This window comes from Python bivittatus, unplaced genomic scaffold, assembly GCF_059951505.1.
Source record: "Python bivittatus isolate LINGU-HERP-01145 unplaced genomic scaffold, Pbiv_v1 ctg000850_np1212, whole genome shotgun sequence".
In the NCBI taxonomy this organism is placed as follows: domain Eukaryota; kingdom Metazoa; phylum Chordata; class Lepidosauria; order Squamata; family Pythonidae; genus Python; species Python bivittatus.
Window position 1 is genome coordinate 66,568,554 of NW_028277112.1, and position 65,348 is coordinate 66,633,901.

The following is a 65,348-nucleotide window of genomic DNA, read 5'->3' on the forward strand; positions in this document are numbered from 1 at the left end:
CTCTTCTTGTGGCATTCCAGGGAAAGGATGGAAGTTTCCCCATGGGCGTAGCACAAAGCATTTCCTTTGCCCCTTAGACGATGGGATTGGGCCTTGGTGACTCTGGCCTTCTCTCCTCTGCAGGGAGACAGTTGACATCATCCAGGTGCTGCTGGCCAAGGTGGCACACCTGTTCCTGGATGAGACCAGCAGGGAGATGCTGTGCCACCCCAGCCGCTGCCTCCATGGCGTGGCCATCTTGGTGACGTAAGTCAGAGGGCAAAGGGCCGCTTTTCTCCCCAAAGAGAACCTTTCTTCTGCTCTTCAGGCCCAGCCTGGCCTGTCCGTCCGATGGCTTTTTCTCAAAAGTGCCTTGGTCTGTTGCAGGACCCTCATCGAGACCTCCTCGTCTGCCACGTGCAGCCTCCAGAAACATCTGGCTTCTGTCTTGGAGGAGGAAGAGGCAAAGGAGCATTCAGCTGCAGCGGTGGCCTTCTTTGTTGAGGTAGGAAAATCCCCCCCTTATTCTGTAGGATTCTGAGCCAAGGGGGGCAGTGGGAGTTGGCTGACAAGGCTGATGCGGAGGAGAAAGCCAGAGTCGACCCTCGCCACCTTTAGGTCCCACTGAAAAGGATTAAGCTCCCAAAGCGATCTCTCTTGCTTTCCCTGCAGCTAAAGGAGAAGCTAGAGGCATGTTCCTGCTTCTTCAAAGAGCAAGGGGAAGCATTTTTCCTGGCGTACTTTTGGGCACCTTCTCCCCAGTGAAGCTGACTCCTTCTCTTTCCTCGTCCGGCCACTGACAGCCCTTGTACTTCTCTGCTCTCTTTCAGCTGCTCACTAACAACAAGAGCCAAGCCCCCGTGGAGAAGACCTGGAAGCTCCTGATGGCTTGGCTGGAACACCCCAGCCTGACTGTTCACCAGCTGAGCAGGAAGGGGCTTCTCTATCTCTGCGAGAACTACAAGGTGGTAAGTGGCCCTTGCCCACCGGGCATAGACAAATGCGGAGCTTCTCTACCCCAGGAGGAGATCTAACCCCTCTAGTCTAGGCAAGATCCAGTCCGAGACTTTTCTCCGTGTCATGCAGTTCTCAGGGTTATGAGTTGATGAGATAGATGGAAAGACAGATCATAAGGAAAATAGCCCTCAGTTCTGACATTTCTGGGGGAAGGTGGGAACCGCCACGAGGAACTGTTGTGCTCCTCCCCCTTATACCACTCTCAATTTGAGGAGGAGACAGGTCCCATGAGGGCCTTGTGATGAAAGTGTCATCTTTCCCCCAATCTTCTTCCGTTCATTGGATGCTGCCCGAGCTGGTGGGGAGGTGGCATATCTTCCTTTTACTCAGTCTTGGGATGGTGACGGCTTGCTGCTGTCACATTCCATCTTCACTTTGGTCTTGCTCAGTTAAGAAGAGATTGCTAGCTAAGATCCTCAGCGGTGATCAGAAAAGGGCAGGGTTGTCATCTCCCTTTCACTGGGGGAAAGTCTTTCAGATCTCCCATTTTCTCTGCAGATTATGAGCCCCGAGGAGCTCTGCCAGGCAGTCCTCAGTGGGCTCGGCAGTTCCAACCCTGCCATCACCTTGGAGTTCTTGGGCTTGGCGGAGCAGCTCGGCCTCCAGACAGTGGAGGATGTCTGGACTCCCCTGAATGCCTCCTTGGCTGCCCAGTACCGCTCGCTCTTCCACCACGTGAGTCCTCAGCTTCTCCTTCCTTGGGAGGGGAGGAGAAAGTCAATGGAAACCTTAACTGCAGGGCTACAGGAGACCCTTTTCCTTTAACGTTTCCTTTTCCTTTGTAGGAGGCGGCAATTATCCGATGGGCAGCCCTGAAACAGATCTGGCCTCTTCAGCAGCACTGGAACGATCTCGAGGGGACAACCACCATCCACACCCTCGTTGCAGTGCTGATGCATGTGGACGACATTGAGGAGAAGGTGGCAGAGGTGAGGGCACAGCTCGCTTGGGCAAAGAGGGTTGCACCTTGGCTACCTGACTCACTCAAGGAAAACAGGAGAAGAAAGGAATCAGCTTTTTTCTCTGTTTTTCTTTTGCAGGCAGCAAAGGATACCCTGCAGCACCTGGCGACGGCTCTCCGGTGGCACCTCGGGGACACCCTCCTGGCGAGGGGGACCTACAGCCTGCAGGAGCTGCTCCATCAGATCGCCAAGCGCCTGGTAGGAGCCCTTCTCTGGCTTCTATTCCCCTCTAGGGATGAGAGGCAGGGTTGCCATATGGACCAGTTGGTGATCTCCCACCTCTGTCTTTCTGCCTTCTTTCCTAGAACCGGTTCCCCATGTCAGAGGGGCAGCTGGAGCTGGAAGTGTTCACCTGCCTTTCATACTTTAAGAGCAAGCAGGCTTCAGTGAGGAGAACGGCTGCTATGTTCATTGGTAACGGAGCTTCTTGTTTCCCCCGGGATCAAAGGGGGAGAGGATTCTGGGGTCACGGCTGCATTCAGTTGGGAAGTCAGCTTCGAAAGGGTCAGTTGTGTGTTTTTCTCCCTGCTTTCCTCTTTAGGTCACCTGCTGCACCTGAACGGCAGCCTCCTCACTGGAGGGACGGTTCCCATCTACCTAGCTCGTAAGCAATGCCTGCGCAAAGGGAAAAGGGGAACAGCTTTGGGTTAGCAGTGTAGAGAGGGAAGGGAGGGAGGGAGGGAGGGAGGAAGGGTGCAGGATTCATTTTGAAGCGCTGATCTAATATTTATCTTTGCAGATGTGGATAGGTTGCTTGGGGACCAGGACCCTGCAGTCAGGCGAGTCGCCTGGCAGTTGAAAGGTTTGGTGGACAAAGCCTTCTCCCTCCATGCTCCAGATGGCCTGGTGGCTGCCCTCCGGCGCTTGGTGGCAGGCTGTAGGCGGCCACGGTACCCCCCGGAATATGAAGGCCTTTCCGCCTGATGGACCGGTGAGGGAAGCTGGGCAAGAACTGGAGGCGAATGGAGGGAAAGCAGGGGAAGGGGACCCGGGGTTTCCTCTCACGGGAGGGGACTTGCCGTGGCCTGAGTCAACCTTGTTAGGGTGGGGGCCAACAGCAGAGGGCCTTCCCAGGAAGGGAGGAATGTCCATTGATGGGCTTCCTCCCAGGTCAGGTTGAGGCAAGGCTTGTGAGCAGAGACACTGATTGCCTGATATCTCTGTGTCTTTGCAGGAATTCCAGCTCTTCCTCCCACAGCAGAGAACACCTTGCAGCCCCACAGAGAAAGACCCCTAGGGTGCCCTACCATCCCCTTGCTACGGACAAACGTCAGTCGCCGGTTGACGGGGCTGGGAAGGAATTTTACCCATAATGTGCCATTACGCTCAGCCCGTGGGGTTTTTGCCTTCCCCGTAGCAACATTCACCCTAGGTTGGCTGTTTACCTGTTAAAATTGTTCAATAAATAGTGGAATGGTACTTTTAACTGTCTTTGCTCCATTCTGTTTCTTCATCCGTCTGCCTCAGATGAAAGAGTAAACATCAGCAAGAACATTGGTGTTGAAATTCTGCTAAGAATGGGGAAGGAAGAGAGATCAGTGCTGCTCTCTGTGTCAGCCCATCGGGGGGCAGGTCTGGAGCCAAATTCGAATCCCCCCACCTTGAGACAGGAAGTCTTGTTCCCCCTTCCCAGTGGAGAGGGTGGACCATATCAGGCAGGTTCATATCAGAAGAGCCTTCTCACACAGAGCCTTTTCTCCCTCTCTGTCACCTTAGATTGTTTTGTTCCCCCTTATTGGAATTATTATTTTTAAAGAAGTATTTTCGTTTGGCGGAATTGGCTTTGATCCATGTGGTAGACACACGTGTGAGACACAAGGGTGAGTCCTGCACCCTTTTGAGATTCATTCTTTCGTGGAGCAGAAGTTCTGCTCTCCTATAGATTTTCCTGAGAAGGAAATATTGGATTTATATGATCAGCACTGCTTTTCTTCTGTGTCACGTGGGTCAAATTCTTCTGGTCCTTCTCCAGCAGTTTTCTGGAACTAAGATTTCCAGATGAGGTCATCTCCTGCCATATTTTAGGGACCTTTTTGGCTTGGTATAAAGCCAAATTCTAAAGATAAGATTTCACTGAATATAAATATAAAAAATGGGAAGATTTATCCTTTAAATCTTTTTTCAAAAACAGCAAGTCATGCTAAAAGAATGAGAGAAAGTGCAGACCAATTTGAAAGGAAATCAAAAAATGGCTTTGGAAGAGGTTTAAAAATGCTACACAAGGACCATCCAAAGAGTGCGCAGAATTAAGAATAAAAGTGAAGAAAGAAAGGGGGGGGAGGGGGGGAGGGGGGGAGGGAGGGAGAAAAAGAAAGCTGAATTATTTTCAGGTAATGTTAAGATAGATTAGATGCTGCAACAAGGAGTATGAATCTGAAATTAATGCATCATGACCATGGTGGTTGTCTCTGACAGGGAAAAGAGACTGAACCATGAGAAATTATACGTAAATGGCAAAAAACGAGCAAATAGATGGATTTGGGTATCGTGGTACAGAACCAACTGCAGGTGGAAAAATGAAAAATATTAAGATGTGCAAACACTGGGAGAGATGGGCAGCATGTACAGTAGTGTTTATCAAGAAGTGAATACTGACATAAGGAAAAGTGGCTGTCTATGGGACTTTTTGCCTGCTTCGTTACGTGGGAGTGAGGTTTGGGTATGTCGGGAGAAACACATAAGTCACCTGAGCGCAATGAGAATGGGGAACTTTAGACGTGTTTGTGGGATCACAAGAAGAGGCTGTGTGCTGAATGAAAGAGGGCCGAACGAACAGGGACTGAATACAAAAGTGAGTGGTCGCCAACTACGTTGAAGTCATTTAATCATGTCGAGGGAATGGAGGAGAGAACTGCAAACCAAAGAGATGAAGAGGGAATGGACTGAGAGGAAGGGGGAAACAGAAAAGTCAAGGTGGGATGGAATTGATGCGGTCACTAGAGACAAGTGAGAAGCCTGAAGAATAAAAAGGTAACGTTGCTTATCTCCAAAGGGAAGAGACTGACAGCTACGATAAAGAAGATGATCCCGGTCTCTTGCGGAAACGCAGTCTGCAGTCTGGGATTTGGTCAGGAGTGCACGGAGCCACGTATTTAAAAAAACCGTCTATAATCCACGCCACCCACATCACAGGAGCTACTACAGCGTTAGCTCCCTGGGAGATACACCCAGCATTAGATGTGCTTGTGGACTCAATCCCAGCCAACAGCAAGAGCCAAGGAGAATGGAGTGGCATAGAAATCCCAGTCAATCAATCAATCAATCAATCAATCAGTCAACCAACCAATCAATCAATCAATCAGGAAAAAGAACTTTAACGTGTTCTTAACTTAGAAAGTCACAATGCATCCTGATTGAACGGTTTTTTTAAAATAGATATTCCTTCGAGTTCAGACGGTACCAACCCTACACATTGCTGTCCTCTTAGCACTTCCTGCACTCAAACATGCATTTCTTAGGCTATCACAGAAGCCCAGGAAAATGCCTAGGTGTTTATGGCAGGGTTTCTTAAACCTTTTGCTCTCGGAACCTTTCCCATTCTTAAAAATTAGGGAGAACCCCAAAAAAGCTTTTGGTTGCATGGATTATATTTATCAATATTTACCCTACTAAACGTTGAAACTGACACAGTTCTAGAATAGTTATTTACTGAACCACATAAAAATAACAATATGAAGCCAATGACGCGTTCACATAAATGAAATATTGTGAATGAAAAAGCCCTATTTTTTAACAAATAAAAATAATAATGAGAAGAGTGCCATTGCTTTCCATATTTGCAAATATCTACAATATCTGGCAAATCGTTCCGATTTTGCAGACCCCCGGGAAGATCTTGGGGGAAGCCCCAGGGGTCCTTGGACCAGCTGTTCTGAGGAGCCGTCAGTAGGTCTTCTGGGATGCCCTGCGGGATCTGGAGCCATTTGCCCAGTTCGGAGCCAAACCCTGCATTCTCGTAGAAAAGGCAAAGGCAAAGAATCCATTGCTCTGCAGTCTCTGTATTCCTTGAGGATCTCTCGCTCTTTTCATGATGTAATGGCCTGATCACTTCCAAATCAATATAGATTTAGAATATGTATGTAGAGATGTTCTTATTGCTCTCCTTGCAAGGATTTGGCAGAGGAGGATTTTTCCTCTGGGGGCTGTTCCCAGGGGCCAAACCCAGAGGATTACAAATCTTCCGCAGATCCACCGTCCTCTTCTTATTGCAAGGTATTCATCTTTTCTGAATGTCGGAACTATTTCTTTCCGAAACTCCCTTGAAACTTTTCTGGCTTGCATTTATGATTCTTTTTTCTACGTTTGGTGGAACAGGTCGTTGATCTAATTAATCTTCTGGATCGTCTCTCATATTGCTTTCTAATGGCTCATGGTTTTCATTTCAATTAAACTTAGAATTCCAAAATTAATTCACAAGGGCAGCTATTGAAAAACACACAGCAAGCATTCTCTTTGTCATCTTTCTTTCATCGGGAAACGCGAGGAATACTGCTTTGACAAAAAACGGACCGTTTAATGCAACTACAGAGCTAAGAAGTTTATTGATTTGGGTCTTCTCAATATTATTACTTTGTTGAAAGAACCAGATATATGCTATTCAGCTTATTTGGACTAGTTTGAATTGAATTCCTTCCATTTATTTTGAAAACTTGCTTAACTGTTTCTTTGAATCACAAGAGGGAACACCAACATAAGGAATATTTATTTGGAATTAAATGTTTCCTTGGAATGATAGGAATTGTAATGAATGGTAACGAAAGTCAGTTCTTGAGATATAAATTGCAAAATCCATGCAGCTACGGGATGGCGCTCTTTCTAATCTTCTGTGGTCACCCGGATTTCTGCTGCTGGGATACAGCATTTACAAAAGGAGATAGAGTTTGCAGAGTCAGTCGCTCCTCCCTTGGCGAAAAATCCTTGTCTCCTTTGTATCACATGGAAGTTTGGGTTAAAATGAGTCTTTGCAAATCGGCAGTAATATATTTAACTCCCTCCTCTTCATTGCTTATTAGCTACTCAGGGAAAATTTTGAATATGCCCTCTGACAAGAGACCTGCCACTTTACATAGGAAGAAAGAGAGAGACTTTGTTGTTTTTAGTTACTGCTGGTGACATTTACTCATAAGACATTTAAGCACCTATAGTGATTTGAGAACACTGTAGTTCCTAAATACACCAAAACTAAAATTTAGGGATGGTCCATGAACTTTCTTGTTGCCGTCTGGTTATGATACTAGACGTGAGGAGGGAGGGCAGGACCAGAATGTCACCTGGCAGCAACCATCCGTGAGCTGATGGCGCTGAGGTGGAGCAGCTATCCCTCTCCAGTCTCTGAATGCCACCCTCTGAATCCTCACCTCTAAACTGGACTGGAGACACTACCAGAGCCTGCTCTGGCTCCAATGGTTGAGAGGAGGATTCAGCATCCATCAGAGGGAACAAAAGCTCTATTCTGTCTATTCCCAGGCATACCTCACTGATCAAAGCAATCTGGGCAGTCAGCATCCCAAAACCCTGACCAGAAGCCAGAATGAAATGGATCAAAACGATCATTGCCATCTGAGATGCCCTGAAATTGCCAGGACACAATGCAACTGAAAGCATACAATTAGAAGCTGACACCTTTCAGAAGTGATTTTCATTCACTTTTCCAGAAAAGCTTCAGCTCCAGATGTACTTGATTACATGATTGATCCAACATGATTGGATGATTGAGTGATTGAGTGATTGACAAAAATTGCATACTGCCTAGTAACCAGAGTCTAGGGTTCACCCAAGCAAAATATTCATATTTTTGGACTATGATGGCACCATAAAGAATTTCTGATTTTGATGCTTTCACCTATGATAATGGAGGTACACGTTCAGACGGATTCTTCAGGAAAATTGCATCTCTAGCTAATAAGGGTTCACTTTTGCAGAAAAAAGGAGTACGTCCAGCCTTGTGTGCTGGGTGGGCACCACCATTCCAGAGGGCGAGGGATTCCCTGATCTTTGCCGCTACTCACTCTCCTGCAGTGTTGCCAGCGGAGGCAGCCGCAGGGTCCCAAAGGCAGGAGGAATGACCGGGGCCAGAACGCCCACCATTAGCAAAGCTTCCCTGATTAATGCTGCACCCCCTTCGGAGAGATGCCGCCCCCATCAACTCTGACAGGCGTGAACGAGGGGAGAGGGAAGCCACGACAAGCCCCTCCAGCGGCCGCTTGTGGCCGGCAGGATCATGGCCGGCGGTTCCCTGCCCGCCTCTGGCTCCAGAAAAGCAGAATCCTGTATTCGGAGACGGACACATGGAAGGAGGCGGAGACTCTGTGAGGTCACTTCCGTTTCCGTTTCCTCCCTCATTGTGTTCTCAAGGGGGAAGCACATGTCTGAGTTCTTCAGCTCAGAGGCTAATCATGGCCTAATTTTCTAATTTGCTTAATACATTAAATATGCCGCTTAATTGTAGCTACTGTAACTGCTGTTCCTGAAGAAAAACCACTTCATGTCAGTGAGTGTTAATTTTGTCTTGTTAATTTTGTTAATTTTAATTTGTTAATCTTAAAAATTAACAAGACAATGTTAATTTTGTCTTGTTTCACAAGAAAACTGTGATCGTTGTTTTTCGAGGGGATCAAAGGGGTCGCTCCAGGCATAATCCCATGCCCACAAAGAGTTCTGGGCCGGGACACGACGAAATTTGAAATATTTTCGTGGATGTCGCTGGATTTTCTTAAGAGACACGCAAGATTCAAAGCGGACATTTCTTTTTCCTGCTGAGCACGTGGTGACTCCCATTGTCTCCATTGTGAAAGAAATTCACACACACACCCCATTTTTCTTTTGCAGAACAGTAGCTGGGCAGAAAAGGGTTTTTGATTTTTGATTGGAGATTTAAACTTAGTTTTACATTTTTGCACAATTTTGATTCCTGAGATGGCCAATCAGAATCACACTGATGAGGGAAGCCTCAAGCTACCCAAACTCACAGAGAAACATTTTATCCAATGGAAAAAGTGCCTAGGGGTCTTATTTGAAGAAATTCTGGATTGTATCGAAAATGAAAGCCCTACTGGCACTACTGAAGACGCTAAAGATTCAATCAAGGCATGGGACAGGCAGAATAAGTTAGCAGTGGCTATAATTCTGGACAGTATTTCATTTCTGCAGATGATCCACGTTAAGAAGGGGAATACTGCAGCCCAAATCCTTAAGAATTTGGAATTGTCATATGGATTTGCAAGGAAACGCTCTCACCATGCCTGGATAAGAGACTTACTTAACTTGAAACTCATATCCAAAGCAGATTGTAACAGTCACTGAGTGACTCAATTGGTGACAATTCTTGAAAAACTAGAACTCACAGAATACCCCATGCAGGACGAACAGAAAGTTTGTTATTTCCTGGGATCACTAGGATCTAAGTTTGAGACTCTTGCAACTCTTGTGGGTGGGAAGACAGACTTAACTCGAAGAACAGCAATTACCCATCTGAGAGAAGAGTGTGTGGAAAGGAGACAAGAATCAGCCACTAGAAATGAAAAGGCCAATGATTGAAACTATATGTTCAAATTCCAAGTGAAGGCCAAAGTGACCCAAAAGAAAATTGTGTGCTTTAATTGTAATAAGGAAGAACATTGGACTAAAGATTGCAAAGCTCCAAAATCAGAAAGACTCCCTGCATTTAAGCGACCAAATGAAAGGAAAGGGAAAAGTGAGGGAAAGGCTACAGAGTTATGGATCTTGAAAGAGGACAGCCCAGCTCAAGACACGTAGGTTATTTGATAAGGTGAACAAAGCCAAGTTGACAAAAGAGGAAGTGTCGTCGATTTTTCTGAGCACCCCGAAAAGGAAACACCAGATCTCATGTACTTTCCACCAGAAATGTGTGATTGTCCGGATCTGCCTTCTATTGCCATGACACCATCTACAGAGCATGAACAGGAAGAAGACGCAGAGGACCAGACTCCCAGCAGCAGCACCAGAAATGAAGAGGAACTGCCTGATGTGGAGATCCCTGCATTGGAAGCTGATGAGGAAGCTGATGGACCACAGGTCAGACGCTCATGGGGATCCAACAAAGGTGTCCCACCACCACGACTGTCCTACCTTGCAGGGTTGGCGCAACCCCTAGAGCCTCCCAACTGGGAAGCGGTGGAAAAGATGCCAGCCACCGAAGCATGTGTCTGGAAGGATGCTGCGCAGGAGGAAATCAATGCACTGCCCCAGAACAAGACGTGGACTCTTACCCAGCTACCTCCCGGCAAACAGGCTATTGGAAGTAAGTGGGTCTTTCAGGTTAAACGAGGTGCAGAAGGGAAAGTACAGTGCTACAAAGCGAGGCTTGTAGCACAGGGGTTCAGTCCACAGTATGGAGAAGACTGTGATGCCACTTTTGCCCCAGTGGTCAGATATACCTCTATCGGAACGCTTTTAAGCAGAGCAGCTTCAAAGCAAATGCAAGTGAGACACATGGACATCAAAACTGCATTCTTACATGGCGAGATCTCAGAGGAGATTTATATGAAACAACCCAAAGGGGTTTTCATCAAACCAAATGAATCTCATTTAGTATGCAGACTTCAGAAGGGGCTTTATGGACTAAAACGAGCTGCTAGGGCGTGGAATGAAAAACTACAGACCACGCTAACACAGTTAGGATACAAACAAGGCCACGCAGACAACTGTTTATACACCAAATGCAATCATGGACAATTTTCTTACATTCTGGCATTTGCTGATGACCTCATAATTGAGCCTGAAAATGACAGAAACTACTCCCAAATAGTAGAGCATCCAAGCAAAGAAGTGGAAGTCAAAGAACTAGGAAAAGGGCATTATTATCTAGGAATTCAGATAGAAAGAGAAGAAGATGGTAAGCCAAAAACAAAAGGTCCCTGAATTAATTGAGAGTCTGCAGATGGGAGAAGCGCACCCGGTTGCCACACCTATGGCTACTGATTTTCTGAAGAGTCAAGAGGAATCAGAACTTTTAACTGACAACAACAACATTAGGTCAGTAATAGGGAAACTTTTGTACCTAGCTGCAACCTGTAGGCCAGACGTAGCGGATGCAGTGGGGATTCTGAGCAGAAAAGTAAATGGTCCCACTCAACGTGACCGGACAGCTGTTAAGAGAGTTGTCAGATATCCAAGAGGTACCGCAAACTGTAGATTAAAATTGCCAGCTAACAGCGATCCAGAACTAATAGGTTACACCAACGGTGACTGGCCAGGGGATGCACAAGACTATAAATCCGCAGGTGGTTATGTCTTTATGTTTGCAAGAACGAAGCACATTGGAGTGAAATGTCACTTCGCGCGTGAGGCCACCCAGGATGGACTTGTGGACTTGACTTATTGCCATACGAAAGAGATGACTGCAGACATTCTCGCCAAGCCTCTACCGAGAGATGGCTTCGAGAACCTCCGAGTCAAGATGGGACTCTGGGTGGTTTAGTTTAATTGAAATTTTACAGGAAGTGTTTTTGACTGAGAAGGGGTTTTTAGGATAATGCAGCCCAAAGACTCACAACTCCTGTATTCGTGGACGGACACATGGAAGGAGGCGGAGACTCTGTGAGGTCACTTCCCTCTCCTCCCTCACGTGCTCTCAAGGCGGAAGCACGTGTCTGAGCTGTTCATCTCAGAGACTAATTATGGCCTAATTTTCTAATTTGCTTAATAGATTAAATATGCCGCTTAATTGTAGCTACTGTAACTGCTGTTCCTGAAGAAAAACCACTTCATGTCAGTGAGTGTTAATTTTGTCTTATTTCACAAGAAAACTGATCGTTGTTTTTCGAGGGGATAAAAGGGGTAGCCCCAGGTATAATCCCACGCCCACATAAAGAAGGAGTAATTACATTCTTTAGATAACAGGCCGGAAAGTTGCTATAGATTTTTGGTTAGAGCAGAAAGATTGTCGTGGTTTGGATTGCCCAGTGTTAAGAGACTATGTGCAGTCCCAGAAAGGAAAACCAGGAAGACGTTAGCTGCACCGGGTGAGAATTCGTGTGCTGGTCAGATATGCGGGTCATTGCTAGGCCACGCAACCGTGAATTCGGGTCATGGGGGCACCATTCATCACAGTTTCAGGGGCCTTTCTAGTGCAGACTATGAAACATTACATAGCAAAATGAGACCCTGTAAAGAAATGGGACATTTTGAAGATAGATGTGTTCATCCTTTAGTTGGAGTCAACAAGATCTTCTTGATACCTCTTTAATCTGCTATTGAGGACTGAATGCCTAACTGTTGTTTGCCTAGGCATCTCTGGGGGAGAGGGGCAAGGGAAGAAAGTGACGTCATGATGTCACACTGTCAATCCGATGGCTTCCATACTTGTGTCAGACCCTGGGAATCCAAGAACAAAAAGACAAGCTTCGAGTGGTGACATCACAGCATTTGTGTCTTTTTTCTATCCTCCAGACCACAGGCAGTCACGGACAGTTGAGGGGCCGAGGGCTTCCTGAGCGGCGCTCCAGCCAGTAGGAAATCATCAGGGAATGGTAAAGTCCCCTGCAGTATGTGAGTAAAGTATGTAAATAAAGTTTAAGGCCCAGTAAGTAAGCTACTACGGTAGATAGAGATGATAGAGAGATAGATGAGAGATAGAGACAGAGACGTAGATTTTGCTGATTTCGTTGCTAACTTGACTCGGATTTCTGTATGGCTGTGCAGCTCTGTGATGTGGGATAGAACTTGCCCCGTCCATTACATTAGGGAAGCTTTCCTGAAGACAGAAGGTAACCTTGTTGCCGTCAGATGCCAGGACTGGGCCATTTTTAACAATTTTTTTTTTTAATTCTCAAAATTGTCACCTCTCAAAAGGTGTCGTCTTCAAGGGCTGTTTCTTCCAGAGCGGATAATCTGGAAACCAGTCGCCCCTTATCTACTTCCCATGCCATTTTCAACTCTTTAGATTAGTGTTTTGTAAGTCAGCCAAAACTGAATAGCTGTTCGATAGGATGGTACAACTTCTTAGATGAAACTGAAATATTTAGCCAGTTTCCCAAAGCACCTTTTTTTGTCCTGTCTCTGCAGGTAAAGAAGCCTTCCGGGTCATCTCATGTTGAACATCTGTTGGTGTGTTTCGTGCAGTGGAAAGGAGGAGGAATAGGCAAAGAAGCAGCAATTGTTGCAAGGTTACAGCAGAGGGGAAAAATAGCTGGAAATACTGGGCTGGAGGCGTGTGCTGGCACTGGATGTGAAGTCCGGTGAAGGGAACTGATAATCTGAGTCAAAGTGAAAAGCTCAACCAGACGGTGATAACAATCTGACCGGACAAAAGGAGAGCCGCGTGTCTTTGATCGCTGAACGGCTAAGACATGACAGGGAGCAGAGGGGAGAGGGGGCTGCTAATGATCCTGGGGGCTCTTTGCAGGTTTCTTTGTTGTTATAGCCTGCAGACCATCTCCCAGATTTGGGACTGAAGACCATGTTATCAATCAATCTGTCCTATCTCGGCAGCAAGATTCAGGAGTAGTGAAGGGATCTCTCTCTTTACGGTCCCTGGCCTTGGGGGCCTCCAGGCTCTCTCTCACTTCACACCCCTACTTTTTCATTGCCAAGACCTGCATTTCTCAACTTGCTACTGCCCTTTTCCAAGCAGCGGAGCAAGGCAGGGAGGCAGACCGGAATAGGAGTTGGTAAAAAAAGAGACCCAGGAAAATGGGATCCAAGGACAGTCCAATATTTTGGTCAAGTGTAGCAATACAAGACTGAAGGGAGGTGCAAAACAAGGCTCAGGACAGGACTTTACTGTGCTGCTCAGAGGTTTTGGTCGAACCCAGTGTCCTTAAAGGCTCTGCTCCATTGCGTGGTCTCTCCTTCTCCAGAGAGGCCTCTCTGGCCCAGATTCGGTGCCAGGCAACTGGTCTGCCCTGTAGCCCCAACTCTGCTCCCTCGGAGACGCCCCAGTTTGCCACAGTCCTCACATGGAGGCCGGGGGGGGGGCTTTGAAAGACACTGGAGAGGCTGCCCCACCTGTCTTGTGCGTCCCCCCCCCAACTCCTTTGCCACTTTTGGACCCATGGCCCCCAGGCTGGCAGAAAGAAGGGAAATTCTCCTCTGAGGGGACAGGACTTGGGCCTGCTAATTGGTGGGCAGGAGATACCAGCTTGAGGTTGCCTGAAGGGGAAAGGGGGGTCAAAGTGCCCAAGAGGCCGAGGAGAGAAGCAAGTCGGGAGCTCTGGCCCGTCTCTGTGCTTTGTGCCGCGTGATTGTGCTTTTGTGTTGCTCACAATCAGACAGTTTACCACAGTTTCCCTTTGGCAGAGGCCAAAGGCTACCAAGGGTTGGCCACTGCTGGACCTGAGAGATGATATCCAAGTTCGGTTTCTTTAAAAAGTGAAACATTTTCTTTCTTTTTTGAGGAGCATTTGCTCCATTTATATTCCAGGTCAAATATTTGTAATCCATAAGTATATTTGTATTAGTCTTTTATAATCCACTCCAGAAGCCCCAAAGCTTTGTTAAATCCGCACTGGGTTCAATATCTTTTGTAGTCTTTTCTTTTTCTTTTTCTTTTTCTTTTTTTTCTAATTCTTTATGGGTATCGCGAAAGTCCGCCTTATATTTTTCCAAAAAGGCTTCTGCCTTTAAAGTAGAATGTATTCTAAATCTTTGCTCTTTATAGATAAAAGATAGTCCTTCTAGTCTCTCCCATCTGAAAGAAATACCGTGTTGCTTTAATTTATCTGTGAAGGAGGAGTAATCCTTTCTTTTTCTCAAAATTTCTTTTAAAAAAGTCACCTTTTTGCCTGCGATACTCAGTCCATCATTATAGTGTTTTTTCAAAATTTATTCTCTTGTAACGTTCCGTACAAAATGAATCAATATGTCTCTTGTGTCAGGCCTAGCCCAAGGAACTCCAAGAGACCATGCACATTCAGTCCAGCTATGTTTATTAGCTACAACCTCAAGCAAGAATCTTCCCAGACTAAAACCCCAGTTCCCAAAATCCTCCAGCCACCAGAGTGTGAATTCCTCCGGGAGGTGCCAGTCTCATCCTTTTGTTCCTCCCATGCGGTTCCAGTGAGCTAAGAAAATGCTTATCTCCCTGAGCTTCACCTTCATAATTCCATTCCATCACACCTGGGACCTTTTTTCTCTAGCAAAACGTGAATTGACTCTAAAAACATTGTCTATTTCAGAACCTAGATCTTGGTCCTCCGTCTCCAAAAATTGTGCTAATGCGGTAATGATGAATTTTCTTACATCTTCCCCGGGATTTTCCGTTACTAACCTCAATCTCAACATAAATTCTTTCTCCCTCATTTCTGCTAATGCAATAGCATCCAAATTTCAATCAATTTCAATCAGTGGCTCCTTCTGACTTAATTTCTAACAACTGTACCTGTCCTTGAGTATTCTTGAGGTCAGTTGACAAATGATCAACCACATCCTTCACTTTCTGGACCTCATTTCTCAATTCTTGAGTCAATTCCTTCTTTACGTTGTCCATTTTTCCATTCATTTTTGTGTCTCTTTGGTCCCTCTGGTGGCTTAAGGCAGCAATTGCATCTAATCCTTTTTTCATGTCTCCACCCCCTCAACCGGTTCTATAGAAGTTCTGTTGATTCTCTCTCCTTTTCCTTATCCTTCTTCCCTCTTGAAGCCATTGTAGACAGTGCGAAATTCAATATCTTCAAAGGGCAACAGTTATAATCCTATAGCAACAGCTTTCTTCCAAGTTCTCTAACAACACAGCAGTGATAATCCCAGCTATAGAAAGCTGTCTCTTATTGTTCCCAAACATAGATAATAAAATATATAAACAATTCTCAATTCTCAAGCTTTTAAGTTCAACATGAACAGAAAAAAATAAAAGGAACACTCAGCTATAGAAATCCAACAGCAGACTCGTAATCCAATATAAGTTTAGAAGCAAGGAAAAGCAAAAGGGAAAAAAGAAAAAATTATAATCCCATAAAAAAGGCAAGCCATTAACAGTTTGTAGAATCCTCTATTTAAATTCCACAAAAAGTTTCCATAACGTAGCAAAGTCCATTTCTCAATTTCCACCCATTACATTCCATGACAAAGAATAAAAGAGTAACTCACCAGCATCTGAACATGTAGCCCAGAGATAGATCTTACATATTAATAAAGCAAAAAATTTTTTAAAAGAAGTAATCCAAAGAGGAGCAGAGTAGAAAAAAAACATCCCCCCTTCCTCTTCTAAAGTGATCTAAGAGGCCGGACTGCAGCGCTAACGTCTCTCATTCGTGAGGCTCTCTGCCTTTGTAAAGCACGATGTTTCCCAGCCGCCTTCGCTATTCTACTCACTGACTTTCCCGTGATGGAAGTGAGGAAAGGCAGGAGGAACAGCGTCCGCGGCTCTTGTGGTTCATCTTCTGAACTCCCCCTATCCAGGGGAGTATTCTGGTGGTCTTCTCTCCTCTAGACCCACCGCTAATCAAATGCAGCTTGGGCAGTCCCCAGAGCTCTGAGAAACGCGTCAGCGCACTGCCCTGCCCTGCCCTGCCCTGCCCTGCCCTGCCCTGCCCTGCCCTGCTTCTTTCTCTCTTGCATATGCAGGAGGTTCTGGATAAAAGCTGCACACTCACGTCTACTACCTCTAGTGAAATGAGACAGGTCCTATCCTCCCTACATGTCGTGACCCGGAAGAACATCAAGCAGGTCACATATGGCCTCTTAGAGCTCCCGTGGAAGTAGGCAGGGGTATAGATACTTCCTCCCTCGAATTCTAGGCCAACCCTTTCAACATCAGGCTGACCCTTCTGTATTTCTCCCTGTGGAACTGGGATGGGCAGAAGGGTCCAATTTCTGATTTTCTTTCCAGCACCTGTGGCGAGCTGCTCTTGGCCTTTGTCACCTCGCCGTGCTGCAGTGGAGATGCGATCCAGTCCCTGCTTGTGGCCAAGGGAAGGAGGTCCCTTGGCTGCCTCCAGGAGGAGAGGAACAGTCCAGCCATCCTCTTCCTGCAGCTACAGTAAGGGTCCAGCTCGCAAGGAGGTGGTCCTCTTGAACACACAGATTTCAACCACTCCCTCCAGCCAACTTTCCTTTGCAGCTCTATTGGTGAGGCAGACTCTCCTTTTCTCCTCAGGCCAGCGCGATCAGTCTCATTGGGAGGATAGTCCGGTCCGAGGAGTGCCCCGTGGTGCTGGAGGCTTGGTTCCCTGAAGTTCTGCTCTGCCTGATGGATATCATCATCAAAGGTGCCAGACCGCAGAATCCATCGACCCACGGAGGGGACCATGGGCCTCTAGAGTAAGCAGCGGCGTTGGGAAGGAGAAACCTCCTTCTCTTTCTTGGGCTTCTGAGTTCCTCCTCCTTATCCCTTCGCATGTCCAAACAGCATTCCTGGTATGGCAGTGCCTCTCTGGCCCCAGAGACCTCTCCTCTGAGAGGCCAGGTATTGCATAGACCCCAGGGAAAAAAGCTGTCAAGCATGCAGAGCTCCTAGCTTAGGCGCCTTGCTTATGTCATGAGGTCTGTCCCCAGGCATTGCGGACAGAAAACGAAATATGTGGCCTTGGAGATGATTCCAAATTCCATTGGGGTGGGTGGCAGGACAAACTCACCCAGATGCAGCAAATCCCATTTGGTGGTGAACGGCTGTGAGGAAGAAGAAAGGTCTGTTACACACACTGCTCCCAGGTTCGGCTTATGGTTACTCACTCACACACTCACAGCCTGTTGAGGCACGCGGATCTTGTCAGCCCCCCTTGCTTTCTACCTGGGTTTTCCCAATAGGTGCGGCTGGAGCAGACAGACACACAGCCCTGGTCAACAGCCGGGAAATAATTAGGGATACACACAAATCACTCCCAACCGAACACTGAGGCACAAGAGGTTCTTTGTAATACACGGAGACCCAGTGAATTTACAGTAACAGCAAAACTTTACTGGTTGCAAGGTACATTTGCTCTTTCTCATACACACACACATGTCCTCATCCAAATTTACCCACGTCCTTCCCAACTAGGCTGCCAGGCACTAGCTAGAGGTACTTCCCAACTAGGCTGCCAGGCACTAGCTAGAGGGACGGAAGCCGCCAAGTCTGGATCCAAAGATGACTCAGGTAACTCAGAGTGGGCGGGCTTTGGGACCCCTTTTATCCGCAAAAGTCCTTGCTGGGTTGATTTACAAGTTGATGGGATTGGGGTGAGGGCTTCCATGTGCTCAGGGCCAACTTCCTCTTTCTGGTTCAGGTCCTTTGTTTTTTCCTTAAGGACTTGCTTCCTTCTTATCTACCTCCCTGAAGGGATCTCAGAGATAAGTTTCCTGGCTTTTGTCCTCTCTGCTTAGGTGCCTGCTTCATCTTTAGGTTATGGCAGCTTCAGCCTAGTCTGACAGGTCCATTTACAGCCCCTTCCCCTATTTGCTCTTCTTGTGGCATTCCAGGGAAAGGAGGGAGAGAACCTTTGATGGAAGTTTCCCCATTGGCATAGCACAAAGCATTTCTTTTGCCCCTTAGACTTTGGGATTGTGCCTTGGTGACTCTGCCCTTCTCTCCTCTGCAGGGAGACAGTTGACATCATCCAGGTGCTGCTGGCCAAGGTGACACACCTGCTCCTGGAGGAGACCTTCAGAAAGGTGTTGTGCCACCCCAGCTGCTGCCTCCAGGGCGTGGCTTTATTGGTGACGTAAGTCAGAGGGCAAAGGGCCTCTTTTCTCCCCAAAGAGAACCTTTCTTCTGCTCTTCAAGCCCAGCTTGGCCTGTCCGTCTGATGGCTTTTTCTCAAAGGCGCCTTGGTGTATTGCAGGGACCTCATAGAGACCTCCTCCTCTGCCACGTGCAGCCTCCAGAGATATCTGGGTTCTGTCCTGGAGAAGGAAGAGGCAAAGGAGTATTCAGCTGCAGCGGTGGCCTTCTTTGTTGAGGTAAGAAAATGCCCACCTTATTGTGTAGGATGCTGAGCCAAGGAGGCAAAGGGAGTGGCCTGACAAGGGTGATGTATAGGAGAAAACGGGAGTCCCGTTAAAGGTTGAATGGGGCTTTAAGTCCCATTGAGAGGGTTCAAGCTGCAAAAGTGATCTCTCTTGCTTTCCTTACAGCTAAAGGAGAGCCATGTTTCTGCTGCTTCAAAGAGCAAGGGGGAAGCATCTTCCCTGGGGACCTTTTGGGCACCTTCTCCCCAGTGAAGCTGACTCCTTCTCTTTCCCCGTCCAGCCATTGATGGGGCTTCTACTTCTCTGCTCTCTTTCAGCGGCTGACTAACTACAAGAGCCAAGCCCCCGTGGAGAAGACCTGGAAGACTCTCAATTTGAGGAGGAGACCCGTCCCAGGAGGCCCTGGTGCTGAAAGTGTCATCTTTCCCCCAATCTTCTTCAATTCATTGGATGCTGCCCAAGGAGGTGGGGAGGTAGAATATCTTCCTTTTAGTCAGTCTTGGGATGGTGACGGCTTGCCGCTGTCACATTCCATCCTCAATTTGGTCTTGCTCAGTTAAGAAGAGATTGCTAGCTAAGATACCCAGCGGTGATCAGAAATGGGCAGGGTGGTCATCTCTCTTTCACCTGGGGAAAGTCTTTCAGATCTCCCATTTTCTCTGCAGATTATGAGCCCCGAGGAGCTCTGCCAGGCAGTCCTGAGTGGGCTCAGCAGTTGCAGCCTTGCCATCACCTTGGAGTTCTTGGGCTCGGCCAAGCAGCTCGGCCTCTAGACAGTGGAGGATGTCTGGACACCCCTGAATGCCTCCTTGGCTGCCCAGTACCGCTTGCTCTTCCACCACGTGAGTCCTCAGCTTCTCCTTCCTTGGGAGGGGAGGAGAAAGTCAATGGAAACCTTAACTGCCAGGCTACAGGAGACCCTTTTCCTTTTCCTTTTCCTTTTCCTTTTCCTTTGTAGGAGGCGGCAATTATCCGATGGGCAGCCCTGAAACAGATCTGGCCTCTTCAGCAGCACTGGAAAGATCTCGAGGGGACAACCACCATCCACACCGTCTTGGCAGTGCTGATGCACGTGGACGATGTTGAGGAGAAGGTGGCAGAGGTGAGGGCCCGGCTCGCTTGGGCAAAGAGGGCTGCAGCTTGGCTACCTGACTGACTCAAGGAAAACAGGAGAAGAACGGAATCAGCTTTTTTCTCTTCTCTTCTCTTCTTTTGAAGGCAGCAAAGGAGACCCTGCGGCACCTGGCCAAAGCTCTCCGGTGGCACCTCGGGGGCACCCTCCTGGCGAGGGGGACTTACAGCCTGCAGGAGCTGCTCCATCAGATCGCCAAGCACCTGGTAGGAGCCCTTCTCTGGCTTCCATTCCCCTCTAGGGGTGAGAGGCAGGGGTGGCGTATGGAGCACTTGGTGATCTCCCACCTCTGTCTTTCTGCCTCTTCTCCTAGATCCGGTTCCCCATGTCAGAGGGGCAGCTGGAGCTGGAAGTGTTCACCTGCCTTTCCTACTTTAAGAGCAAGCAGGCTTCAGTGAGGAGAATGGCTGCTATGTTAATTGGTAACGGAGCTTCTTGTTTCCTCCGGGATCAAAGGGAGAGGGAATTCTGGGGTTACGGCGGCATTCAGTTGGGAAGTCTGCTTTGAAAGGGTCAATGGTTTGTTTTTCTCCCTCCTTTCCTCTACAGGTCACCTGCTTCATCAGAACGGCAGCCTCCTCATTGGAGGGACGGTTCCCATCTATCTTGCTTGTAAGCAATGCCTGCGCAATGTGAAAAGAGCAATAGCTTTGGGTTAGAAGTGTGAAGGAAGGAAGGAAGGAAGGAAGGAAGGAAGGAAGGAAGGAAGGAAGGAAGGAAGGAAGGGAGGGAGGGAGGGAGGGAGGGAGGGAGGGAGGGAGTTATGCAGGATGCGTTGTGAAGCGCTGATCTAATGTTTATCTTTGCAGATATGGACAGGTTGCTTGGGGACCAGGACCCTGCAGTCAGGCAAGTCGCCTATCTTACCAAAGGTTTGGTGGACAAAGCCTTCTCCCTCCACGCTCCAGACGTGCTGGTGGCTGCCCTCCGGCACTTGGTGGCAGGCTGTAGGCGGCCACGGTACCCCCCTGAGTATGAAGGCCTTTCCACCTGATGGACTGGTGAGGGAAGCTGGGCAACCAGTGCCTCAGGTGTAGGGTGGAGGCTAATGGAGGGGAAGCAGGGGAAGAGGGCCAGGAGTTTCCTCTGAAGGGAGGGGTCTCGCCAAGGCCTGAGTCACTTTGTTCAGGTGGGGGCCAGAAGCAGAGGACTGTCCCAGGAAGGGAGGAATGTCCACTCGTGGCTTCCTACCAGTTCAGGTTGAAGCCAGGGCTGTGAGCAGAGAAACCGATTGCCTGACCTCTCTTTTTCAGGAATTCCAGCTCTTCCTCCCATGGCAAAGAACATCTTGCAGCACCGCAGAGAAAGACCGCTAGGATGCCATACCATCCCCTTGCTACAGACAAAAGTCAGTCGCCGGTTGACGGGGCTGGGGAGGAATTTTACCCATAGTGTGCCGTTACGCTCGGCCTGTGGGGTTTTTGCCTTCCCCATAAGCAACGTTCACCCGAAGTTGGCTGTTGACGTGTTAAAGTTGTTCAATAAATAGTGAAAGCTACTTTTGACCATGTTGCTTTGGTTATTTCATGGGTTCACTCCATTCTGTTTCTTCATCGGTCTGCCTCTGATCGAAGGGTAAAAATGTTGTAAAAGTCAGCAAGAATATTGGGGTTGAACTACTAGTAAGAGTGGAGTGTTACAGGCGCTCCCAGGTTCGGCTTATGGTCACTCTCTCACCCATCGCAGCCTGTTGAGGCGTGTGGATCTTGTAAGCTCCCCCTTGCTTTCTACCTGGGTTTTCCAAATAAGGGCAGCTAGAGCAGACAAGACGCACAGTCCTGGTCAACAGCCAGGCAATAATTAGGGACACGTACAATCACTTCCAACCAAACACGGAGGCAGAACAGGTTCTTTGGAATACACGGAGACTCGGTGAATTTAAAGTGACAGCAAAACTTCACTGGTTACAATGTACATTTGCTCTTTCTCACACATGCACAGACACTCACCGACACTCACCCACATCCTTCTCAACCAGGCTGCGAGGCAGTAGCTAGAGGGAAGGAAGCCGCCAAGTCTGGATCCAAAGATGACTTAAAAAGTGGGCGGGATTCAGGACCCCCTTTATCCCCCAAAGTCCTTGCTGTGGGGATTCACAAGACTGGCAGCTACTTTTGCCTTCTAAATTTACAAGGGTGGTAGCTGTTGATGGGATGGGGGGGGGAGCGGTTCCATGCGCTCAGGCTCAACTTCCTTTGTCTGGTTCAGGTGACATTTTTCCCTTTGTTTCCTTAACGACCTGTTTCCTTATCTCCCTCCCCAAAAGGAGGAGGTCTTTTAGACAAGATCCCTGGCTTTTTGTCCTCTCTGCTTAGGTCCCTGCCTCATCTTTAGCTATGGCCTCTTCAGGCTAGTCTCTCAGGAGAAGGAAGAGAGGTCAGGGCTGCTCTCTCTGCCAGTCCCTTGGGAGGCAGGTCTGGGGCTGGCACTTGGTCCTTGGCAGTTGGTTGCTGTGATAATTTACCTCACTCTTTGGCGGTTCGTGTGTCACCTGTGCTTATCCAAGGTGACCTCCAGGATCCAGCCCAAAAGTACCAATGCCTGGAGGGCAACTTTTCTGCTTTCAACATCTTCATGTTTGTAGGGTTATAACCCAACGTTTAGCTAAGTATGGACAACTGTGAAAAAAGACCAAATTTCAAACATGGATGTCAATTCCTGTGTTTACAACTATAACCAGTAAAGTTTGTCCCTCATTAATGGATTAAAATCAAATAGAAGAAACTTAACTGTTTTAGAAGAATAAGTATTGAATGTACAAAAACCTAAACAAGATTACTTGTGAATCTTTAACAATCATTTAAGTGTAAGGATTTAAAAACATACTTTAATACAGCCAGTAAGCTGTTTCAAAGTTTTTTTAATTCCTTAAGTTAAATGATTGTTAACAGGATATAGATTATTGTGATCAAAATTTAAAGAAACTGTGGAAGCGTCAGTTTTTCAATGCTGTTATATATATGAACCACAGCTACAATTTGTGCTGCACAATCTTTGAAAGCCTGTCGGGCCCAGCCCCCCACCGCCCCTTTAGAAAAGAGTACTGTGCTCTGACTGATCTCTGGAGTCTTCCACTTGGTCTCCTTCCCTGCTCCCCTCCTACGTCCTTCCTCTTCCAGTTTGGTGCAGTGTCTCCTGGGACATGTAGCACTACGCTACAAGTCTGGCTGGGCAAATGTCGGTATGCTTATTGTGGAGAATGGAAGGGGGCTTTATAACCTCCAAAAGCATGGCGCTCCTAAAAGAGGAGGACTGAGTCCCTACCATCCGTCTCAATCCTCTAGAAAAATTACTCCAGAGGATTGCTCTAGGTTGCTTGGGAAAGCAGGTAGCAGCCAAGAATGCATGCCATGAAGACACCCTACTTCTTCTATACTCTCAGCAGTCTCTGGGTACAGAAGCAGCCTTCCAGTACTCAAGAAGAGTTGTCTGTGAGACCTGATCGGATGAGTGCTGCAGACGGTGCCTGCTGGGTTCTTCACATTTATCTTTAGTACAATTGAGAAATGCAGATGAGATCCTTCTGCTATCTTCTCCACAGAAGCAACTGGCAGATGGGTTTACAATACAGAGGTGCCTCCTCATACAAGGTGTGCTGAGGGTGAAGGTCATCCTCCCCAAAGTCAGTGCTCCAACGATAGTTCCCACGGGAGCAGAGAGACAACCAGAGCAGTTTCAGAACCTGCTGCTTTGAAGTCCTTTCCAGGCTACATATGCAAAGAAGTTGAGGTGTGTGGTGCGTACGTTCCCAAGATATGGGGGACTGCTTCCTTACATGGACCAAGGTCTTCAAATTCAGCAAGGGAGCTATGGTTGTAGGCTTCATTTCTTTGATTTAGAGTACCTAGCTTTCTGAGTACCATTTGATTTCTGAAGAGAAGTTATCCTTCGAAGGAGAAAGAGGACTTTTAGGTACAGCTTATTTAATAGGATTAAATTCCAAGGCTCAGAGCCATCTTAGAAAGAAACAGCCATACTAGGTATGTTTATGGACGCTCCAAGAAATGAGAGAAGCCATTCAAACTTTTATGATCAATGTGGAATAACTCACATACATTGCTGAAAAAAGGAGATACTTTCAGTGCGCCAGAAATGTTTGTAAAAAAACAAATCCCACATGCATACATTTGTGAATAACAGTTAATAAATATAATGTAAAGCTTCTCAATATTTCTGCCTAATGTCCCCTCTAAAATGTCAAATTTTGCTATGTGCTGAATTTGAGAGAAAAACATCTGTGGCTGCTTCTTAAATGAAATCTTCAGTATCCAAATGGACGGTGTCCTATTCACTATCTTAATTTTTATTCTGCAATCACCTTGTGTAATACAAAAATTTACTTGGGGTTCTTCTGTTGCTATCTTCCAGTTGTAATTCCCTCGTTTTCCCACTGCATCTTTGCTTGCCTTTACCCCAAAATCCATGGGGAGGGAAGAAAGGAATAATTGCACAATGCACTTGTCAGGAAATATTGCTATTATTGTATACTTGCATCCAGACATCTGACCCCAGTATACCATTGTGCCTTATTTGCCCACTCTCCCCTCCCCTCCATGGTGTCCACAGACTCTGGTTGCTATAACCAAAATGATGAAAGCAGCATCATGCCACAAGCTCTGCCCCTTTGGGGTGTGGGGCTGGGTCACAATGCAAGTAGAAAAGATATGGGACTCAAATTACAACAGCACAACACTGCTTTGGTCATCCTACTCCCCCTTCCCCCTCTCCCCTGGCAGATGCCACTGCTCCCCTGCCCCACCTTATCCTAAGGAAAGTAACGGATGAAGGTTTTCTCGCTCGAAGGTTAAAGGGAAAAGAAAGGACCTAGGGGAATCCATCCCTCCTTTTCTAGAACAGGCCCTATTCACAATAAATAAAGGCATCACTACTGGGTGGAATCATGCCTGTAGTAGGATAGGGACCAGCAAGGGGGGAGAGCAAATTTTACCCCAGTATAGATTTTTGCCAGCTGAAGTATGGCAAGGTAGCACTTTGAAGATGCTTTGAGGAAACACAGATCGCTAAAGGCTTTCCTTTCCTCCAAAGCTATCTTGAGTGTACTTTGGTAAGTAGGAATTGGGAACTTTGAACAATATCTGAAGTAAGAAATCCATCTTGTAAGAATCAGTGTAAATATGGAACATCAACACTTCATGGATGCTAAATGTTCCAATGCCTAGAGGCGGTGAAGATCTAGATGGCGAGAAACAGGCTTAAACTCAACCCTGACAAAACAGAGTGCCAGGGAATTTTTGGCTCTCCTGGTATCAGGATACTGCCGGAGGGACACTACCTACTGATGAGCTTCTGGATCTAATTCAAAGTGCTGGTGTTGAGCCACTAAGCCCTTTATGCCATAGAGCTTGGTTACTTGAAGGACTCTCTTTCTCCCATTCTGTCTGCCCACCCTGTAAGATCTGGCAGAGTTGAAATGCTTTGGATCCCATCCTTCAAACAATGTAATCTAACAGGTCCCACCAGGAAGCATGGCTTCTCTGTTGTGGCATCTCCCCTCTGGACTGGTATCCCGCCCCCCCCCCCGAAATTTGTGTCGCCCAACCTGTCATTCTTTAAGTGAGTCTTGGGGAAATGTCTCTTCCCCCAGGCCCTGGGATGAGGTGTTGTATGGTTGAATCTTGTCTTTTTGGTTCAGGTTATTTTTATTCTGGGTTGGCCATCTTATTGGGTTTTCTTTATTGGTTGTTTTTATTGTAAGCTGCCTGGAATGGTCAATGGGTGGCTCTATACATTGGATTAAAAAACAAACAAGCACTTACACAAAAACCATTTTCTACCTCTCCAGTGACAATAAAATGGTGTCCTATCATATCTGGGATTGGTCTGAGGACTTCAGGTGAATCAGACTGTTTGGTCAACTATAGAACTTTTCACCCTTGTTTTTGCCTCATTTTCGTCTAAAGAGATGTGCATCTCCTTCATCATCTTAAGGGCTGTTGTAAGACATATTCTTGGCATCTGATTGATGAAATCACTTGGATGCGTTCTAAGTTACCTGAGTTTTTACCATTTGTTTTGAAATCTGTTCTGTATGTCATCTTGACTTGCTCACAATTAGGTGGCTGAAAAAATTGAATAAAATAAAATAAAATGAAAATATCCATATTTAAATCAAATAACCTGGAAGGCAGAAGGCTTTGGAGCAGCCTTCTTAGGATTATCCAATTAGAAAGGGATATTACATTTTTGTTTCCTTTTTCCTTTTTATTATACTTTTTTTCTCTAGACTGCTTTTGTCTCTTTTGTAGGTCTGGCTGTGCTTTTTCCCCATGGACGGACAAAGTCAGTCAGTCAGTCAGTCAGTCAGTCAGTCAGTCAGTCAGTCAGTCAGTCAGTCAGTCTCTCCTTCCTTCCTTCCTTCCTTCCTTCCTTCCTTCCTTCCTTCCTTCCTTCCTTCCTTCCTTCCTTCCTACCATGTTCTCTAACAGACATTGATGGGTTGTTCAAATGACAATTACATTAGTAATTGTTACTGTGTCCAACTGGTTTTCTCATTCATCCTTTTTAAATGTGTATATATCACTATTGTATTTTTAATATTTCCTATGGACATATATAAATCTTTGAATCTGTATGTCTTTTAAAGCTGTGAAATAATAATGTGAGGTTTCTAGGTACTTCTAGCAGGAGAAAATATATTCTTACTGAATTTAAGACGATTGAGGCCAACACTGCATTTTTACAAGGAATACAATGATTTGGAAGAGGATAGAATAAGAATTAGGGTTAGACTAAGAATTAACTACTAGTTAAGAAGGGTTTAAGTTGGTGATTTTACAAAAAGGAAGACAGGGATGGCCATGCTAATATACCACGGTACTTTATTTTCTCTTCTCTAAGCGATAACAGAATTTTGTCCAAATATAGTGATTCTGTCATTGGAAAAAATAAATTGCTTTAATACTTGTATCGCGTCACAAATTCCTGGTGTATTTAAGCCATTTCACAACAGTGACAAAAGGCCACTGAGCTGAGCGTCAAACATTTTGTTCAGTCAAGATGAAAGAGAAGTCTTGCAATATTTGCCACTACGTGAATGAATGTCATTTGCAGGTCAAGATGCAAGCCCAGCGCACGTCCGGAACCCACAACCTGGAAGATGTGGAGACCGTTCCCAATCAGGCAAGGTACTGCTCTCAGCTGAGGGAGTCTGAAGCCCCCAAGAAGAGGGCTGTAGTACTGTCTGAATAAATTAGGCTACGAGTAATGCCTGCAGAGTAATGCCTGCAGAGGGGAGGGATAGATTTCTATGGGATGCACGCATGAAGATCGAGGCCTGGGACCCGAGTCTCATTTTGGAGAGGTGCCCTATTTTTGGCTGTAGAATCATTGAAGAACTGCTACCCTTCCCTAGAGCTCACGGCGGAAAGACATTGGGTTTTTTCCACTCATTTCTTTAAAACAGTGTTTGCTGGAAGCCTTGCGAGATGGTGGCTATTGTGGATAGAAACGCTTCTCTTGTCTCTTCTCACAGTAGAGTGAAGGACCTCCGGGGAAGCTGGTGTGCTGTGGGAGTGAGACAAAATGTCACTTGACCAGTTGATGGCAAAGAGACCTGTCCAGGGAACAGAGGGGCCCTTGGCTGGATCCTGCACAGTTCTATCTGAGCTTTACTCCTCTGTCCTCCTCCAGAACGTTAGTTAGAGATAACTCCCTTTCCACAAACTGACCCTTTATCTAGGTCTAATCATCCTGTATCTCTCTGCTCAACAGCAGGTCCCCAGAAAAAAGTCTGCTAGAACCTGGGATTGGACCGAGACAGCCTCCTTGCAGTTGTTGGGTAAGGTGTGACACCCAGGGTTAAACTGAAGGCTTCCCCAGAGACGGACCTATTCCTGGAACCTCCACTTCGGCCGTCACGTGGAGGAATTGGCCTCTCGCCATCCCCTTCCATTTCCTCTTTCTTTCTCCCTTGCACATGCAGGAAGAGCTGAATAAAATCTTCCACCTGGCCTCTACCTCCTCCCTTGGAGAGAGCCAGGTCCTTCCCTCCATAGATGTCGTGGCCCAGAAGAACCTGGAACTGGCCACGTACCGCCTCTTAGAGCTCCCGTGGAGGTAGGCAGGGGTGTAGGTTCTTCCTCCCTTGAATTCCAGGCCGACCCTTCCAACATCAGGCCAACCCTTCCGTATTTCTCCCTGTGTACCTGGGATGGACAGAAGGGTCCAACGTGGTCTCCTCCTGATTTTCTTTCCAGCACCTGCGGCGAGCTGCTATGGCCCATGGTTGCCTCGCCGTACTGCAGCGGAGATATGGTCCTGTCCCTCCTCCTGGCCAAGGTGAAGGAGATCCCTTGGCCACATCAAGGAGGAGAGGAAGAGTCCAGACATCCTCTTCCTGCAGCTACGGTAGGGGTATAGCTCAAAAGGAGGTGGTCTTGTACGTGCAGACTTCAACCTCTCCCTCATGGGGTCAGCTGTGTCTGTGGGCTCCCCGCAGGCCAATGTGAAGGCACTTCTTGAATCCAGTTGGGAAGGAGCTTGGTAAGGAAAGTTTGGGTGGTGAGGTTGGCAGAGAGAGCGATTCTACCAAGAGGCAGGGTTGGCTCCATTAGCCAACTTGCCTTAGGAGCTCTCTTGGTGAGGCAGACTCTCCTTCTCTCCTCAGGCCAGAGGAATAAGGCTCATAGGGTGGATCATCCGGTCTGGGGAGCGTCCTGTGGTGCTGGGCTGGAGGCTTGGTTCCCCGACGTTCTGCTCTGCCTGGTGGATGTCATCATCAAAAGCGCCAGGCAGCAGAATACATCGGCCCATGAAGGGGACCTTTCGCCTCTAGAGTAAGCAATGGCACTGGGAAGGAGAAACCTCCTTCTCCTTCTTGGGCTTCTGAGTTCCTCCTCCTTTTCCCTTCGCACACCCAAGCAGCATTTCTGGTACGGCAGTGACTCTGTGGCCCCGCAAGGCCTCCCCTCAGATAGGCCATGGCATTGCATAGCCCCCCAGTCCAGGAAAAAAGCTCTCACACACACAGTGCTCCTAGCTTAGGCGCCTGGCTTTTCTCGTGAGGTCTGTCCATAAGCTTTAAGGAAACGGAAGAAAATGGAATCTCTGGCCTTCTTGAGGTTTCCAAATGCTGTTGGGGTGGGGTGGAGGGAGCGGTGGCCAACTGCAAGGAAGAAGAAAGGTTCCCCTAGAGCTATCTCCCCTATTTGCTGTTTTTGTGGCATTCCAGGGAAAGGAGGGAGAGAACCTGGGGAGGGAAGCTTCCCTGTGGGCATAGCACAAAGCATTTCTTCGGCCCTTAGACTATGGGATCGTGCCTTGGTGACTCTGCCCTTCTTTCCTCTGCAGGGAGACAGTTGACATCATCCAGGTGCTGCTAGCCAAGGTGGCACACCTGTTCCTGGATGAGACCAGCAGGGAGATGTTGTGCCGCCCCAGCTGCTGCCTCCATGGCGTGGCCATCTTGGTGACGTAAGTCAGAGGGCAAAGGACCCCTTTTCTCCCCAAAGAGAACCTTTCTTCTGCTCTTTAAGCCCAGCTTGGCCTGTCTGCCGACGGCTTTTTTTCAAAGGCGCCTTGCTGTGTTGCAGGGACCTCATCAAGACCTCCTCCTCTGCTACGTGCAGCCTCCAGAGACATCTGGCTTCTGTCCTGGAGAAGGAAGAGGCAAAGGAGCATTCAGCTGCATCGGTGGCCTTCTTTGTTAAGATAGGAAAATCCTCACTTTATTCTGTAGGATGCTGAGCCAAGGAGGCAATGGAAGTGGCGTGACAGGGGTGATGCATAGGAGAAAGTTAAAACTTGAATGGGGCTTTAATTCCCATTGAGAGGGTTCAAGCTGCAAAAGTGATCCCTCTTGCTTTCCCTACAGCTAAAGGAGAGCCATGTTTCTGCTGCTCCAAAGAGCAAGGCAGAAGCATCTTCCCTGGGGACCTTTTGGGCACCTTCTCCCCAGTGAAGCTGACTCCTTCTCTTTTCTTCTCCAGCCACTCACAGGCCTTCTACTTCTCTGCTCTCTTTCAGCGGCTGACTAATGACAAGAGCCAAGCCCCTGTGGAGAAGATATGAAAACTCCTAATGGCCTGGCTGGAACAGCCTAGCCTGACCGTTCGCCAGCTGACCAAGATGGGTCTTCTCCATCTGTGCAGTAGCCACGTGTAGCTTCCAGAGACATCTGCCTTCTGTCTTGGAGAAGGAAGAGGCAAAGGAGCATTCAGTTGCAGCTGTGGCCTTCTTTGTTCAGGTAGGAAAATCCCCACTTTATTCTGTAGGATTCTGACCCAAAGGGGCAATGGGAGTTGGCTGACAAGGGTGATGCGGAGGAGAAAGCCAGAGTCAGCCCCGGCCACCTTTAGGTCCCACTGAGAAGGATGTAGATCCAAAAGTGATCTCTCTTGCTTTCCCTGCAGCTAAAGGAGAGCCTAGAGGCATGTTCCTGCTTCTCCAAAGAGCAAGGGGAAGCATTTTTCCTGGCATACTTTTGGGCACCTTCTCCCCAGTGAAGCTGACTCCCTCTCTTTCCTCGTCCAGCCACTGACGGGCCTTCTACTTCTCTGCTCTCTTTCAGCTGCTGACTAACAACAAGAGCAAAGCCCCCGTGGAGAAGACCTGGAAGCTCCTAACGGCTTGACTGGAACACCCCAGCCTGACCGTTCGCCAGCTGAGTAGGAAGGGGCTTCTCCATCTGTGCGAGAACTACAAGGTGGCAAGTGGCCCTTGCCCACAGGGTATAGACAAATGCGGAGCTTCTCTACCGCAGGAGGGGATGTAACCCCTCTAGTCTAGGCAAGATCCAGTCCGAGACTTTTTCCCTCTGTGTCATGCACTTCTCAGGGAAATGAGTGGTGAGATAGATGGAAAGACAGATCATAAGGAAAAGAGCCCTCAGTTCTGACATTTCTGGGGGAGGGTGGGGACCGCCACGAGGAACTGTTGTGCTCCTCCTCCTTACACCACTCTCAATTTGAGGAGGAGACACGTCCCATGAGGTCCTGGTTCTGAAAGTGTCACCTTTCCACCAATCTCCTTCAGTTCATTGGATGCTGCCCAAGCAGGTGGGGAGGTGGTGTATCTTCCTTTTACTCAGTCTTGGAGCGGTGACGGCTTGCTGCTGTCACATTCCCTCTTCAGTTTGGTCTTGCTCATTTAAGAAGACATTGCTAGCTAAGATCCCCAGCGGTGATCAGAAAAGGGCAGGGTTGTCATCTGTCTTTCACTGGGGGAAAGTCTTTCAGATCTCCCATTTTCTCTGCAGATTATGAGCCCCGAGGAGCTCTGCCAGGCAGTCCTGAGTGGGCTCGGCAGTTCCAGTCCTGCCATCACCTTGGAGTTCTTGGGCTTGGCCAAGCAGCTCGGCCTCCAGACAGTGGAGGATGTCTGGACTCCCCTGAATGCCTCCTTGGCTGCCCAGTACCACTCGCTCTTCCACCACGTGAGTCCTCAGCTTCTCCTTCCTTGGGAGGGGAGGAGAAAGTCAATGGAAACCTTAACTGCCAGGCTACAGGAGATCCTTTTCCTTTTCCTTTTCCTTTTCTTTTTCCTTTGTAAGAGGCGGCAATTATCCGATCGGCAGCCCTGAAACAGATCTGGCCTCTTCCGCAGCACTGGAAAGATCTCGAGGGGACAACCACCATCCACACCTTCGTGGCAGTGTTGATGCACGTGGACGACGTTGAGGAGAAGGTGGCAGAGGTGAGGGCAGAGCTCGCTTGGGCAAAGAGGGTTGCACCTTGGCTACCTGACTGACTGAAGGAAAACAGGAGAAGAACGGAATCAGCTTTTTTCTCTTTTTTTCTTTTGCAGGCAGCAAAGGATACTGTGCGGTACCTGGCTGAAGCTCTCCACTGGCACCTCAGGGGCACCCTCCTGGCGAGGGGGACGCACACCCTGCAGGAGCTACTCCATCAGATCGCCAAGAGCCTGGTAGGAGCTCTTCTCTGGCTTCCATTCCCCTCTAGGGGTGAGAGGCAGGGGTGGCGTATGGACCACTTGGGGATCTCCCACCTGTCTTTCTGCCTCTTCTCCTAGATTCGGTTCGCCATGTCAGAGGGGCTGTTGGAGCTGGAAGTGTTCACCTGCCTTTTGTACTGTAAGAGCAAGCAGGCTTCAGTGAGGAGAACAGCTGCTATGTTCATTGGTAACGGAGCTTCTTGTTTCCCCTGGGATGAAAGCCGCAGGCCATTCTGGGTTTACGGATGCATTCAGTTGAGAAGTCAGCTTTCAAAGGGTCGGTGGTGTATTTTTCTCCCTCCTTTCCTCTATAGGTCACCTGCTTCATCAGAACGGCAGCCTCGTCACTGGAGGGATGGTTCCCATCTACCTTGCTTGTAAGCAATGCCTGCACAAAGTGAAAAGAGGAACAGCTTTGGGTTAGCAGTGTAGAGAAGGAAGGAAGGAAGGAAGGAAGGAAGGAAGGAAGGAAGGAAGGAAGGAAGGAAGGAAGGAAGGAAGGAAGGAAGGAAGGAAGGAAGGAAGGAAGGAAGGAGTTATATACAGGATGCATTTTGAAACTCTGGTCTAATGTTTATTTTTGCAGATGTGCACAGGTTGCTTGGGGAGCAGGACCCTGGAGTCAGGCAAGTCCCCTATTTTACGAAAGGTTTGGTGGAAAAAGGCTTCTCCCTCCAGATGGGCTGGTGGCTGCCCTCCGGCACTTGGTGGCAAGCTTAAGGCAGCAACGATACCCCCCTGAGTATGAAGGCCTTTCCACCTGCTGGACTGGTGAGGGAAGCTGGGGAACAAGTGCCTCAGGTGTAGGATGGAGGCTAATGGAGGGGAAGCAGGGGAAGAGGGCCAGGAGTTTCCTCTGATGGGAGGGGACTCACCATGGCCTGAGTCACTTTGTTCAGGTGGGGGCCGAAAGCAGAGGACCTTCCCAGGAAGGGAGGAATGTCCACTGATGGGCTTCCTACCAGCTAAGGTTGAAGCCAGGCTTGTGAGCAGAGAAACCGATTGCCTGATCTCCCTTTTTTAGGAATTCCAGCTCTTCCTCCCGCAGCAGAGAACATCTTGCAGCACCGCAGAGAAAGACCGCTAGGGTGCCATACCATCCCCTTGCTACGGATAAAAGTCAGTCGCCGGTTGACGGGGCTGGGAAGGAATTTCACCCATAATGTGCCGTGAGTCTCGGCCCGTGGGGTTTTTGCCTTCCCGTAGCAACGTTTGCCGTAGGTTGGCTCTTTACCTGTTAAAATAGTTCAATAAATAGTGAAATGGTACTTTTAACAGTGTTTGCTCCATTCTGTTTCTTCATCGGTCTGCCTCTGAACAAAGAACAAAAATGTTGTGAAAATCAGCAAGAACATTGGTGTTAAAATACTGCTAAGAGTGAAGAAGGAAGAGAAATCAGTGCTGCTCTCTACGTCAGTCCATTGGGAGGCAGGTCTGGAGCTGAGGAGCAAATCCACCCGCATTGGGAAGTAAGTCCTATTCCTCCCTTCCCAGGGGAGAGGATGAATTGCGCAGGTCCATATCAGAAGACCCCGGCATCACTTCCTCTAGCTCTGCACACACGGAGCCCTTCCTCCCTCTCTCACCTTCAAGCACCTTTCATTCCTGCCTGTTGTTGGGACGGTTCGGAAAGGAGAGGGGGACAGGCCAGAGCCGGCAAAGGACTGGAGACCCCACGCACCAGGCTCTGAGTCATGGAGAAGAGAGGGCGGCAGCTTTTGTCCTCTGCCTGAAAGAACGACATCCTTTTGAATGCTCCTGTCTGATACGGCAGCAGTGCTGCATTCCCCAGCATCCAGAGAAAGAAAAGTGGGTCCTACCTAATTAACATCTCCCAGCAAAAGAACAGCAGCTTTCTGGCATTAGGCCTCCCTAATGTCAGAAAGTTGCTCACAAGAAAAGCTGGAGCAACAGACTTTTGAGCACGGAGGGAGGGAGGGAGTGAACACTTTTTAAAAACCTTAGCTCTGTTGTAACACAGAAAGCAGTCCAAAGAATCTCAGAAGAAGGGTCCTTTTCATGTCTTACAGAATTTATTCTGATCAAGCCTACTCCCAAACTTCCAGGAACAGAGATGTTCTAAGTAGCAATTTTCCTCCCTTTGGGGCATCATATATATTTGGGGGGACATACGTATATATTTTTCTTTTCTCCTGGTTTGGGATTGTGTGAGAGGGTTGTCTCTCAATCGATCAGTCCACAGTTTTTAATCTTTTCCCAGCGTTGAGTCCCCCTCCCTCCACCTTTCTGGAAGTCTTCGATTCTTATTTCCTTGTGGGCTCCACAAATTCACTTCTTTTCCCACCAACTCCTACTACTCTGCATCAAGTTTCTTTATCTCCAAACTCTCCTGCCTTCTTCCTGTTACATTCCTTGTCATAGGATCTATTCAACTATCTGGCGGTAACATTGTGGAGTGGTTCAAGTTTCCAAACTCTCTTTTTGCATAGCTAGTTTAGACACGCTGACCAGCTTGACTCATCTCCACACTTTCAATCATTGTAGATTTTTTAAAGTACGATGTAGGAAAAGATACTAGAAGTTCTTAAGTAAATAGACAGGGCAGAAGTTCAATTAAAGGATCAATGGACTAATCATCTGCTCCTGGTTATTTTTTGAAAATGACCGCCTCACAGAGTACATATGTTGCATGTGGAAATTCCTGTGTACAAATCTGAACATCTCCATTTCAAAAAAAAGGATCTCTGGTGCAACGTTAGGCAAGTTCTTCCAGAGCTCCAAAACTTGGCTCATTGATTCCTTTTAATGCACAGAATGGTGGGGAAGAGATTCTAAAAAACAAGAAATGGGAGTGCTATTCTATAATTGGACCGTCAGGGTTGTTTCTGTGGCTCTTCACTCCTGGTGCTTTATCTGGCAGAAGGCAAAGTTAGCCCAGGAGGTGATAGGGAACCTCTTCAGGAGTCAGAAAGAAGGAAGCATCTTTACCAGGTTGCCTGATGATGCCCCCTAGGGCAGCCATTTGGGGAATGAGAAACATCCTGCTCTGGCAGCCATCTTGCAAGCGTGCCTGTCACGTGCTCTCAGAACAATGGATTCCCTCTTTTAGCTTAGCATGCACTAGCATGTGCACTAGCATCTCCTACTGCAGACTGCGAGAATTATTCGGAATAAGAGCTGAAGCAGAATTGCTGAAGGAAAGAGATGAGCTTTCCAAGGAAGTATAGTAAATTCATCTAAGCATTACGATCAGTCAAGATAGGTTTCTGAACAAAGCCTGACCTAGCACCCTGATTTATGGTTTTGATGATTACACAGAAGAGATGAGAGAAAGAAGAGAGCTGTGTTGTAACCACAGAGTAAGAGATAAATTTATAATTGCACTTAGAAGTGCTGTAAAGAAGATCAGAAGCTATTTCTTCGTATCGTTTTTCTTTCTTTTCTATTTTTCTTCTACTTTTTTCCTTTCTTGCACTTTTAGCTTTCTCTCTGATTTCTTTCTTCTTTTCTTTTTCTCACTTTATATTAATTTCTACTAGTTTTTATCTACTTTTAAAAAAATCTTTCATACAATTATACCAAAAGAAAAAAAAAAAGCACTACTTCCACTAGAACCCAGAGGGTGGGCGGGATAGAAAGAGCTTTCTGTCCCTCCTACTATCTGTAGTAATCTATGGCCTCCAAAGATCCCTTTTCCTGCATTTTGCCTGAGCAATTTTAAGCTGCCTTCTGCCAACCGCCTTGCAAACACTGGGCTGACCCTCCCTCCGTCCCTCTCTCCTTCCTTTTCCTGTTTTACTCTCTTTGGGCCCACTATTACTGCACAAATAAAGTATTTCTTTAAAACATAGCAGCAATGTTTTTGCTTTCTGCTTCTCTTTGCAGGATTCTTGTCAGATAGAGCTGGTGGGCCTCCCAGATGCATAGTTTCTAGCTTGTGGAAAATGTAATCAAGGCATTGTCTCACCTGATTCTGTGTGGATCTGACCTTGCCACGAATATCGAATTAGCTAACCTGCAAAAGCTGCAGCAGAAAGGCAGGCAGCCCGGATCAGGGAACTAGAAGCACCTTATGCAGGCCTGTAGAAGCAGAGGTGGAAAGCTGCCTGTCAGAGGTGGCTCCCTCATTCATGGTGCCATACAAGGTTTGGAAAGAGGTTTGGTGCTCCTTCAGATCCCTCCGGTTCACAGCTTTAATGTGGAAATGGGCTGTGTTTTTCTGCCTCAAGAAACCCACGTGCGTCTTTCATGCCTGCAAATTGATAAAAATTTGGGTTGGGAGGAGTTTCAGCTCCAGTACAGTCGCCTGAAGACTGGTGTAGGCGATCCTTGGGGCCGGAGACACGTGTTCAGGATTGAAAGAACATGTTGGGTACATTCCCAAAATGAAGGCCATGGGAAACTTGCCCATTCACTCGGTGTAGCATAGGAATCCCTCAGGCTCGCTTACCAGTAGATGAATGACCCCGCATAGTTCCCAGGATTGCTTTTATAGCCGCTGTGGGAACTCTGAAGAGCGCACAGACGCTGTGGGAAATTGATAGGCCACTACTGGTTGGTATTTGGATTGCTAGCAGGCCAGCTTCCTATGATTTGATGACAGGCATCTATGTCTCTGAAAAGGAGGCAGGTGGGGCCTTGATTCGGGTTCGAAACAGCCAGCAAAAAAAAGGGAAACTCTCCTCTGAGGGGACAGGACTTGAACCTGCTAAGCGGTGGGCAGCAGATCCCAGGCCGTGCTGGCCCGAAGGGGAAAGGAAGGTCAAAGTGCCCAAGAGGCCCAGGAGAGAAGCAAGGCGGCATCTCTGGCCCCTCTCTGTCCTTTGCGCCACACGTGATTGTGCTTTTGCGCTGCTCACAAACAGACAGCTTCCCACACGAAAGGCAGAGGCCAAAGCCACCAAGAGAAACCACTCCTGGGCCAGAGAGAGCCGCCATCCTTGTGTGGGCTCAAAAAGTGGCCGTTGGGGATGTTTCCCCGGTTGCCAAGGGAACGTGGTTCCGAGCCCCCCTGCAAAGGCAGGGCCCGGGCTGCTCACTGTCTTTCTGGACTTGCCTGCTGGCTGGCGGACGCTCCTCTGGGCGCCTTCTGCTGGTGGGCTGTCTTCGTGCCGTCTAGCTCTTTTGTAGCTTTTCTGCAGGGCGATCGAGCCTCTGCTATGGCGGTACGAACAATGTTCAGAGTAAGTGTAGTCCTCTCGCCTCCAAGTAACCGGGGGCGGGGAGGAGAAAGTCACGGGCCCCGATTCTCAGTTCTCTCTCCCTGACTCAGGTCTCTTTCTCTGCTTCCCTCTCCTCACGGAACATCTTGAAGAGCCGCCCATGTTCCTGCTTGGTGGGCAGCATGGTGGAAGAGCTTCCTGTGCCACCTGCCAGGTACCAAGGTCTTCTCCCAACCCCTGAACTTGGTGGGGTGCCAGTGAAAGGTGGCAACAGTCTGTAGGACCCCCCCCTCCAGGCTGCTTCCTGTCCACAAGGGGTTGCAGGGGAAAAAAGACGCCAGGTGGACTGGCTGGTGTTGGAAGGGGGAGGCTGAACTAGCTGGATGTTCTTCTACATCTCCCCTTCTTCCCCCGGTCAGGACCCAGGAGGCACAGAGAGACCTTGAGGAGCAGGAGAGCTCTTATGATGGGGATGCCTCTTCTACCTCAGGGGTAAGAAAGGTTTGGCAACATGGCTGGTGGGACTTCATGCCTCAAGTTCAGGGGGGTGGTTCCTGGGTCCGTTAGACATCCGATCCCCCTGGCCTGCCATCTGGAAAGGGCATCCGAGCTGCCAGAAGTCAGGTCACAGCTGATGGAGGGACATCCAGTGATGAAAGGGTGATCGAGGAAGGGGCTGAGTGCCTAAGCGTCCCTATTTTCCTGACCCCGTCCAAGGCAAAAGGAGAGAGGGATGCGTCTTCCAAATGCCTGAAGAGTCTTTGGGAAAGGGTTGCCAAACACCTGGCCTTGGGCATAGCATGTTTTGAGAACGGCTGCTCCTTATTCTGGAAACAATGTCCCCTTAACGTTAAGGCTTCTGAAGGCGCTCTTGCTAGGGGGCTGAACCTTGTGCCCTAGGCCTTAGCCATCCTATTGGGATGTAGAGAGCTTTGGATTTATGTCTTAATACGAATACATGTCATTTGCAGGATTCAGTGGAAGCCCAGGGAACCTCCAGGACCCACAGCCTGGAAGATGTGGAGATCGTTCCCGATTGGGCAAGGTATCTGTGTAATGAATTTAAGCCTTCTATATATATAATCCTATAGCCATAGAACAGCCATGTTTACCCTATTCATGAACTTTACTAGGAAACTCACGTTGCTGGTATGAAGGAATGTTGGAATGTACGCGAGATACCTTGTATGAATGAGTTCTCAACAATGACAGGGCTGGAATGCTGGTGGGTGTAAGGAATAAAGTGACACATCATAAATTTATAAGATAACGGGACGAGAGGTACCATTGTAACAAGTCACCCAACGTACCGAATATGAAATGTTCCTGGCATGTACCGTACCTGGACGACCTGGATGGAGATGACCTGGATGAATTCTAAGTAAACAAGTTGGGTATAAAAGAAAGGATGGAAACCATACCCACCTGGAAGTGCGAGATGACTCTTGTTGGAGCAGGGGACGCCCTGAGTCTGATTCCCAGCCCACTCTAGCACAGCTTGATCAACTGTGTTGAGAGTGTATGTAAGTATTCTGTGTGAATGTGTAGCCTAGTTGGGCAAGAATATTTACAGCAACTTGGATAGCCTAGTTGGGCAATTGTTTATTGATACACTGTTGCTAGCCTTGTTGGGCATCTATTTTATTGTAATATTACAGGAAACTAAAGAAATTACATGTATTAATCAACATTGATTGAACATTGATTAAGCACTTGCTTTGCTTTCTGTGGGGATAACACAAGAATAAAAGAACTAATTTGGAACTCTACTTTGAGTGGATTCAATCAATCATTGATGATTACCTCTGAGGGATTCTGCAGCCCCCAAGAAGACGGGATTCTGCAGCCCCCAAGAAGACGGCAGTAGTACCCTCTCGGATTAAAAAGGGCATGAGAAACGTCTGCACAGAAAGATTTCTGTTGGATGCATGCTCAGCCCCTGGACAGGAAGCTTCTCTCTTTTCTCTTTAATCAATGGGATGGGGGGCCATTTGGGGCCAAAGGGGGACCAGATAATGAAGGCCTCTGAGCATGGAGTGCATGCTTAAAGCACAGTAAAGTAAGCAAGCTTCTGATAACTTAAAATGACACAGCACAAAAGGAAAAGGGAGAAGTGAGAAAAGGAAAACAAAATCCCTTCATCGAATCCTCCATCCCAGCCAGTCGCAAGGGCTACTGCTTGGCTGACTGGGGAGAGGCCTAAGACTCTGAGTCATCTTCTTAGGGAGATTCACCTCCTTTCCTTTTCCAACCTGCTTCTGATAAATGGGAGAAAACTCAGGTCAAGGCCCTTGGCCGGCCAGCTGACATGCTTCCTAGAGCATGTGTGTGGCCACTCTTGTAAGAGGACCCATGGCTAGTTTTGACCTTTCGGCCTTTCAATCTCTCCCCAGTTCTCAGGAACTGGAGCTGCAGAGGCAGAGGCTCTACACGACAGAGGAGGTCTCCATTCGTTCGGTAAGTCGTGACCAGCTGGGAAGGGCCCTTTGCCGCTGACTGGTGGCCTAAATGGATGTGACCCCTTGCCCACACCTTTCCTTTTTCTGCTTCCGGGCAGGGCTTTAACAGGAAAAGAGTGGAAAGCCTATTTTTCTGGGGAATGGGTGGGGCAGGAGTGGGGGTTCTTTTAACTCAAGGGATGCATAAAGCAACAGAAGACCTGTTCCGGTCAGGCGCCCTGCCTTCGATAGTCCTTCATTCCAGAGTCCCCAGGTTCAATGGATGTAGCAATTCGGAGTCTCCTTTCCCTTTGTGGCCACAGAGGAGTCATTGTCATTCACAGGATTCCACCAAAGGCGGCGAAGACCACACCGGCGACCTCAGTGCCCTGAAGGAGGAGGCCTGGGACCCGAGTCTCATTTTGGAGAGGTGCCTACTTTTGGCTGTACAATCCTTGAGGAACTGTCACCCCTTGCCCAGGACTCATGGCAGAAAGACATTAGGTCTTTTCCGCTCATTTATTTAAAACAGCGCCTGGTAGAAACCTTGCAAGGTGGTGGCTATTGTGGATAGAAACACGTCTCTTCTCTCTCCTGACAGTAGAGTGGAGGACCTCTGGGGAAGCTTAGCCATCCTATTGGGATGCAGAGAGCTTTGGATATATGTCTTAATACGAATACATGTCATTTACAGGATTCAATGGAAGTCCAGGGAACCTCCAGGACCCACAGCTTGGGAGATGTGGGGATCATTCCCAGTAGGACAACGTGAATTGATTGGGCAAATCTCAGCTGAAGGATTCTGACATCCCTGAGAAGACAGCTGCAGTACCGTCCCGGAATAAAATGACAGTCTTCTTGGATGACTTGGTGATAAATGACTTGGTGAAATAGATGGAAAGACTAAAGGAAAATGGCCCTCAGTTCTGACATTTCTGGGAGAGGGTGGGGACCGCCACGAGCAACTGTTGTGCTCCTCCTCCTTACACCACTCTCAATTTGAGGAGGAGACACGTCCCAGGAGGTCCTGGTGCTGAAAGTGTCATCTTTCCCCCAATCTTCTTCCATTCATTGGATGCTGCCCAAGCAGGTGGGGAGGTGGCATATCTTCCTTTTACTCAGTCTTGGGATGGTGACGGCTTGCTACTGTCACATTCCATCTTCACTATGTTCTTGCTCGGTTAAGAGGAGATTGCTAGCTAAGATCCACAGTGGTGATCAGAAAAGGGCAGGTTGGTCATCTCTCTTTCACTGGCGGAAAGTTTTCCAGATCTCCTGTTCTCCCTGCAGATTATGAGCCCCGAGCTCTGCCAGGCAGTCCTGAGTGGGCTCAGCAGTTCCAGCCCTGCCATCACCTTGGAGTTCTTGGGCTTGGAGGAGCAGCTCGGCCTCGAGACACGGGAGGATGTCTGGACTCCCCTGAATGCCTCCTTGGCTGCCCAGTACCGCTCGCTCTTCCACCACGTGAGTCCTCAGCTTCTCCTTCCTTGGGAGGGGAGGAGAAATCAATGGAAACCTTAACTGCCAGGCTACAGGAGACCATTTTCCTTGGTCCTTTGTAGGAGGCGGCAATTATCCGATGGGCAGCCATGAAACAGATCTGGTCTCTTCTGCAGCACAGGAAAGAACTCGAGCGGACAGCCACCATCCACAACCTCATTCCCGTGCTGATGGACATGGAAGATGTTGAGGAGGTGGCAAAGGTGAGGGCCCCACTTGTTTGGGAAAAGAGGGCTGCAGCTTGGCTACCTGACTCACTCAAAGGAAACAGTAGAAGAACGGAATCAGCTTTTTTCTCTTCTCTTCTTTTTTTTTTTTTTTTTATAATGTTTTTTTTATTTTTACAACAAACACAAAACAAACATGAACAAACAAAAACATAAAAAGGCATAAAAAAGCATCTTCCATTTTATACCGTGTGTCAACCAGTTAAACTCGTTGGTGCCCCTTTCATAATCTTAAATTCTCATATCATCTATTCAAAAATATACTTGTATACTTATCAATTAACAATTATTAATCATTCATAGCTAATCTATAAAATCATATATTACAAAAAATTTTAACTTTCAATAGGATTAGTAATACATCTCCATCTATCTATTATATGTGTATATATATAATAATTAATATCAAATTTCTATTATAAAATTTCCTAATCTATTACATTACTATATTTTCTCATCTAATCATTAATAAAAACAAATCCCGTGTCATATAAAATTGCTTATCTTCTTACTCTAATTTCAAATCTCAATTTAACTCATCTCTGCACATTCCATAATTTTGAATAACTTCCTCCTGCATAAGTACTTTTTAATTTTTCCAATTCTTAAGAGTTACAATTCTAACCAATATCAGTTACAGTATCAATTACAATTCTAACCAAGTTACAGTTCTAACCAGATTTCACTACATGTTATACAATTTTTAACTATATATCTCAGATTTATACTTTATTCCAGCGCTTGCATAATTTTGAGTTCACCCTTTTCATTCAATGTCCCAAAATATCTGGCTGTTCTTCCTTTTTTCTATATTATTGGATAAGAGAAAGCAATAATAAGTGTCCTTTTGAACATTCTGCTTTTGGAAGCTTCTGTCAGTTCCATCATTGTTGTATTCCCCTGATTTTCTCTTTAAACATCTGCAATAGTTTCTTTCAATATTGTTTTACTTCTTCTTTTTGTACATTCTCTTAGTACGATTTTCCATTATAATCTTGTATAATCTTTTTCTCACCCTCAGTGCCAAGAACAAATCTGTCTCTCTTCATTTATCAGTTGATTAACCCTTTTAATTCTCAGTTTATAGGCCTCACAATAATTCCGTTTAATGTTTCTGATTTCTTGTACTATTTCTTCCTTTTCCAATGATCCCGTTTTATGTTTAATTAAGTCCATTTTAGCTTTAATATCTTTTTTTTTTTTTTTTTTTTTGAGAATTTCTGCAGCTCTTCTTCCAATTTTTTATAGTCATCCTCAATAGTTTAAAGATCTTTTTCTGCATTGTGTTTCTCGTATAGTCTATTATCTTGATAAACCTTCATTGAGTCAAAGGATTCTTTATCTTTGTTCTTGCCAAAAATAAGAGAAAAAAAGAAGCAAAAGGAGAGAAAAAAAAAAGAAGGAAAAATAAAAAGAAAAGGAAAAGAAGGAAAAGGCTAAGCCTCTTTAAAAAAAAAAATCCATCTGGGGGAATAGAAAGCAAAGCAGAGCTTCTAGCAGAAAAAGAGCTACTGCCACTAATCAAGGCTCTTGTGACTGGCTCAAACTTTCCATCTTAATGTTTTCAAAGTCGCTTTCAACTCCACTTTCTTGTTTATAGTTACGGATGGCACCTGTATAAACATGCACATCCCACTATCTTTTTAGAAAGCACAGGGTCTTTGAGCGTGCGTCACAATGAAAAAAAAAAGCACTAATTCGCGCCTCTAAATGGCAGTGCAACTTTCTTTCATTTACTTTCTCTTAACTCCACTTTCCCCATTTCAAAGTCAAAAAGATATAAATTTCTTATAACAATAAAAAAATCTTAGTAAAAAAAAAGGCTTAAAATAAAAAGTTATTGAGTATTAAAAAGAGAAAGCCAATCCAGTTAAAAATATATTTTTTTTAAAAGAAAAACATCTTGTCAATTCCACTAAAAAGGGAAAGTTGAAAAGAAAAATTTTCTCCCCCTTCTTTTTTTTAATAGGGTTCAATCTCGCCGCTTAATCCACTTTTCTTCACTTTTAAAAATCTCTTTAAGTTACTTAAGGTGTTCTCTAAGAATAGTTGAATAGTAAAAGTCCATCTCACCCAGTTGACACCCTTCTCTTCCATCTTCCTTTGGAGCTGTCCCGGCTTTCGCAGCCATTTTTGGCTGCCTCTCCTCCACCGGCTTCAAGAGCTTCTCCCCGGATCGATCTGGGACTTGCGGCGTCCCTGAGATCCGCGGGACGCGCCCTTTGCGTTCGCCATCTCTACGGGACGGCTTAGGTCCATCGGGACCGTCCGGGCGAGGAGATATCGGCTGCCATCCTGGGAGCCCAGGATCGCCCGCCGTATCGCCGCGACGCCAGCTCCGCCCTCCCTCTTCTCTTCTTTTGAAGGCAGCAAAGGAGACTCTGCGGCAACTGGCTGAAGCTCTCCGGTGGCACCTTGGGGGCAACCTCCTGGTGAGGGGGACTTACAGTCTGCAGGAGCTGTTCCATCAGATCGCCAAGCACCTGGTAGGAGCCCTTCTCTGGCTTCCATTCCCCTCTAGGGGTGAGATGCAGGGGTGCCATATGGACCACTTGGTGATCTCCCACCTGCCTTTCTGCCTCTTCTCCTAGATTCGGTTCGCCATGTCAGAGGGGCAGTTGGAGCTGGAAGTGTTCACCTTCCTTTCGTACTGTAAGAGCAAGCAGGCTTCAGTGAGGAGAACGGCTGCTATGTTCGTTGGTAACAGAACTTCTTGTTTCCCCTGGGATGAAAGCCGCAGGCCATTCTGCGATTATGGCTGCATTCAGTTGAGAAGTCACCTTTGAAAGTGTCAATGATGTGTTTTTCTCCCTCCTTTCCTCTTTAGGTCACCTGCTGCACCTGAACGGCAGCCTCCACACTGGAGGGACGGTTCCCATCTACCTCACTGGAGGGACGGTTCCCATCAACCTTGCTTGTAAGCAATGCCTGTGCAAAGTGAAAAGAGGAACAGCTTTGGGTTAGCAGTGCAGGGAGGGAGGGAGGGAGGGAGGGAAGGAAGGAAGGAAGGAAGGAAGGGAGGGAGGGAGGGAGGGAGGGAGGGTGCATGTTTCATTTTGAAGTGCTGATCTAATGTTTATCTTTGCAGATATGGATAGGTTGCTTGGGGACCAGGACCTTGCAGTCAGGCGAGTCGCCTGTCAGTTGAAAGGTTTGGGGGACAAAGCCTTCTCCCTCCATGCTCAAGACGGACTGGTGGCTGCCCTCCGGCGCTTGGCAGCAAGCTGTAGGCGGCCATGGTACCCCCCGGAGTATGAAGGCCTTTCCGCCTGATGGACCGGTGAGGGAATCTGGGCAAGAACTGGAGGCGAATGGAGGGAAAGCCGGGGAAGGGGACCCGGGGTTTCCTCTGACGGGAGGGGACTTGCCGAGGCCTGAGTCAACCTTGTTAGGGTGGGGGCCAACAGCAAAGGGCCTTCCCAGGAAGGGAGGAATGTCCATTGATGGGCTTCCTCCCAATTCAGGTTGAGGCAAGGCTTGCGAGCAGAGACACTGATTGCCTGATATCTCTGTGTCTTTGCAGGAATTCCAGCTCTTCCTCCCGCAGCAGAGAACATCTTGCGGCCCCACAGAGAAAGACCCCGAGGGTGCCCTACCATCCCCTTGCTATGGACAAAAGTCAGTCGCCGGTTGACGGGACTGGGAAGGAATTTTACCCATAATGTGCCGTTAGCTCGGCCCATGGGGTTTGCCTTCCCCGTAGCAACATTCACCCTAGGTTGGCTGTTTACCTGTTAACATTGCTCAATAAATAGTGGAATGGTACCTTTAACTGTCTTTGCTCCATTCTGTTTCTTCATCTGTCTGCGTCAGATGAAAGAGTAAAAATGTAAAAATCAGCAAGAACATTGGTGTTGAAATTCTGCTAAGAGTGGGGAAGAAAGAGAGATCAGTGCTGCTCTCTGTGTCAGCCCATCGGGGGGGCAGGTGTGGAGCCGAAGAGCAAATCCCCCCGCCTTGGGACAGAAAGTCCCAAGTGGAGAGAGTGGACCATATCAGGCAGGTTCATATCAGAAGAGCCAGGGATCATATTGTTCAGGTCTTCTCACACAGACCCTTTTCTCCCTCTCTGTCACCTGAGATCGTTTTGTTCCCCCTTATTGGAATTATTATTTTTAAAGAAGTATTTTCGTTTGGTGGAATTGGCTTTGATCCATGTGGTAGACACACATGTGAGTTCCTGCACCCTTTTTTTTTTTTTTAATATATTTTTTTTATTTTTTACAACAAACACATACAAACAATAACATAAAAAACATTAAAAAAAAAAACCATCTTCCACTTTAAACCGTGTGTCAGCCAGTTACCAATCATTTGTGCCATCCTTTCATAGTCTTCACTCATCATTTATATAAAATCTCATGTCATCTATCTAACATATATTTATATATTTATCAATTATCAATTATTATTCATTTGTTACTAGTCTATAACATCAGCTTTCATAATAAGATTTATATCATTTTTATCCATTGATTATATATATATATATATATAGTAATTTACATCAGTTTGTCAAGTTTCTATTATATAATTTGCTGATCTATTACATTACTATATCTTTTCATCCAACCATTGATAAAACAGATCCCATATCATATAGAATTGTTTATCTTCTTGCTCTCTAATTTCAAATGTTAATTTACTCATCCCTGCACATTCCATAATTTTGTTAATAACTTCCTCCTGCATAGGTACTTTTTCATTTTTCCAGTTTTTAGCAAATACAATTCTAGCCGCTGTCAAAACATTTACAATCAAATATTTCAGTTCTTTACTATATGTTTCAGGTATAATTCCTAATAGAAATGTCTCTGGTTTAAAGTCTATATGTTGTTTTGTCATTTTTTCCAACCATGTGTGGATTTTAATCCAATATCTTTTAGCTTCTGGACATGTCCACCACATATGGTAATATGTACCGGGCTTCTGATGACACTTCCAACATTTATCAGACTTGTTCTTATACATTCTCGCAATCCTTGCTGGAGGTAAATGCCACCTATAAAACATCTTATACAAGTTTTCTTTATATGCAGTTGACATTGTCATTTTATAGTTTTGAGACCATAGTTTTTGCCACTTCTCTAAATCAATTCCATATCCAAAATTTTTCCCCCATGCAATCATTGTATCTTTAACCTGTTCTTCCTCCATCTTAAATTCTAGTAAATGTCCATAAAGTTTTTTAATCACCTTTTCATCAGTGCCCATCAAAATTTTATCTAAAACAGTCAGCTCATCATAGATACCTTCTGTTTTAAAATCTTTATCAAATCTAGATTGTATTTGCAAATATGAAAACCAGTTCATTTTTATACCTTGTTCTTCTAACGCTTGCATAGTTTTAAGTTCACCCTTTTCATTCAATATCTCAGTATATCTAACTGTTTGTTCCTTTTTATATGTTATTGGATAAGAAAAAGCTTCAATAGTGGATATCCATCGTGGAACTTTTAAATAATATTGTCTTCTTATCTTCTCCCAGTTTAAAAACAATGCCTCTCGAATATAGTGCCTTCTAAAGTAGCCCTGTGTTTTCGTTCCCTTATACCATAAGAAAGCATGCCAGCCCAACAACAGGTCATGTCCCTCTAAAATCAATAGTCTATTATTTCTTAAAGTTATCCAGTCCTTTACCCACATCAGATTTGTCGCCTGATAGTATAATTCCCAGTTAGGCAAGGCAAACCCACCTCTTACTCTTGCATCTTGTAGTAATTTAAGCTTTATTCTTGCTTTTTTGCCCTGCCAGATAAATTTCAATACAATTTTATTTAAATCATCAAAAAACTCTTTCCCTAAACGAATTGGAATTGTCTGGAATAAATATAATATCCTAGGCAATATATTCATCTTAATAGTGGATATTCTCCCAGTCATTGATAATTGTAAATTCTCCCATTTTGTCAGATCTATTACAATCTGTCGTTTAAGTTTAAGATAATTATCCTCCTTCAATGTACTACATCTTGGTGTAATGTATATCCCTAGGTATTTAACCCTGTTTGTAACCTGTATTTCCAAGACTTCTTCCAATTCTTTCTTTTGCCTTGCTAGCATATTCTTTGTTAATATCTTTGTTTTGTCTTTATTTATTTTTAGTCCTGCTACTTTTCCATATTCTTCTATCTTTTCAACTAATTTAGGTGCTGTTTCCAGTGGGTCCTCTAGTATAAATACTAGGTCATCTGCAAAAGCTTGCAATTTGTACTCTTCCTTTTTAATCTTCATTCCTTTTATTTCTTTCTCTTCTCTTATATTCCTGTTCAACACTTCTAGTGTTAAGACAAACAACAAGGGCGATAGTGGACAACCTTGTCTCGTCCCTTTTGTTATGTCTATCTGTTCTGTTAAATCTCCATTTATCATGATTTTTGCAGTCTGTTTATGATATATTGTTTCAATGGCTTGGGTAAATTTTCTACCAAAGCCCATTTGTTCCAGTTGCAGTAGCATAAATCGCCAATTCACGTTGTCAAAGGCTTTTTGTGCGTCTAAAAATATCAGGGCCATTTGCTTTTCAGGGTGTGCCTCATAGTATTCCAGTGTGTCCAGAATTACTCTCATGTTGTCTTTAATTTGTCTCTTTGGCAAAAATCCGTTTTGGTCGGCATGGATAAAATTATTTAAATATCTTTTTAGTCTTTCTGCCAATATTGAAGCAAAAATTTTATAATCTGAATTTAGTAGAAATATAGGTCTATAATTTTTAACCTGTTGTGGGTCAGTGTCCTCCTTTGGTATAAGTGTAATATATGCTTCAGTCCATGTTTGGGGTATCCTCTTCTTTGTCATAACTTCATTCATAACTTCCAATAGTTGAAGGCTCAATATGTCCTGGAAGGTTTTGTAAAATTCCACTGGCAGCCCATCTGGACCCGGGGCTTTCCCGACATTCTGCTTTTTTAGAGCTTCTGTTAGTTCCATCATAGTTATATTCCCCTCTAACATTATTTCAATGTCTTTAGGTATCTGAGGTAATTTCGCTTTCTGTAAATGTTGTCTTACTTCTTCTTCTTGTACATTCTCTTGATAGTACAATTTTCCATAGTAATCTTGTATAATTTTTTTCTTGTCCTCATTACCAAAGCAGATCTGTCCTTCTTCATTTATCAATTGATTAATCCTTTTTGATTCTCTCTCTTTTCTCAGTTTATAAGCTAACCATCTACCTGGTTTATTTGCATCTTCAAAATAATTCTGTTTAGCACTTCTAATTTTTTGTGCCAGCTCCTCCTTTTCCATTAATCCCATTTTATGTTTAATTAAATCCATTTTAGCTTTAATATCTTTTTTTGCGGGGATTTCTGTAACTCTTCTTCCAATTTTTTATGGTCATCCTCCAATAGTTTAAAAGTCTTTTTCTGCGTTATGTTTCTTTTCCTTGTATAATCTATTATTAAACCTCTTGTATAAGCCTTCATTGTATCCCAAAGATTCTGTAATGATGTATCCTCTTTTTTATTTACATTAAAAAAGAAGGTAAGTTCTTTCTCTATTTTTTGTTTGAAATCTTTTTCTTTTAGTATCCTGTTATTTAAAGTCCATCTAGATCTCTTCCGTTGTCCTTTCCAGATAACTACCATTGGGTTGTGGTCGGCCCAAATACTTGTTTGTATTTCAATTTCTCGAATGTTAGCAAATAAATCCGCTGACATCCATATCATGTCAATTCTAGACCAAGATGCATGTCTGTCTGAATAAAAAGTATATTGTTTGTTTGCTGGGTTTCTTTCTCTCCAAGCATCTTTCAAGTCTATTTCTTCTGTCATTCGAAGGAAGGATTTTGGCAATGTCTTCCTAGTTCTCTTTGTCAATTTCTGTGTTTTATAGTCTAATTGATCATTCATTATTCCATTAAAATCTCCCATCATACAAATATTAACATAATCCAATTCAGCTATTTTCATATGTAATTTCCTATAAAATTTTTCTTGATTGTCATTAGGCGCATAAATTGCAATTAAAAGAGTTTTAACATTATTATCTATTATTTCAACCATCAAAATCCTTCCATCATCATCCGCATAGATTTGTTCTGCTGGCATTGTATCTCTAATATATAGGACCACACCTCTTTTTTTACATTGTGGCAAGGAAGTGAATAATTTACCCAGTTTTTTTTGCTGCAACAAATATTCGTGTTGTTTTTTGATATGTACTTCTTGCAGACAAATTATATCAAACTTTAACTTCTCTAATTTATGAAATACTTTCCTTCTTTTAATAGCCAAATTAAGTCCATTTATATTGATCGTAATCAATTTTCTTTCCTCCATGTTAGGCTTTATACGAGGGTTTAATTGCTCTAGTAGATCTTACTTCTCGTTGTTCTCTAGGAGCACCATCTCCCCCACTTTCTTCTTTTTCTTTTCCAGTTGCTGCTGCACCTTCTTCTTGAAACTCAATTAACGACTCTTCCTTTTGTGTGTCTTCTTCTTTTCCTTTAAAAAATTCTGAATAGAATAGCTCTGCTTTTTGGACTGTATCAACTCTTTGTCTTTGCTCCTGCCAAGTGAACTGAAGACCTTCTGGAATCAGCCATCTGTAGTTTACTCCTCTTCTAAGTAGCTCTTTAGTCAGGAATGAGTATTGCCTTCTTATATCTCTTACTTTTCTTGGCACCTGCTTCAGGACTACAATTTCTTTATCTTTGTACTTTAGTGTTTTCTCTCTTGCCACCTGGAGTATCTGTGCCTTAATAGTTTTTTTAGTAAATCTTATGTGTACTTCTCTTGGTAGTTTATTTCTCATTGCATATCTCGTATATACACGAAAGATTTCATCCATCCCATCCGACATCTTCTCTGTGGTTATCTCCAATGCTTCTGCCAGTATTTCTGTCATTATTTCCGCAAGGTTTTCACCTTTTCCTTCCTCTATGTTTTGAAATCTCAAATAGTATTCTGATTTATCAATTTCCCATCCTAGCAAGTCACTCCTGGCTTTTTCGACTTCACTCAGTCGAATATCAATATCTCCAATTTTCTTATCTCTTTGTGTGTCTTCATCTTCAATTTTCTTAAATCTCTCCTCATATTTTGTCATCATCTGTTGTATACTTTCATCTGTCTTTTCAATTCTATGCTCAATATTCTCCGTCCTCTTTCCAATCTTCTGAATTTCTTGCATAATTGCCTGTAATGTCACTTCCTTCTCTTTTTCATATTGTATCATTGTCTGAATTGAACGTTGTCTCCCAGGAGATGAAGAGGAAGCTACTGACGTTGATGGGATTGGGGCTGTTATTTTCTTGCTCATCTTAATGCTTAAAGCTGCAGAAAAAAGAAAAAAGGGAGAGAACAAGGCAAGAACCACAGATACTATTCCACAAAGTGGAAATGAAAAACAATAAAAAGGAGATAAAAATAAACCTGGAAATAAAAGGGAATGGAAAAGGAAAAACCTTCAGGCACTTGTCCGCCTTAATCCAATAGTATACAGTTAAAAAAAAATTAAAGGAAGGGGAAAAGAAAGCTAAATTTCTTTTCCTTTAAAAAAAAAAAAAAAAACCAAGGCTCTAGCAAGAAGTACGCTACTGCCACTAAATGTCCAAGGCTCTTGTGACTAAATCAGGCTTTCCACCTTAAACATTTTCAGAATCCACTCTCCGCTATCTTGTTTATAAATATTCAGGTGGCACCTGTATAAACAGTTTATGATGCACTTCGCTATCTTTTTAAGAGTCCTTGAGTATGAGTAAAACAAGTCACAGTAGAAAAAACAATATATATATATATATCCAAGCCTCTAGGTGGCAGTGCTACTTTCTTTCATTAGCTTTCACTTCGCTTTTCCTCTTTCCCAGCCAGAGAGAAAGGAGAGGAAAAAAAAAAGGGAAAAGAAGAGAAAAAGAAATATGCTTCTTAAAACACTAAAAAAAAAATCTTAGTCCTAATGCTTGAAATCAGAAATTATTGAGTATCAAACAGAAAAGCCAGTCCAGTTGAGTTTAAAAATGGAATAAACCACACTGTGCCAGATTCAAGTCCATAAAAAGGGAAAGTTAAATAACTAAAAAGAATTTTCCCAAAGGCTTAATCTCGCCGCTTAGTCCCACTTTTCTTCACTTTTAAAAATTCACTTTGGATTACTTAGGGTGTTCTCTAAGCAAAATTGAATAACAAAGGTCCATCTCACCCGGTTGGCACACTTTCTTCTTCCGTTTGGAGCTGTCCCGGCTTTTGCAGTCTCAATGGCTGCCACTCCGTCGCTGGTTTCAGGGCTTCTCCCGGATCAACCAGAGATTTTGCGATATCCCTGGGATCAACAGGACGTGCCCTATCTAGTCGCCGTCTCTACGGGACGGCTTAGGTCCTTCGGGACCGTCCAGCATCGGAGATATCAGCTGCGATCTTGGGAGCTCCAGATCGCACACCGTACCGCCGCGACGCCAGCTCCGCCTCCTCGCCCCCTGCACCCTTTTGAGATTCATTGTTTCGTGGAGCAGAAGTTCTGCTCTCCTATAGATTTTCCTGAGAAGGAAATATTGGATTTATATGATCAGCACTGCTTTTCTTCTATGTTATGTGGGTCGAATCCTTCTGGTCCTTATCCAGCAGTTTTCTGGAACTAAGACTTCCAGATGAGGTCTTCTCCTGCCATATTTTAGGGACCTTTTTGGCTTGGTATAAAGCCAAATTCTAAAGATAAGATTTCACTGAATATAAATATAGAAAATGGGAAGATTTCTCCTTTAAATCTTTTTCCAAAAACAGCAAGTCATGCTAAAAGAAAGAGAGAAAGTGCAGAGCAATTTCAAAGGAAATCAAAAAACGGCTTTGGAAGAGGTTGAAAAATGCTACACAAGGACCATCCAAAGAGTGCGCAGAATTAAGAATAAAAGTGAAGAAAGAAAGGGGAGGGGAGGGGAGCGGAGGGGAGGGGAGGGGGAAGAAGAAAGCTGAATTATTTTCAGGTAATGTTAAGATAGATTAGATGCTGCAGCAAGGAGTATGAATCTGAAATTAATGCATCATGACCATGATGGTTGTCTCTGACAGGGAAAAGAGACTGAACCATGAGAAATTATACGTAAATGGCAAAAAACGAGCAAATAGACGGATTTGGGTATCGTGGTACAGAACCAACTGCAGGTGGAAAATTGAAAAATATTAAGATGTGCAAACACTGGGAGAAATGGGCAGCATGTACAGTAGTGTGTATCAAGAAGTGAATACTGACGTAAGGAAAAGTGGCTGTCTATGGGACTTTTGGCCTGCTTCATTACATGGGAGTGAGGTTTGGGTATGTCGGGAGAAACACATAAGTCACCTGAGCGCAATGAGAATGGGGAACTTTAGACGTGTGTGTGGGATCACAAGAAGGGGCTGTGTGCTGAATGAAAGAGGGCCGAACGAACAGGGACTGAATCCAAAAGTGAGTGGTCGCCAACTACGTTGAAGTCATTTAATCATGTCGAGGGAATGGATGAGAGGACTGCAAACCAAAGAGATGAAGAGGGAATGGACTGAGAGGAAGGGGGAAACAGAAAAGTCAAGGTGGGATGGAACTGATGTGGTCACTAGAGACAAGTGAGAAGCCTGAAGAATAAAAAGGTAACGTTGCTTATCTCCAAAGGGAAGAGACTGATAGCTACGATAAAGAAGATGATCCCGGTCTCTTGAAGAAACACAGTCTGCAGTCAGGGATTTAGTCAGGAGTGCACGGAGCCACGTATTTAAAAAAACCGTCTATAATCCACGCCACCCACATCACAGGAGCTACTACAGCGTTAGCTCCCTGGGAGATACACCCAGCATTAGATGTGCTTGTGGACTCAATCCCAGCCAACAGCAAGAGCCAAGGAGAATGGAGTGGCATAGAAATCCCAGTCAATCAATCAATCAATCAATCAGTCAACCAATCAATCAATCAATCAATCAGGAAAAATAACTTTAACGTGTTCTTAACTTAGAAAGTCACAATGCATCCTGATTGAACGGTTTTTTTAAAATAGATATTCCTTCGAGTTCAGACGGTACCAACCCTACACGTTGCTGTCCTCTTAGCGCTTCCTGCACTCAAACATGCATTTCTTAGGCTATCACAGAAGCCCAGGAAAATGCCTAGGTGTTTATGGCAGGGTTTCTTAAACCTTTTGCTCTCGGAACCTTTCCCATTCTTAAAAATTAGGGAGAACCCCAAAACAGCTTTTGGTTGCATGGATTATATTTATCAATATTTACCCTACTAAACGTTGAAACTGACACAGTTCTAGAATAGTTATTTACTGAACCACGTAAAAATAACAATATGAAGCCAATGACGCGTTCACATAAATGAAATATTGTGAATGAAAAAGCCCTATTTTTTAACAAATAAAAATAATAAAGAGAAGAGTGCCATTGCTTTCCATATTTGCAAATATCTACAATATCTGGCAAATCGTTCCGATTTTGCAGACCCCCGGGAAGATCTTGGGGGAAGCCCAGGGGTCCTTGGACCAGCTGTTCTGAGGAGCCGTCAGTAGGTCTTCTGGGATGCCCTGCGGGATCTGGAGCCGTTTGCCCAGTTCGGAGCCAAACCCTGCATTCTCGTAGAAAAGGCAAAGGCAAAGAATCCATTGCTCTGCAGTCTCTGTATTCCTTGAGGATCTCTCGCTCTTTTAATGATGTAATGGCCTGATCACTTCCAAATCAATATAGATTTAGAATATGTATGTAGAGATGTTCTTATTGCTCTCCTTGCAAGGATTTGGGAGAGGAGGATTTTTCCTCTGGGGGCTGTTCCCAGGGGGCAAACCCAGAGGATTACAAATCTTCTGCAGATCCTCCGTCCTCTTCTTATTGCAAGGTATTCATCTTTTCTGAATGTCGGAACTATTTCTTTCCGAAACTCCCTTGAAACTTTTCTGGCTTGCATTTATGATTCTTTTTTCTACATTTGGTGGAACAGGTCGTTGATCTAATTAATCTTCTGGATCGTCTTTCATATTCCTTTCTGATGGTTCATGTTTTCATTTCAATTAAACTTAGAATTCCAAAATTAATTTACGAGGGCAGCTATTGAAAAACACACAGCAAGGATCCTTTTTATCATCTTTCTTTCATCAGGAAACGCGAGGAACACTGCTTTGACAAAAAACTGACCGTTTAATGCAACTACAGAGCTAAGAAGTTTATTGATTTGGGTCTTCTCGATATTATTACTTTGCTGCAAGAACCAGATATATGCTATTCAGCTTGTTTGGACTAGTTTGAATTGAATTCCTTCCTTTTATTTTGAAAACTTGCTGAACTGTTTCTTTGAATCACAAGAGGGAGCACCAACATGAGGAATATTTATTTGGAATTAAATGTTTCCTTGGAATGATAGGAATTGTAATGAATGGTAACAAAACTCAGTTCTTAAGATATAAATTGATTGTTCAGTACCTGTGTTAGCTTAAAATCCGTAAGGCCATTTTTGTCCTGTTTTTCCCAAAATGCATTTGGTCATTTATATACCATGTTATTAAATATTATTCTTTTTTCTGATCTCCCACTCTGAACTTGATATTTTGCTTCGGTTCAGTTTAACAGTTTAATGACTAGAAATTCTAGGAATAAGATTACTCCCCGCCACCCCCAAAATCAGTAGGAGGAATGACACAGAAAAGAATCCAAATTGAATCTCACAGGCGACCTTGGAAAAGGAATGGGATGGTCAGCAAAATAAGATTTAAGGCGGGAGAAGAAGAGAATATTCGAAAGAAACCTAACTGGGTCTGGCAGAGGGAGGGAAGGGAAAATGCTGCCAGGCTATTGGGACTCTGTTACTCAAGCCTATCTCCATAAAGGAGGCCCCCAGTATTTCTTGGGGAATCCGCTTCCTGATTTGGCCTATCCTGGAGGGCTGACGCTCTGCTTCCTTTCCTGAACTGGAGAGAATTTCCGGCAGGCCAACTGCACCCAAAGGAAGAGACCCTCTCTCAGCTAATTCAACAATCACAAAATATGGAAGGAAAATTCAACTCACTCAAGGACTCGATGGTAGTTTGGTAACCAGACATTCCACGAAATTCTGGTTAAAAGGTTAACTCAATCTCTAAAATTGATATCTGAAAAGTATATCAGATGTACAGTGTTATCTTATTTGGAAACCACTTCTGGATCACAATTCGATACGTGCCACCCCCCAAATGTAGGTTGTACAGTTTATATTTTAATCAGGGATATAGGGTATATATGATTGACAGTTTTCTCTTACTGTATTGTTTACGATTTATCTACTTGTTTCTTTCAGTGATTTTAATGGTGTTTACCAGATATTTTTATAGAGACATCGTTTGAAGAGAAATGGGATATGACATTTCTTCTAGTCCTCTAAGTTGTAAATGATGTCGTAGAATTTATTAGCCATATGATATTTTCTATCTGCTGGTTAATTGCGATTTGTTGGCTATCTACCCTTAATCAATTGCTTGTATTTTTTTAATTTCCTCATTATGTTTTCTATATTCCTGTACGTGTTCATTTGTATCAATTTCATTCCTTCTTTGTCTGGAAATTATTGTTCTTATGATTAACCCCAGACAGTTGAAGAAGAAGAAAGGGCATGGGGAGAATCTCTGAAGGACAGTGAAGAAGATGCCCTGAAGCTCGTAACAGCCAGACCTGGCCTAGCCCAAGAGCAGCAAAGCTGAAGAAAGAGATGGGGGGCTAATCCTGGCTGCACAAGGCCAAGCCTGAAGAACAAAGGCCTCCAAGCCAGAAGGGAGAAGAGAGCGACAGGCAGCAAATGCCGCCTCTGCAAAGGAGCTGAAGAAACCGTGGGCCGCCTAGTGAGCCCCTGCGAGAAGATCGCACGGGCTGACGACACACAACGGCATGACCAAGCGGCAGCCAGGGTGCATTGGACTCTCTGCAAGAAGTCCCACTTGCCTGTAGGCAAGAACTGGTGGGACCACAACACAAAGTCACAGCAAATGGAGAAGCCAAAGTGCTGTGGGACTTTCAAATGCAGACAGACCAGCACCTGCCACACAACAATTCCAGACTTAACAAATGTTGCTAAGAAAGACCTGAAGGGCATTATTTTGATACACAATTTTATATTCTATATATACACAATTTTATCTTTTATATATATATATATATATATATATATATATATATATATATATATATGCTTCACATAATGTATAACCATACCTGTAACAGTGCACTCTATTTTATTTCTAAAGGGTTAACTTGCTTTTGTTTTGTAAAGAGCACTGGTTTCTTCCCCCCCCCCTTATCTCTTTGCTGAATGCCCGATTGTCTTCGAATAAGCAATTAGCCGAGTACAAGCTCAATGTTGTACCAAGCTTTTTGCAACAGTTGTGAGGTCCTTCATTCTAGAGAAAGATAAGAAAAATGTGGTATGCCATTCCCTTGGTAACCAGAAGAAAAAGTTACATTTAAGTTTACCTTCCTAAGAACCACCTTTCACTTGCTCAGACCGTCCCAAAAATCCCTTGTATGTGTATGAGGGGATGTACTATCTGATTACAGATTTAAATGTCTACAAAGCCTCTGATGTTTGTTTTGTGAGGTGTGATTCCATCAACATCTTTTGTTAATGTGTTGATTGGGGTCACCCAGCTGTGTCTTGATCAATATACATCTGCTATTCATCAGAAGTCTCATCTCAAGTCTTCTTATTGGCATTTTATTGAAACTTGGGAAATAAAAGTGCCATACAGACCAAAAAGTCTGGATAGTGGACACCGCAAGACCTGGAGACAGCAGAAGAGAACAGAGAGGACTGGAGAAAATCACAAGATATAAAGACCTGCAAAGAGAAGCAGATTCTGTCATCGGCATGGACAAAATCTCCCTCAGTCAACTGCAAAAGGCAGCTTTACTGGGAACAGCTCATGTCCTGCAACGACACCTTTAACACCGTCAAGCAACAAGGTCTGCCGATCCCAGGTCCTTGGGGAGGACTCGATAGGTGGATGAAAGTGGCCAGTGCTGGCTGACTGTGCGACCAACCATAATAATATGAAACAATAAAGATCACCTGGATGTCAGAGTGGATTCTACCTCCATATGGTCTGGCTGCTTCCATGGAAGAACCTCTCGGTGGTTTGCAGAAAGATTGCTGGGTTGATACAAACAGAAAGAACAATTTGTACATCATCATCGTGGTGAGATTTTTCATCCTGCCTTTGTACTGTATATACTGTATGTAACTCAGCACAGCAAACACAGCTCATGTTTGGGCCCACGCTTTGGGCCAGTCACTCTCTCTCAGCTCAGCCTACCTCACAGGGTTGTTGTTGTGGGGAAAATAGGAGGCGGGAGTATTAGGGGTGTTGGCCACTTTGAGACATCTATGTACAAATAGATGATCTATTTGATCATCAAACAGATCATCCATCTGGCTTTCATGCCCAAGGCAGGCCTAGAACTCAGTCTCCGGGTTTTTACGCCAGCACCTCCACCACGGCACCAAACTGGCTCGCTCTCTTTACTATGCAATAATAAATTCTGCATTGAATGTCTGGGAGAAATATGGGGGGCGGGGGGCCCAATTTTTCGCCTCTCGCCTCACCACCAAATGCTTATTTTTATGAAGAGGAAAGCACTAAGATTTCCTCAGAGGAGAGACAGTAATGCATGTTAAAGCACATTTGTATTTTAGCTTTTTATCCCCTGTTCTTATTTAATGATTGTATATATTCCTGAAAATGCAGAAAAAAAGGAAGGAAGGAAGGAAGGAAGGAAGGAAGGAAGGAAGGAAGGAAGGAAGGAAGGAAGGGAGGGAGGGAGGAAGGAAGGGAGGGAGGGAGGGAGGGAGGGAGGGAGGGAGGGAGGGAGAAAGAAAGAAAGAAAGAAAGAAAGAAAGAAAGAAAGAAAGAAAGAAAGAAAGAAAGAAAGAAAGAAAGGAAGGAAGGAAGGAAGGAAGGAAGGAAGGAAGGAAGGAAGGAAGGAGGGAGGGAGGGAGGGAGGGAGGGAAAAAAAGGTTCTTTTTCAAATTCTGCCGGCCTGAGCTTTTTCCTCAGCCTTTTGGTCTCATTGCATGACTGACGTGGTCATCATGCACCCGCTTCAAACACGGCTTCTGTCTTCCATGCATTTCCTGAAATATCGAGGCCCTTCTGCTGCCCAGCTCCTGTCAACTTTCTGCTCGGAATTATTTTAAAGGCTGCACTGCCCATTTCAATCTGGCATTTTCAAGGGGTGCTAACCCTGTCACCCCTGACGTGTGAAAGGTCTTTCTGCATTTGTTGAGGAGCTGCTGGTTAAGATTTAACAGAAATAATGCTGCCCTGAGCTTAATTCGAGGGTTTCGCATGGCATGGCTGGCTGGGGAATTCTGGGAGTTGCAGTCCACCCATCTTAAAGTTGCCAAGTCTGAGAAACCCAGTTCTGAGACGTGCTTCCTGAACGCAAAGCTCATTTTCCTCATTATGCCGGGGCAATCAAGTAATGAAGAAGGTTTTCCAAAGTTGCGTCTTGTGCAATCAAAAAGAATGAACAACGTTTCGGAAACATAGCAAGGACTGGAAAGAGATTTGGGTCTTTGAGGCATGAAGGTTTCTCCTTGGACGAGGCCCTCCCCTTGGTCGCTGATTCCAAATTTCAGGAAACCTCCTAGTCTGGCAATGGAGGTTTTGTTCAGGTCAACAATACAGTCAGCCACTTCCCATAGTTTAAAAGGGTCCAAAGGGTCTGCTCTATTCCACTTCAAAACAACACTGTTTATCAGCGGCTTACGGTAAATATTTTGAGGAGGAGCTTTGCCCTCCTTTACAAATCACTATGAATTCAATTTTGGACACAGGTGTAATGCCAGAAACTTGGAAAGAAGCCCATATGACCTTGATTCCAAAAGACCAACAGGATCTGACCTTGACAAAGAATTATAGACCAATATCTCTATTGAACAATGACTATAAGAGATTCACAACAATTCTAGCGGAAAGAATGAAGAATATTCTTGTAAAATGTATCCATCAGGATCAATCAGGATTTTTACCTAAAAGACAAATTCCAGATAACATCCAAAATGTTTTGGATATATTAGAATACCTGGAACAACATTATGAAAAACAAGCAGCCTTGATATTTTTGGATGCTGAAAAAGCCTTTGACAATTTAAATTGGCCTTTTATGTTTAAAGTCTTGGATTTTATGAAATTTGGGGAAAACTTTGTTAAATGGATTAAATCAATATATATACCAGAAACCGCAAACATAATTCTTAAGGGAGACTTTACTAAACCATGTGAAATTCAAAAAGGTACGAGACAAGGATGTCCCTTGTCTCCATTATTATTCATATTGGTTTTAGAAGTATTACTTAGAGATATTAGACATGATGACAACATTTTTGGAATAAGAGTTAAAAAAGAAAAATACAAGTTAAGAGCCTTTGCTGATGACCTAGTCATTACTTTAGAAAACCCATTGGAGGGGGTTGAATCATTAATGCAAAAATTGAGAGACTTTGGGTCGTTAGCAGGGTTCAGAGTAATCATACAAAAAACAATGGTTTTAAGTAAAAATTAGGATTTTTATCAACAGAAGAAACTGAATGAACAAACCGGATTTGCAATAGAGAAAAAAATAAAATACCTGGGAGTACATTTGACATCAAAGAATGCGGGTTTATTTCCGAATAATTATGTTCCACTCTGGACAGATATTAAAAAAGATTTAGACAGATGGGAAAAGTTACAATTGTCCTTACTAGGAAGAATATCGGTGATTAAAATGAATATTTTGCCGCAAATTCTATATCTTTTCCAGACAATTCCAATATTGGCTTCAGAAGCACCCTTTAAACAATGGCAACGCGACATCTCTAAGTTTATATGGCAAGGGAAAAAACCAAGAATAAAATATAAAGACTTACAAGACGTGGAAGAAAGAGGTGGTTTGGGTCTTCCCGATTTGAAATTGTACTATGTAGCTTGCTGTTTAGTATGGCTTAAAGAACGGATCACCTCGAGAAATGAAAAATTATTAAACTTGGAAGGTCACAATTTGAGATTTGGACGGCATGGATATTTGTGGTATGATAAAGTTAAAGTTAATGTGGACTTTAAAAATCACGATATTAGAAGATCTCTATGGAAAGGTTGGACTAAATGTAGACCACTTTTATGCCCTAAGATGCCGATGTGGACCTCTACACAAGAAGCCTTCTACAGAACTGAAACAAGAGATAAAAATAAAGGGATGAGATACCAAGACTTATTAGAAAAAGAACAAGGAGAATATAAAATTAAATCAAAAGAACAATTGGGTTTAGAAGGATATACCTTTCAATGGCTTTCTATTATGCAATACAAAGAAAAATTTAAACTTGATCAAAAAGAATTTAGATTTGAACAGAATACATCAGAATTTGAAATCCAATTATGTGAAACAGATGAACATTTCATAGCAAAAATATACAAATTATTGTTGAGAGAGAAGAAATGGTTGAAGAACAAGTCAAAGAATGCATGATTAAATGGGCAAAAAATATTGGTCATAATATACATGTGCAGCAATGGGAAAATATGTGGTCTAAAGGATTAAAATTTACTTTAGGTTCTAACTTGAAAGAAAATTTCTATAAAATGATGTCTCGATGGTTCATGACACCCCAAAGACTATCAAAGACGTATGGGACAATTTCCAACGTTTCTTTGAAATGTATCCAATAAGAGGGATCGTTTTATCGTATGTGGTGGACATGTAAAATTGCAAAGAAATGTTGGACGCAAATGCAAACCTTGATGCAGAGCATACTACAAATACAGATCCCATTTCAACCAGAACTCTTCCTGTTTGGGATAATGGACTTTCAAATAGGAAAACATCTTATTAGAATTACTCAATACATGATTACCGCAGCAAGACTTCTTTATCCACAGTTCTGGAAAACCCAGACACTACCAACAATACAAGAATGGTTGTTAAAACTGGTGGATATGGCAGAAAAGGATAAACTGACTTGCTTATTAAAAGAAAACCCACACAACTATTACCAGAAGAATGGAAACCATTGATGGACTATTTGCAAAATGGAGGGGCGGTGAAGCTTACATGGGGATTTGAAGATTGCATTATAAATGTAATGGGATATGTCTTGAGAAAGAATTACTCCTACTTAATGTATTAAAAACTAGCACTTATGATAGTCTTACTATTCCTAAGACCAGAGATAGATTGGAAGTTATCTATTTTTCATACTTTTTTCTTTTTCATTTACTTTATCTCACTTTTTCTTTTCCTTTTCTTTACAATTTGTATTTTAAATTTTCTTTTTCATTTCTAACTTTTAACTTTGTAATTTTAAAATTTCAATAAAATATTATTTAAAAGAAACCAAACACTGTGACTGCATCCGCCTTTCAACAGTCCCTTCTTTACACCACTTATGCCATAAATTGCAATTATATTCCTCTACCGATTAGTCAAATACCTTTGTCGTTACAAATCCCATACTGAAGTACAGAAATGTTAGTCGTCTTTAGCTCTTGATTGATTTCAAGGAAGCATAATAACTCTGCCTTCGGTGTTGAATACAGCCCGATTCACAAATGTAGGGAAGACATCCAGTCCGATTTAAAAATGTGACACCATCTAAAAAACCTGGCGCCGGGGAAGAAGTCTCCCATCAGGGGAGCACGAAGGAGCGGAGGAGACGAGGAAGCGAGCTGGGTGTTTGCTGGGACCGTGTGTCAATCCCAGGCAAAGCTGGACTCTCCTGCAGAATGGACCGGAGGAAGCGCCTGAGCCGGCCTCTCCTGCTCCCAAACCCTCTCCGAATCTCTTTCGGGGCGCAGCTGAGGAGCCCTGCGAGGCTGCCGAGGACAGCGGAAGGAGAATCGCAGCAAAGGGGGGACGGCCGACCAAACGTTTGGAACCTGCTTGCAGAAAGCAGCTGGGTGGGAAGGGAAGGGACGGGACGGGACGGGACAGGAAGAAAGAGGGACCATCGGATCTATTGCTGGGAGCTCTGCCCCACTCGGGCCTTTTGAGCAGCGCAGTCGTGACTGGGGATGGGGAGGGTGGAGGAAGCGGGATGTTGAAGTAAAAAACCCTCCAATGTGGAGTCGTGATGTAGTCTAGCATGTTCTGCCAGATTTCTCCATGCAGAAAAGTTTTGCTGAGCAGCAGAAAACTATGTAATTCCGCTGATGATGTTGGCCAGGAACAACTTCACTTGCTTGTACATTCGTTGCTTAGGCTAGGTTTCAGTGACCTGGTTTCACTCATTTGCATTTAGGGTCATGCAGACAAAGCACACCTTCTTGTACAAACACGCATCCTCTGCTACTCGTGTAGATAAAAACCTGCCCTCTGATATCATAGTAAGCCAATGTCAGGATTTGCTCAGTGGCATCGGCGGCAAGCCACAATAATTGAGAAATGAGGGCCAGTGAACAGTGACATCGTGAAGTCCATCCTGCTGTTAGGTACTGGCATCTCAATGACTGACACACGTCCAGGAGAAGGGGAATTTCCATTGTGACATTGTGACGTGGGCTTGACCCTTTCCCCAGATGCCCATGGATCTGTGGTTACTGGAGGTCGGGACTGACATCCACGACTGAATTTGTGCAGTTCAATAGTGCAATAGGCCGTCGTGCCTGGGCTGCAAGATCCATGCAAGTACTGGATGGCACAAGGAGCTCTTTCCTATCTTCTGTGGTCACCCAGATTTCTGCTGCTGGGACACAGCATTTACACAAGGAGATAGAGTTGGCAGAGTCAGTCACTCCTCTCTTGGCGAAATATCCTTGCCCGGTTGGTAGCACATGGAAGTTTGGGTTCTTCTGGGTCATAGTACAACTCCATTGGAGGCAGGTGAAGGGCTTCTCCAAAGTCCTGTCACTGGAAAGCAACAGTTGTACAAGACGCAGATGAGACGTGCTCCGAGCTTGGAATACTCTGGTTCCAGTTCAAAACAGCTGCATCGTCTCTTTATCAGCTGTTCTGAGCTCAGGGCCTTGGCTCATTTCAAGTTTCTAATACCTAACTACGTTAGAAAGTTCTGTCTATTCCCTGTAAAAAAGGTGGAGTGTCAATACAGATGTAGTTGTTAGGCACTAGCCTTTGTTTATTCATTTACCCAAGTTTAGAGAATCAAATTAACTTGAGACGAGGCTTTTTATCTAACAAATGTTTTATTGGCCAAGAAACATCTGGATGGCTCATTCAACACCGTGGCAAGGTGTTGAGGAAAACCACACCTTGCAAAGCAAGCAACAAAGATTTTATAGGCATCCACAAACGTAATCAAATCGTACATCCCCTCATGTCCATATAAAGGATTTTTGGGATGGTCCAGGGAGGAGTAAAGGTGGGCCCTAAAGAGGTGAATCTAAGTTTAACTTTTTTTCTTCTGGTTACCAAGGGAATAGCCCATGTCGGTCCTTATCTCTTCTTTGTTCCTCTTCTTCTGTTCCCAAAGAAATGTCTACCTCCTTATCTTTCTCTGGCTTTCTTTGTAACTTCTTTGGAATTTGGTGTCTCTGCCTGCCCGGTACGAATCTAATTTACAGCTTACTTGTTCAGTCAGGCATCTGGCTAATTGCTTCTAAAGGAAATGGGGTGGGGGAATGGTGTGCTGTCTTAGAAGGCAATCAGGCATTCAACAAAGAGATAAGGTGGGGGGAAAGAAACGCTGTGCTCTTTACAAAGCAAGTTAATCCTTTATAAATAAGATAGAGTGCACTGTCACATGCATGCCCACACATTATGAGAGAGTATAAAATTATGTATCAAAACAATGCCTTTCATAGTCTACATTGTAATGTCTTTATTGATAACGCATATTCCTAGGGCTGTTCGCCTGGTCAGCGACCCTGGGCTGTTGATGCTACAGTTCATCCAGAGACTGAGCAAGCTTTCACCCTCTGAAGGTGTGCTATGGGGTTGGTGGGAGCCAAAGGGGGCATTCCCAAACTCATGGCCCTGGGAAACTTGCCAATTTACATGGTGCAGCATAGGAATCCCTCAAGCACGCTTACTAGCAGATGAACGATCCCCTCATCACGCCCAGGATTGCTTTTACAGCCCCTGTGGGAATCACGTCGGAGAGGCCACCCCAACGCTCTTCTGTGACCTCCAAAAACTCGGTTGCCCCTCTTGTACCCCGGCAAAAAGAAGGGAGATTCTCCACTGAGCAGACAGGACTTGGACCCGCTCAAAGGTGGGCAAGAGATTCCAGACTGGGCTGGCCTGAAGGGGAAAGGAAGATCAAATGGCCCAAGAGGCCCAGGAGAGAAGCAAGTCGGCATCTCTGGCCCCTCTCTGTGCTTTGTGCCACGTGTGATTGTGCTTTTGCATTGCTCACAAACAGACAGCTTCCCACATCAAAGGCAGGGGCCAAAGGCCACCCAGAACTGGCCGCTCCTGGCCCTGAGAGAGCCGCCATCCTTGTTGAGGTTCAAATAGTGGCTTTGGGGGATGTTTCTCCCGTTGCCAAGGGGAGGTCCTGAGTCTGCCTGTACAGCTGCCATGTAGGGGTAGGTTCAAAAAAGGGCCATTGTGACTGTTTCCCCAGTTGCTGAGGGACCACGATTGTTTGCCCACCTGTAAAAACAGCGTGCCCAGGCTGCTCACTGTCTTTCTGGACTTGCCTGCTGGCTGGCGGACGCTCCTCTGGGCGTCTCCTACTGGTGGGCTGTCTTCGTGCCGTCAAGCTCTTTTGTAGCTTTTCTGCAGGGCGATCGAGCTCTGCTATGGCGGTACGAACAATGTTCAGAGTAAGTGTAGTCCTCTCAGCCTCCAAGTAACCGGGGGCGGGGAGGAGAAAGTCACGGGCCCCAATTCTCAGTTCTCTCTCCCTGACTCAGGTCTCTTTCTCTGCTTCCCTCTCCTCACAGAACATCTTGAAAAGATGCCCATGTTCCTGCTTGGTGGGCAGCATGGTGGAAGAGCCTCCTGTGCCACCTGCCAGGTACCAAGGTCTTCTCCCAACCCCTGAACATGGTGGGGTGCCAGTGAAAGGTGGCAACAGTCTGTAGGACCCCCCCCTCCAGGCTGCTTCCTGTCCGCAAGGGGCTTGCAGGGGAAAAAAGACGCCAGGTGGACTGGCTGGTGTTGGAAAGGGGAGCCTGAAGTAGCTGGATGTTCTTCCACATCTCACCTTCTTCCCCCGGTCAGGACCCAGGAGGCACAGAGAGACCTTGAGGAGCAGGAATGCTCTCGTGATGGGGACGCCTCTTCTACCTCAGGGGTAAGAAAGTTTTGGCAACGTGGCTGGTGGGAAGTCATGCTTCAAGTCTGGGGGGGGGG

The 65,348-nt window shown here is 45.1% G+C and overlaps 3 protein-coding genes across 8 annotated transcripts in view; all 3 read left to right on the top strand.

Moving 5' to 3' along the window:
• LOC112543273 (maestro heat-like repeat-containing protein family member 6) overlaps window positions 1-3,610 on the top strand; it is a 4,117-nt gene extending 507 nt beyond the window's left edge. The window contains exons 2-11 of the mRNA XM_088130522.1: window positions 124-246; window positions 367-484; window positions 783-947; window positions 1,495-1,671; window positions 1,782-1,925; window positions 2,037-2,156; window positions 2,264-2,372; window positions 2,500-2,562; window positions 2,698-2,889; window positions 3,133-3,610. Of these exons, the coding sequence (XP_087986648.1) occupies window positions 124-246; window positions 367-484; window positions 783-947; window positions 1,495-1,671; window positions 1,782-1,925; window positions 2,037-2,156; window positions 2,264-2,372; window positions 2,500-2,562; window positions 2,698-2,882 (1,204 nt within the window). The 3' untranslated portion in view covers window positions 2,883-2,889; window positions 3,133-3,610. The remainder of the gene's footprint in view (window positions 1-123; window positions 247-366; window positions 485-782; window positions 948-1,494; window positions 1,672-1,781; window positions 1,926-2,036; window positions 2,157-2,263; window positions 2,373-2,499; window positions 2,563-2,697; window positions 2,890-3,132) is intronic.
• Window positions 3,611-26,668: 23,058 nt separating this feature from the next.
• Window positions 26,669-33,760, top strand: LOC148213874 (uncharacterized). 6 transcript variants are annotated; one of them, XR_015793808.1, is made up of 6 exons: window positions 26,670-31,587; window positions 31,699-31,818; window positions 31,924-32,032; window positions 32,160-32,222; window positions 32,432-32,616; window positions 32,870-33,760. XR_015793808.1 is itself a non-coding variant. In XM_088130106.1 (6 exons), the coding sequence occupies exons 2-6, from the start codon at window positions 31,552-31,554 to the stop codon at window positions 32,563-32,565; spliced, it is 462 nt and encodes a 153-aa protein (XP_087986232.1). In that variant the 5' UTR covers window positions 26,670-27,733; window positions 27,878-31,551; the 3' UTR covers window positions 32,566-33,760. The 6 variants fall into 6 exon arrangements, 3 of the variants coding, with proteins under 3 accessions (XP_087986229.1, XP_087986232.1, XP_087986230.1); XM_088130106.1 differs by having other exon boundaries at window positions 26,670-27,733; window positions 27,878-31,587; window positions 32,432-33,760; XR_015793806.1 differs by lacking the exon at window positions 32,870-33,760 and having other exon boundaries at window positions 26,669-27,080; window positions 27,667-27,733; window positions 27,878-28,011; window positions 28,152-30,139; window positions 30,464-32,569.
• Window positions 33,761-36,965: 3,205 nt separating this feature from the next.
• LOC148213875 (uncharacterized) lies at window positions 36,966-44,796 on the top strand. The gene is made up of 11 exons (XM_088130523.1): window positions 36,966-36,989; window positions 37,079-37,182; window positions 37,388-37,460; window positions 37,940-38,013; window positions 39,362-39,425; window positions 40,697-40,870; window positions 40,969-41,109; window positions 43,296-43,619; window positions 43,725-43,833; window positions 43,961-44,050; window positions 44,222-44,796. The coding sequence occupies exons 1-11, from the start codon at window positions 36,966-36,968 to the stop codon at window positions 44,404-44,406; spliced, it is 1,362 nt and encodes a 453-aa protein (XP_087986649.1). The 3' UTR covers window positions 44,407-44,796.
• Window positions 44,797-65,348: the final 20,552 nt, after the last annotated feature.

What these genes read in the sequence shown, in the direction of transcription:
- LOC148213875 (XM_088130523.1), top strand. Translation starts at nt 36,966, where the DNA reads ATGGCGGTACGAACAATGTTCAGA. An exon ending in ATGCCTCTTCTACCTCAGGG is followed by an intron (nt 37,461 to 37,939) that starts GTAAGAAAGGTT and finishes TGTCATTTGCAG; the next exon opens with GATTCAGTGGAAGCCCAGGG. An exon ending in ATGTTGAGGAGGTGGCAAAG is followed by an intron (nt 41,110 to 43,295) that starts GTGAGGGCCCCA and finishes ACCGGCTTCAAG; the next exon opens with AGCTTCTCCCCGGATCGATC.
- LOC148213874 (XM_088130103.1), top strand. Translation starts at nt 26,953, where the DNA reads ATGAAAGAGAAGTCTTGCAATATTTGCCACTACGTGAATGAATGTCAT. An exon ending in ACCGTTCCCAATCAGGCAAG is followed by an intron (nt 27,081 to 27,666) that starts GTACTGCTCTCA and finishes TCTGCTCAACAG; the next exon opens with CAGGTCCCCAGAAAAAAGTC. An exon ending in AGCCTCCTTGCAGTTGTTGG is followed by an intron (nt 27,734 to 27,877) that starts GTAAGGTGTGAC and finishes TTGCACATGCAG; the next exon opens with GAAGAGCTGAATAAAATCTT.